The sequence below is a fragment of the Tamandua tetradactyla genome, chromosome 10 (assembly GCF_023851605.1).
Source record: "Tamandua tetradactyla isolate mTamTet1 chromosome 10, mTamTet1.pri, whole genome shotgun sequence".
NCBI classification, from domain to species: domain Eukaryota; kingdom Metazoa; phylum Chordata; class Mammalia; order Pilosa; family Myrmecophagidae; genus Tamandua; species Tamandua tetradactyla.
Window position 1 is genome coordinate 5,306,781 of NC_135336.1, and position 72,089 is coordinate 5,378,869.

General features: G+C 41.6%; 1 long non-coding RNA gene across 1 annotated transcript; it reads right to left on the reverse strand.

Moving 5' to 3' along the window:
• Positions 1–30,551: 30,551 nt before the first annotated feature.
• On the reverse strand, positions 30,552–40,249 carry LOC143647788 (uncharacterized). Its single transcript, XR_013158185.1, has 3 exons — positions 40,170–40,249; positions 31,696–31,732; positions 30,552–30,728 (listed from the first exon to the last, which is right to left on the reverse strand). It is a non-coding gene; the product is annotated as an uncharacterized LOC143647788 (long non-coding RNA).
• Between the last annotated feature and the right edge of the window lie 31,840 nt (positions 40,250–72,089).

Sequence of the window (72,089 nt, forward strand, 5' to 3'; positions counted from 1 at the left end):
CCTGGATGTCATATGCCAGGTAGGGGCAAGGGCAGGTGATTTCACTTACGAAGTTGGGCTTAGAGAGATTGAGGCCACATCTGAGCAACAACAGTGGTTTTCGAAAAGTAAATCTTAGGTATGCTATAGGTAGTCTAAACTTCTCCACTACCTACATAAGCTTCTCAAGAGTAAGTCTCATGATCGAGGGAATGGCCTATTGATTTGGGTGTCCCTAAGTTTTGACACAGTATCAGGGGATTCCCTGATGGTAAGGTTTAATAGTTCCATAGACTTTCTCTGATCCCTCAGGGAGCTTTGCCAATACTTTTTGATTATCTGCTTAATATACCCTAGGATGTTTCCAGGCATTACAATAATCTATACAGATTAAAGGACCTCTTCCTAGTTCTGTACTCCCTGTGTTTCAGTTGTTCAAATGAGTTATACAGACAGGTTGAATTAGATTATGCACTATAGAATATTTCCATTTCAGATCAAATAAACCTTTCTTCCATTGGTCTCAACGAGTATGTGTGGTTCTAAAATACAGACACTGTCTTCCGCACCCCTATGTTCTGAATTACTTTAACCTGTTCAGCTTCGTTCTTATCTCTAAATATCAGGTTATATATAAAACAGCCTCTCAAAATCCAGAAATAATAATCACCACTCCAGACTTAATGTGTCTGCTCTAAAAGCTTACAATCTAGGCCCCTGGTTTCTTATAAGGATTTCTTTAAGGTGACCATACCATTCTTGCTTTCTTGCTTCTGGCTTATTTTGTCTCACCAAATGTCCCACATGTTCGTTCTCATCACTGCATGCCTCACGACATTGTTCCTTTTTGTAGCAGCACAACCTCCATTCATAAGTATACACCATCGTTCGCCAATCTACTTCTTTGTCAGTGCATCCTTCAGCCACCTGCATTCATCAGGCATCATATAGAGGGCCCAAAGTCCACAGTCTATGAACATTCTCAATTTTAGATAATTTTGTTGTTCCCAAAAGACAGAAAACCAATAAAACATCCTAACCAAATAGGAGATCTAAACCTCCTCTTAACTCTTGTCTCTCCCCCCATTATTTACCTCTGCTGTTGCTGTGGTAGTGCTAATGGTTTCCTTTTGAACATAGCTCATAGCATGCAGTAGCAGATTTCCCCCTGTACTCAGGACTTAAACACTCTTTATACATGAATCATATCTTTGAAGTAATTCTGAAAGAATTCATATTTCTAGTGTGAGTCAGTGGGACATGTAAGTTTATACACCTCCTTTCAATCTTGTTCATCTTCAATATGGTAATATTACTTTTAAACCCACTAGAGAATCACATTTGCTCCTATCTATTCCCTTACATTGGTTTCAGCCTCATTAGCTAATGGTTCACCCTATCTTCTCTGATTATATTTTATAATCTGGTTATAAGCCTCTGATTGTACCTTTATGCTGGTCATAAAAGTGGAATCATGCAGTATCTGTCCTTTTGTGTCTGGCTAATTTCACTCAGCATTATGTCCTCAAGGCTCATCCATCTTGTCATGTGCTTCAAGACATCATTTTGTCTTACTGCTGCCAAATATTCCATCATATGTATATACCACATTTTGTTGATCCACTAATCTCTTGATGGGCATTTGGCTTGTTTCCATCTTTTGGCGATTGTGAATAATGCTGCTATGAACATCGGTGAATGTCTATTTGTGTTGTTGCTTTCAGCTCTTCTGGGTATATACCAAGTAGTGCTATTCCTGGGTCATAGGGCAACTCGATATTTAGTTTCCTAAGGAACCATCAAACAGTCTTCTGTAGTGGCTGCACTATTATACATTCCCACCAGCTGTGCATAAGTGTCCCAGTTTCTCCACATCCTCTCCAACATTTATAGTTTCCTGTTTGTTTAATGACAGCCCTTCTTATAGATGTGAGGTGGTATCTCATTGTAGTCTTGATCTGCATTTCCATTATAGTCAGTGAAAATGAGCATTTCTTCATGTGCTTTTGAGCCATCTGAGTTTGCTCTTCAGAAAAATGCCTATTCATATCTTTAGCCCATTTTATAATTGGATTGCTTGTTTTTTTTGTGGTTCAGTTGTATAATTTCTTTGTACATACAGGAAATCAAGCCTTTGTCTGATATGTGATTTCCAAATGTTTTCTCCCATTGAGTTAGCTGCCTCTTCACCTTTTTGACAAAGTCTGTTGAGGTACAGAAGCATTTGATTTTGAGGAGTTCCCATTTATCTATTTTTCTTCTATTGCTTGTGTTTTGGGTGTAAAGTTTAGGAAGCTACCTCCTAACACTAGGTTTTGAAGATGTGTCCCTACATTTTCTTCTAGAAGCTTTATGGTGTTAGTTCTTATATTTAGGTGTTTGATTCACTTTGAGTTAATTTTTGTGTAGCGTGTAAGATAGGGGTCCTCTTTCATTCTCTTGACTATTGATATCCAATTCTTCCATGCCCAATTATTGAAAAGACTATTTTGTCCCAGTTCAGAGGATTTGGGGGGCCTTGTCAAAAATCAGTTGACCATAGATTTGGTGGTCTATTTCTGCTTCTGTTTTTGTGCCAGTGTCATGCTGTTTTGACCACTGGGGCTTTATAATAGGTGTTAAAGTCAGGGAGTATTAGTCGTCCCACTTCGTTTTTCTTTTTCAGGATGCTTTTAGCTATTCAGGGTCTCTTTCCCTTCCAGATGAGTTTGGTAGTTAGCTTTTCCAAATCATCAAAGTAGGTTGTTGGAATTTTAGTTGGTACTGTGTTGAATCTGTAGATCAAATTGGGAGAATTGACATCTTAACTACATTTAGCCTTCCTATCCATGGGCAGGGAATATCTTTCTACTTATTTAGATCTCCTCTGATTTCTTTTAGCAAAAAATGTTATGTAGTTTTCTGTGTACAAATCTTTTTACATCATTAGATAAGTTCATTCCTAAGTTTTTGATTCTTTTAGTTGCTATTTTGAATGGAATTTTTTCCTTTACTGACTCCTCACCTACTTCATTGCTTGTGTATAGAAATGTTACTGATTTTTGCACATTAATTTATATTTATATAAAAATATATCCCACCACCTTGCTGAATTTGTTGATTAGTTCACATAACTTTGCTGTAGATTTCTCAGGACCATCTAAGTACAGTATCATATCATCTACAAACATTGAGAATTTTACTTCTTCCTTTCCAATTTGGATGCCTTTTATTTCTTTGTCCTGCCAATTGCTCTAGCTAGAATTTCTAGAACAATGTGGAATAATAGTGGTAACAGTGGGCATCCTTGTCTTGTACCTGATCTTAAGGGGAAGGTTTTCAGTCTCTCTTCATTGAATACGATGCTAGCTATAGGTTTTTCTTATATTCCCTTTATCATATTGAGGTAATTACCTTTGAGTCCTATCTTTTGGAGTGTTTTTATCTGAAAAGAATGTGGAATTTTGTCAAATGCTTTTTCAGCATCAGTTGACATGATCATATGATTTTTCCCTTTTGATTTGTTAATGTGCTGTATAACATTAATTGATTTTCTTGTGTTTAACCATCCTTGCATCAGTCATGGTATATAATTCTTTTAATGTACTGTTGAATTCGATTTGCTAATATTTTATTGAGAATTTCTGCATTTATGTTCATTAGGGAGATCAGCCTGTAGTTTTCCTTTCTTATATCATCTTTTCCTGGTATTAAAATGATATTAGCTTCATAAAATGAAGAGTTCCTTTTCCTTCAATATTTTGGAAAAGTTTGAGCAGTATTGGTGTTAGTTCTTTCTGGAATGTTTGATAAAATTTCCCTGTGAAGTCTTCTGACCTTGGGCTTTTCTTTGTAGGAAGATTTTTGATGACTGGTTGAATCTCTTTTCTTGTGATTGGTTTGTTGAGATCTTCTATTTCTTCCTGAGTCAGTGTAGCTTGTTTGTGTATCTCCAGGAATTTGTCCATTTCATCTAAGTTGTCTAGTTTGTTGGTGTATAGTTGTTCATAGTATCCTCTTATGATTTCTTTTATTTCTTCAGGGTCTTTGGTAATGCGCCCCTTCTTGTTTCTGATTTTGTTTGTTTGCATCCTCTCTCTTTTTTAATTTGTCAGTCTTGCAAGTGGCCCATCAATTTTATTGATATTCTCAAAGAACCAACTTTTGGTTTTATTCATTCTTTCAATTTGTTCTCCCATTCATTTATCTCTGTTTTAATCTTTGTTGTTTCTCTTTTCCTATTTGCTTTGGGGTAAGTTTGCAGTTCTTTCTCAAGTTCCTCCAGGCTTGCTGTTAAGTCCTCGATTTTTGCTCTTTCTTATTTTTTAATATAGGCATTTAAAGCAATAAAAATCCCTTTCAGCACAGCCTTTGCTGCATCCCATAAGTTCTGATAAGTTGCATTCTCATTTTCATTCATCTCCAGATGGCTACTGATTTCTCTAGCAATTTCTTCTTTGACCCACTGGTTGTTTAAGAGTGTATTATTTAATCTCTATATGTTTGTGAATGTTCTCAATCTTTGGTGGTTATTGAATCCAGCTTCATCCCATTGTGATCAGAGAAAGTGCTTTGAATAATTTCAATATTTTTAAATTTATAAAAACCTGTTTTGTGCTCCAGCATATGATCTATCCTGAAGAATGTTCCATGAGCACTAAAGAAGAATGTATAACCTTGTGCTTTGGGGTGCAATGACCTATATATGTCTGGTAGGCCTAATTCATTTATCAAGTTATTTAACTTCTCCATTTCCTTGTCGATCTTCTCTTTGGTTGTTCTATCTGTAGAGGAGAGTGGTGTATTTAAGTCTCCTACTATTATTGTTGAAACATCTATTGCTCCCTTCAGTTTTGCCAATGTCTGTTTCAAGTACTTTGGAGCTCCTTGTTTGGGAACATAAACATTTATGATTGTTTTATTTTCTTGGTGAATTGACCCTTTAATTAGAATGTAGTGTCCTTCTTTGTCTCTTATGATGTCTTTACATTTAAAGTCTATTTTTTTCCAATATTAATATAGCTACTCCTGCTTTCTTTTGATTTCAACTTGCTTGGAAAAACTTGTTCCGTCCTTTCACTTTCAATCTATATGTATCCTTGTGTCTAAGTTGAATCTCTTGTAAGCAGCATATAGCTGGATTATGTTTCTTAATCCATTCTGCCAAAACAAATCTTTTAATTGGTAAATTTAGTCCATCAACATTCAAAGTTATTACTGAAAAGGCATTTCTTAATTCCACCAACTTATCTTTTTAATTTTATTTTGTCAGATCTATATATTCTTTTCCCACTCTCTCTTTTGTATTCTTTAAATTGCCCTTAGTGGTACTCTTCAATTCTGTGTCTTTCTCCAGACCTCTCTCTCCTGTCTGTTTTTTTTCAACCAGCTGAACTCCTTTTAGTATTTCTTGTAGGGCTGGTCTCTTGTTGACAAATTCTTTCAGGACTTATTTGTCTGTGAAAACTTTAATCTCTCCCTCAGTTTTGAAGGACAATTTGGTGGGTACAGAATTCTTGGCTGGAAGTTTTTCTCTTTCAGGATCTTGAGTATATCATACCACTGCCTTCTCCCTCCAGGGTGCTAGTTGTGTAGTCTGGACTCAGTCTTATTTGATTTCCCTTGTATGTAATAAGTTGTTTTTCTCTTGCCACTTTCAGGATTTTCAAATGTTGCTTCTCTTCAACATTTGACAGACTGATTAGTATATGCCTTGGGGAAGGTCTATTTGAATTTATTCTGTTTGGAGTTCTTTGAGCTTCTTTTACTTGTATATTTATGCCCTTTATGAGGGTTGGGAAGTTTACCCCATTATATCCTCAAATACTCTTCCTAGCTCTTTACTCCTCTCTTCTTCTTATGGGACACCAATGATTCTTATATTTGTGCGCTTTGTTTTGGCTATCATTTCCTTAAGTTCCCATTCAATTTTTTCCATCTTTTTTGCCATTTGCTGTTTTGAGTCTTCAAAGTCAATTGTCCTGTCCTCTATATCACTTACTCTTTCTTCTGTCTCTTCAAATCTGGTGTTGTGTGCCTCTAGTATGTTTTTTATTTGATCCACAGAGTCTTTAATCTCTGTGATTTCTGCTATTTTTCTATTTATTCTTTTGAGTTCCTCTTTGTGCTCTTCTACCATCTTCTCGATCTCCTTTATGGCATTTGTTATCACACTTATTTTATTAAGTAGAGTTGTATGAACATCTTTGATTAGTTGTTCCAATGTCTGTGTCTCCTCTGGTGTTTTAATTTTCTCATTAGGCAGGGCTATATCTGTCTGCATTGTGATAAGCTTAGTGATCTTCTGCTGCCTCCATGTCATGTGACATGTAAATATCTTGATTGATTTACTTTGGGTGTTGATTTCTTTCAGTAGACTAAGGCCTTATAATTGCAGGATGGTTGTACAGAAGGGAGAAGGGCATAGGGTGGAGTATTCAGTACAGTGATATATTTCAGGGCAGGTATGGGCATCAGTTGAAGATGTTACGCTGGTGCTTCTGAATGTGGGTGCCCGGCGGCCAGGGAAGATGTAGCTGTGCAGGTGCACCAGTCTGGGGGATGTAACTCTGGTGTGTGCTAAGCATGGGGTCCTTTGTGCACCTGCATAGAGCTGTGGCAGTAGGTCAGCATTATGCCTTCATGGATTAGAGGCAGATGTGACATTGCTGTGCAGGTTGTCATTTTCTTGAACTGGGAAGTGAAGCTGAGGCCTGTGCACATACTTGCTTCTAGGACTGCTGTAAAATGTGGTTCCCAGAACTGAATGATGTGATTGGGGGCCCATGCACATGCATGGGTCTGGGAGTGCTGTAAATGAGTGTGCTGAGCTCAGGGAGGGCCGCATGAGGCTGTTCAACATTATGGGCAGGAGTGGCCTAGGTTTGGAGGTTAGTACCAGCAACCTTTCTGCACTGGCAATAGCCTGCAGGGAACAGAGAGGGGGAGGCAGTGCTCAGGAGGGGTGCAGGAGAGGTGGGTTGGGCTGCACTTGGGGTGGGGGTGGGAGGCAGTTATGTGCACTTGGGGCTGGTGGGGTGGGGGCGCCTGGAGCGCGAGGAGTGGGAGCAGGTGACGTGTGGTGTGGGGTGAGTCGCCATCATGGGGCTGTCCTGGTGAGGATAGTGTGCCCAAGGAACGTGGCCTGGCTTACCTCCTAGTCCCTTGCTCCCATCTGTGCACTCCCATGGGCTCAGTGGCTCCATGCCTCAGTGCCAGCCTCCAGTCCTCTGCCTCTCAACTCACTGGACTCTGCAACCAGGGCTGCCACATGTGGTGCAGAAGGCTCTCCCAGGTCAACTGCACTCCTGAAGTGCTGCCTTAGTTGCCCTCCTGTCCCTTCTCTAACTTTTCTGTGGAGCAGGGCTAATCTCAAGCTACTGTAGTCAGCCATCTTCCTGGAAGTCCAGCATTTGAGTTTTAAAATCAGTTCACCCCTACTCCGCAGTCCTTCTACTTAATCACATAATCTCAAAGCCCACATCTATGTATTCCCACCTGGAACCTGGTGCTTTATCTCTCCACAGTCCTGCAATGAACTCTGAATATAACTTTTCTCTGCTGTGCTCTGAAGTTTACACAGCACTCTGTATGAATCTATATTTACTTCCTAGTCAGGTTGGAATGGATCATTATAGCCAATGGAAATGAGAGGGAAGCTGAGGAGTTTTCTGAACTAACTGTAGCTATATGTTGGGGATCTTCTAATCCTTGGGCTCATCCAAGACTTCCCAGATGGCACTCTAGTTTTCATGGTTCTTTTTTTGCCAATTAAGGCCATAACAATCGAGCAGAGATACTTGTTGTTGCTGGGAATTCAGCTTCCATTGAAGTTCTGAACCTAATCAGTTCCTGATCTTATTCCGTAGCTATGTACAAGAGCACAAATTACAAGGAGATAGTATTTCTGAAATGGGGTCACTGTTTCCTCACCCTGATAGAGCAGTGCAGCCTAGGACCAGAGTCCATTCTTCTCCCAATTGAAGTCACTCATGAGCCACTAGACGCAGCCCACCCTATGACCCTGTCTTTACCCGTGAACTTCTCTGTACCCTGTAAAATGATCTGTCATTGCCCCAAAGCCTCATCCTTGGTGAATCCAGAAACCAAAATTTGAGAGCTTAATTAACTGCTTCTCAGCTGTAAACTATGAGCCTACTAGCCTCTCATCCCAAAATGTGGATATTCTCATTTTTATTCACCCAGTGCCATGTTAATCTGGGCCAAACTTCTGCTGAGGGCCTCCTGCCACCCCACTCAGTGTCAGTCAGGTTTTTATGTGATTGCAAAGATTATCTTCAGCATGGGTAATTTATACAAACATGCACAGGATTGGTGGAATAACAAGGGAAGCCATCTCCTCATCTGTCAGGTCAATCTGGGTCCAGGTACTGCTAAGACCAAGAAGGGCTGCAAACCTAATGGAGAACTCAAACGAAAGCTCAGAGTGGTTTGGGTTACAATGTAAGCTTGAGAGATCTGTGCTGACATTTATTCTTCCCCCAATAGTGGTTTCCATCGAGTCTAGTGGTCACCATCCAATGTGGAGCATCTCTACTGGGAAGTGATTCATGCCAAGCCTCCCCAAAGTGCTGAACGCTTTCAGTTGACACATGGCCCCATCATTTGGGTGAGGTTATCAGGGTAGTGCCCTCAATTCACTTGGCAAGAGCCACAGCAACTGAGGCAGGATAGAGCCTGTTCAGTTACTTACCTTAAATGATTGTTGTGGCTGGGCATGCACAGACTTCATAAATTCCCCTTCAGCTAGTTCAGTACAATTATTCTCAGGCTGGGTTTCTACAAACTCATATAGCTAAATTCTGAGTGAGACTATCTTTTCAAAATAATGACTCCAACCTTGAGGGAGTTCAAGTTCAGTGAATAGATTTTCAATATTTCTGTCTGCTACTGAGAGCAAATATAAGCACCACAGCTAACTACCTTGAAGAGCTTATAAAGAGCATCCCCTAAAGTCATTTTCATTTTTTACAGATGCCAACAGAATGACTGCTAATTAAGTGCCTATAAATGTGGACCAGTATTTCCCAAACTGAGTCCTGTAGGAAACTGCTTCTAGGAAATGTTAATAGGTATTCAGGAAAAATAAGTAAATAAATGAAATATTTTAAATCTAAAAATCTTTGGGAAGAATTTGTTTCTTATAAAGGTCACCTCTTGGAGAGTCACTATTCAATTAGCATATTTAAAGCTCTGATCAGTTTCAAAGTAAAATGATTTGTTTTGATTTTAGTTAACTTAGAATTTTCCCAGTTTATTTGAACACAGAAAAGTTGTTGTTTTTGTCTCACATATCCCCAAATTCTAATTTTCGGCTATACAGATTGTTTTAGTTTCCTAGGGTGTTCAAGCAAATACCATGAAATGGGATGGATTAGACAATGGGAATTTATTAGCTTATGGTTATGAAGCCAAAAGAAAGTCCAAATCAGTGTCATCAAGGCAACGTTTCCTTCCAAAGACTGGAGTTCTGAGGCTGGCTGCTAGTGATCCTTGGTTCCTCTGTCACATGGCTGGGTACATTGCAGCATTTCCTGGTTTCTCCCTTCTCTTCTGGGTTTCTTGATTGATTTCAGCTTCTTACTTCCTGTGGCTCTCTCGCCCTCTATCTGAATTTCATTCTGTTATAAAGGAATCCAGTAATTGGATTAAGACACATCCTGACTGAATTGGGCCACATCTTCTTAACTGAAGTACCTCATCAAAAGGCCCTGCTTACAGTGGGTTCACACCTGCAGAAATGGATTAAATTTAAGAACATGTTTTTCTGAACCACTTGAAGCCCCGAACTACCACACTGATCCATGTGGGTTTAAGGTCAAATGTTTAATTTAAAAAATGTGCAGAATTGAAATGGAACCTCAGTCAGGTCCAGGACATGGAGTCTGAGATAGAGACTTGTGTGTAGGAAGTTTACTGGGAATTGTCCTCAGGATCAATACCTGTCTAAGATTTAAGACAAAGGACAGAGCAGAGAGAGAAGTTGAACTGGGTCGTAGTTGTAGTCAAGGCCTCACACTATCACAGGTGGTCTCTGAAGCTGGAAATTAGAGTTAAAGCACTTATACTCCTAAACACCAGGCTGCCTCCAGGCATAACCTTGAGATGTGACCTTGAGATGTAAACTTGGGCTAGGCAGCTTTCTTCAGTGAAGATAATTCTTGGAGAGGAACTCAGCTGAGGTCCATCAGTAACCCACACTACCAGCAGTCAGGATATTAAGCATCTCAGTCCGGAAGAGGGCATCTGGGGGAGAACCACAGCACACACTAGATTTTTTAATGCCACTTGGATCTGTTCGTTTTGTACAAGTTCTGGGAACAGCTACTCTAGCATTATGGTTGGGGAAACTTACAAGAGAAAGGAAATGGGTGGACAACAGGCCCCCGCTGCAGCTCATGTACAGGTTGCAACCCATCATCATTTTTTCTTTACCACCCATTCTAGATTTCATTCACCCTGAACTAGCGACTCTGTTTATCTAGATGGCTTATCTGATGAAGTGACAGACTCTTATCCCTGAGGGGTATGAGCCCTGGGTCACAATGCCTTTTTAGGCTGTGACTGCTATGCTTTCAGTTATAGACTAAATTGGGTAAGGGAATAAAAAAAGAGACCTTGTGTATCACCTGAGTACGGCAAATTTTCTTCCCTGGTATTGTGCGACAGCAATTTTGCCTTTTCTTGGTGTTCTAGTTTGCTAGCTGCCGGAATGCAACACACCAAAGACGGAATGACTTTTAATAAAAGGGGATTTATTTTGTCGGTTCTTCAAAGGAAAGGCAGCTAACTTTCCACTGAGGTTCTTTTTTATGTGGAAGGCACAGGATGGTCTCTGCTGGCCTTCTCTCCAGGACCCTGGGTTCCAACAACTTTCCCCGGGGTGACTTCTTTCTGCATCTCCAAAAGCCTGGGCTGAGCTATGAGTGCTGAGATGAGGTATGCTGAGCTGCTTAGGCTGTCCTAGGTTGTGCTCTCTCATTTAAGCACCAGCCAATTAAGTCAAACATCATTCATTGCAGCTGGCCCGCCTCCTAGCCGACTGCAGATGTAATTAGCAACAGATGAGGTTCACGTACCATTGGCTCAAGTCCACAGCAACAGAACTAGGTGCCTTCACCTGGCCAAGTTGACAACTGAATCTAACTACCACACTTGGTAATCAGATTCAATTACCTCTGCCAGATGACACCTTCTTTCCATGCCTACTGTTCTCTTGGCACAAGAAGTCAAAAGTGACCCAGTAACAGCTGTAACTAAAAGTTTGATGGAAAGTTTTCTAGGTTCCTGGTGGAAGTATTTCCTCCCTGAAAACTGGAACCTCTAAACCTATAAATCTCATTGTCTTGGGAATGAGAAATGCAAATTCCGTAAGTGAGTGGGAACTAGTGAAGTGGGTACCTCACTGTTCTATCCCTTGGTTTCTGGACCCATGTTTCTTCCTGTCACGGACCCAGCACCATGTATCATAGTAGCTGATTTAGAACAGCAATTTTTTTATATATATAAAAGTGAGTTTTTATTTAGAAAGAGGAAAAAAATAATTTATCTTTTCTTTTTCCTTGTATGCTGTATGGCCAGGGTCACATTTCATTCTTTTTCCGTGTGTGTATCCCTTTATTGCAGCACCATTTGTTGAATTTTTCTGTTTGTTTGCTTGGCTTGGTTTCTCATTTCTTTGTTTACTTGTTTGTTTGGGAAGTACATGGGTCAGGAATTGAACCCAGGTCTCCTGCATGGCAGGCGATAATTCTACCACTAAATTACCCTTGCACCCCCTAATTTACTTATCTTTAAAACTTGATAAATTCAGTGAACATCATAAAAATCCAGAAAAATAAGAAATTTTAGGAATTTCTTGACATGTTGCTATTATTTTTCTCCTGTAAGCTTTGGCTACATACTGTCATTGCCCCTTTCTATGATGACAATGTTATAATTTCTTACAGTATAAGAAAGAAGGATAATTAAGTCTTTTCCCTAATATGATTGATTGAAATGTACTTATTACTGATACTTTGGAAAATTTTCCTTCTGCCTTGCTACTCTTTTAATAGGATTTTTGAAATTATTTATTTTTTACTGATATATATTATATATTTATATACCATGCAATCATCCAAACTGTGCAATCAGTGGTTCACTGTATCATCATATAGCTGTGCATTTATCTCCACGATTGACTTTTTTTCTTTTTTGCAAAAAATTACATATACACAAAAAAGCAATAAATTTCAAAGCACATTGCAACAATTAGTTGTAGGGCAGATTTCAGAGTTTGATTACAATTCCACAATTTTAGGTTTTCACTTCTGGCTGTAGAGCAGCGATTTTGACATTTTTGGTTTCAGGAGCCTCTGCACTCTTAAAATTATTGAGACTGCTCCCCCCCCCCCCCCCCCAACACACACAGAAGAGCCTTGTTTACGTAGGTGATAACTATCAATCCTTAATGTATTAGAAATTAAAACTTCCTAAGTTTTAAATACATTTTAACATTTTCTCAAATTTAAAATACTTTTCTTTTGAAAATAGCAATGAGGAATATGTTGCAAGCTAATAGAAATAGCATCTCAGTGTAATTATTGTGAAATTACTCGTGATCTCGTGGAACTCTGAGATCTGTACTAATGAGCCAGTTTGTGTCGAATATGAAAGTGCATGATAAAGGCCAAAACTTGGTAAGTTAATTTTGCTTTCCTCGGTTTATAATAGCTGAATCCGAAAAAAAAAAATGATGAAATGTGTTAAAGTTTGTAATCACTTTAATGGTCTTGCTTCCTTGACTTACTGATTAATCCCTTTGCCAACCATTTGAATGGGTTTTTCTTCAGTTCCCATATCATCTGCCGCAATAGGAAAGCACCTCTGTTTTACCAGAATAATTTTCTGTGCTTTATGTTGACTTTATTATATTCTTGATTATTTAGGGGAAAAAATTCATCACTTATAAAAGAACTATGGTTCTTTATACTGTATTACCTTCTGTTTTTATTATATTGCTTCTTTGATTAGATCGATAACTGATTATCGTATGTCAGGCACCAATAATCCTGTTCTAATCTCTTCTGAAAATTATTTATTTTTGCCTTTCCCAAATCAGATTCCAAATACAGCAAAAATAAACTCAATGTTTCAGGGCATCCTTTACACCTAAATCTATTTTGATATTTCCCAGAGGACTGCTGGAAAATCACAAAGGTTTGTTCTCTTATGTTATAAAAAGAGAGGAGCTAGAAATAATTATTTTTGGGGGGGGGATATATTACTGCTGTAAAGTTTCCTAGGAAGAGTCTTCAAATCACATGAGACATTTTAGCCTTCCCTAGGTTAAATTTGGATAGGTAAAATTTTAATATAAGTATTTCAAAAATCGTATTTTTCATGGGAAGTCCCTGGAGATTTGTCAGTGTTCTCACTCTCAGTAATGTTTTGTAAAATTTCAAAGGAAACACTAATAAAAACTCCATAATTGTCAGAGCCCTGGTGCTTCTTTAGCTGTTGATATTAAAGCAAAATATTGTTAGCCGTAATTTCAGTTATTATTTAAAGTGTTAACTTCATCACAGTCTTACTTTTTAAATTTGAAGCTAGTGTCCTCTTTGCCAGCGGTTTTCAATTGGGAAAACACATCAGATTTATCTAAGGAGTTTTATAAAAACTGATGTCTTGGACCTATTCCAGTATTACAGAATTTCTTGGCGTTATTCTCGATATATTCTTAATATATGTTTGGGATAATCTTGTTACATTATGCTTATTTTGTCTCTGGATTATTATGTTTCATCTCGAGGTTTTTCCTTTGTAATAATGATGTCCATCCATTTTTGTATGTCAGCGTAACATTTACTGAAATCTGAAAATAGTTTTGTCATTCTTAGAGACATGTTGTCTAAAAATTCCTTTTGGATTGGCCTTATTATCTTGTTATGCATGCCACAGAAACGATCAAATTTCCTTATCGGTAACATTATTTTTATTATGAACTCTCATCAGACCTTTACATTGAGGCATTATCAGTAATAAACTACCCACAGCTGTTTTCTCTATCGTGTAAGAGAGTTTTTGTGTACTCTCACGTTTGTCCAAAGGTTCTGCTATCAGTTCCAGGCCTGAGTTTGTGATTTAACAAAGAAGAGCCATTTTAGATCCCTTAGAAAAAGTCTGTATCAGGAATTTCATATTATTAACCCTTCAAAGAATAGACTATTGAGTACATACTTTTGATACATCATTTATACAACTTTCAGACCGTACCAGTGGGCTGAGTCAGAATTTCCATAATTTTTTTCAGTCAAAAGTATATGGGGGGCATCACAACGGTGGCTCAGTGGCAGAATTCTTGCCTGCCATGCTGGAGACCTAGGTTCAATCCCCAGTGTCTGCCCAAGTTAAAAAAAAAGAAAGTGCATATGGGTATATGAGACTGCTAATTAAAGATCCAGTGGAAAGGAAATTAATTGTATAAGACTGAATGAACTGATGAAATTTTATTGTAGTTATTTTTAGAATATTGTGGATGTTTAAACATTCTATTTTCCAGATCCATAAGCAAGTACTTTCTTTCTTCCTAAGCATTCTGTACCCCATAACAGTTTGGTAGACTCTGCTTTTATAGGTTGAAATGAAATACTTAAAAATGATATCTGATTCTCACTGATCTTCCCCAAATTCAAAAACTCATTACTAAGTCTCCTTAGTTTTCACGGCAATATAGTTATTGAATAGGGAATCAGTAAAAATCTTCCTTCTTTCTTTTTAATTAACTACAGTATAACTGGAAAAATTTATTAAACCACAAAGGCCCGGCCTGGAACATCATTTGAGAATGATGCTCCTTTAATAGAATTTAGGGGATCAATGCTTATAAATTCTTTTCAGAAAAACTGGTCTGGTGGTTCATAGGGTTCCAGCTTTACAGGAGGTGAGAAAGACATGTCCTGGCAGGCCAGGAACCTAAAGATATTTTGGAGGCCTTGAGAAGAGAGGAATTAACCCAAACTTATGGGTACACAGTGAAATCAAGTGGCGAGAGTTTTGGGGGCTCGGTTTTGGGATAGAGAATAATAGAGACCTTTCAGAGTCCAACCTGAAATTTCTTTGGAAAACTTCCAGACAGACATTAATGTAATAATTGCTTGATACTATATGACTTGAGAATTTGCAAAGCAAATTAAGGGAGACTATATGGTAAATTAACACTTTTGATAACCTATGTCAATAATTAGACCAAACATAATGAGGCCAGCCTTATTTTGTTATCATGAGTAATCTCTCGTTGATATTATTATGATCACAAGGAACAGAGGGAACTGTAAGGAAAATGTGTGAAAGATTTTGAAATAGGCAGAATAGATTACTACATATCCTTTCAATGGAATACTGGTGTATCTGGAATTTGCTGATCAAGGAGTGTGCGCCTTGTTTGTCTTCGAGCAGGCTATTGAATGTCTGTAGAGATAGAAATCAATTTGTAGAAAACTAAGAGTAGTGCAAATTATTTCTGTCCATAGAAATGCAAATTGTCTAGTAGAATGCAACTGATTATTGCCCCCTGTGGATATTGACCAGTTTTTCCAGTTTTGCATCCATTTGTAAATTCGGTTCAGCATTCCTTATCTGGACATAAGTGTGTGGTATTTTGACTTCTCCTTTGAATTGGTTACACTATCTTACTGGTTCCTTTATTTATTTATTTATTTATTTATTTATTTACATGGGCAGGCACCGGAATCGAACCCGGGTCCTCGGGCATGGCAGGCAAGCACTCTTACCTGCTGAGCCACCGTGGCCTGCCCTGGTTCCTTTATTAATTAGTGAGTTAAAGAAATCTTTGATCCATGTTCATTTCAGAGCATACAAGAGTTGTAATTTGACCTTTTTTTAGAAAACAAAAACTGTCCTTTAACAACCCCAAAGGAAAAATAGGCAAAGGACAAACCCCACAAAGGAAAAAATTAAAGTGAATAATAAGCATCATAAAATATGTTCCTATCCTCTCCTCCTTACTGCCCATTATAATGTGAGCTTTTCCTTGTGGGAACAAACCATACAGTGCATTTAAAAGCCCATGTTTACTTGACAAAGTATTTTAAATGATCATTCCCAATTTATAGTCATATCTCTGCTTCCACTGCTCTACTGGTACCACTTCAGTTTATACAGGGGGTCACAAGCTGAAATATTTCCAGTGGGCCAGCAAAGTACTTTGTGTGCATCACGCGGGCTGGGCATCAGTCCAGATGTGCACACTGAGGGATAGGAGGGGCCCTGGAGGTTGTAGCCAAGACTTGCTCAAAAAGCAGCTGATCCTCAGCCCACTGGTACTGTCCTGCAGGAATGCCAAATCTCCCAAATTTTCCAAAGAAGCTGTTTTTTAATCCTAAAATCTCACAACTTTTAAATGTTGGTTCAAATATATAAAGTACAATATGTACTAAATTAAATGTATCTGGGGACCAGATTTGCCCTGTGAGCCTCTAGTGGTAGCCATTGATGTATATGATGGGAGAAGCCCATGGGAGGAAGAGAATGGACACTTTACATAAAAATATTAATCATTAATAAGCATCCCCTTTATGATATAATGTCCAGGAGTGTATTGTAGCAAAAGTAGCAACCGCTTCTTAATCACCATCCCAGGGTGAATTAAAGGCATCCAGTGCATCAAGTGGGGAAAGTCTGCAAACCAGTTCTTTGCACCCTAATGTCTATTTTCTATAAAGAAACACAAAAGCTAACGAAAGGAATGTTATTCAGCAACTATTGAGACTGTTATGTGCCTGGAACATTGGGTAGGAGAAGCACTGTGCACTTAGTGATTTATATACATTATTTTTCATCCAACATTCTATCACTATTTATTGTACCTACTGTGAGCCAGGCCAACTCGTCTAATCCTCACAACAGTTAGGAAATTAGTAGTTCCCCTTTGCTACAGATGAGGAAATCAAACTTTTTCCAGAAAGGTCAAGCAAATGTCTAAGTTGGATATCGAAGAAGAAAGCTTTAAGGGACTGTATGAGTTAATTATTGCTGTGTAACAAATTACCCCAGATGCTAGCAGCTTAAAAGAACAACTGTTTATTATCTTACAGTTTTGAAGGTCAAGTTAGCTGGTTCTGGTTCAGGGTCTCCCATGAGGTTGCAGCCACACCGTTGGTCTGGCTGCAGTCATCAGGAGGGTTGAAGGACCTGCTCCAAGATGGCTCACTCATTTATGTGCTTCTTAGAAGCTCCTCTCTGGCTGTTGGCCAGAAACCACACACACCACATGGGCCTTTCCGTACGTGGCCTGAGTTGCCTGATGATATGACAGTTGTATCCATTTTACAGCCAGTCATTCAGGCACAAAATAGCAAAGAGAAAGTCCCAAAGATTTTTTTTTCCCAATGATTTTTATGACTTAGTTTGGGAAGTTACACTGGCACTTGGGGTTTATTCTGTACATTAGAAGTGACTCACTAAGTCCAGCTCACAATCAAGGGGAGAGAAAGTAAGCTCCACGTACTAAAGGGAAGTGTATCAAAGAATTTGTGAACATATTTTTTAAACCTGTTACAGGAGCAAACCCAAGTTTAGCCGCCTTCCAAAGCGCTGGCTCTTCCGTCATTGTAGGGTCTGTCCTTGCCCTTAGGTAATTGTACAGTTTAATGAATAAAACAGTCTTGTAACAGGCAGCTATAAAACAAAGCAGAATGGAATTGAATGCTATAATAGAAGTACAAAAAGTGCCAGGGAAGGACATTCAGTTCAACTGCAATAATCAGGGAGAACTTCATGAAGGAAGTGGCATTTGGGGTGAGGATTTCAATAATCTGAGATTAGAAGCAAGAGTGAACAGGGAACAGGGTGAATGTTGGCATGGAGCCGGGAAAGAGCACACATTGTGTCTGGGAAACTGAGAACAATTCAGATTCATTAAAAACAATTAAAATACATCATGAGTGTTTAAAGAAAATGAAAAGAATAGTGTGGGACTATGTCTTAGGGAGATCACAGGGGGAAAAGAAGGTGGCTGGCACTAGGCTGTGAGAAGCCTTGTATGCCAGGCTCAGGACATTAAAAATCCTGGAAAGGTTTCTGAATGTATGAATGGTGTGATTAGATCTATATCTTAGAATGATCAATCTGGTGGTAGTGTGAAGATGGGTTAGGCAGGGTGAGGCTCCCAGATGGGGAGATATTAATATGAACAAGTGCCCCGTATACCCCACAGTGCAGCTCAGAGGTGCTCTATCCTGGCTGACAATGGGGTCACCTGGGTGCTTCTTTAAATGTACCAATGCCCAGGACTCATCCCCCAGAAGTTCTGATCGAATTGTTCTGAAGTGGGATTGCAACCCGACTTGAGAGTAGCACCGTGATGCAGACCCAGGAAAGGAAGTAAGGGTGATATCTTCTCAGCAACAGGCAAAATTTTGTCTCATTTTGTGAATTCCTTTTCTACCTCCTTGGGTTCCTGCCCCTCAGTTCTTTGTGTTTTTATTATTTCTAAGGGCTATTTTGTCTACCTATTCTGTATTCCAAAGAATTTCAAACTCTCAAACTGTTTCTCCTCTCCCATGACCCAATAAATTTCCATTTGCTCAGAGCAGCTGCTGTTAGCTAGATGTTAAAAGGAAAGCAATCTGATTGGATTAATTCACTCTAAAATATGAATGACTGATGATCCCATAACCTACCTAAGAATATTTCATTAAATTTTTTTCTAACCTTTTTTCAAAAACAATTTAACACTTACAGAAAAGTTACGAGAATGAAAAAGATTTCCTATATGCTCTTTTTTTGCTAAGGTTGTTTTATTCTTTTGTCACATACACACACATACATCTTCTTTTTCCTGAACCGTTAAGGATTAAGTTGCATATCCCCCAAAACTTCGATGTGCATCTCCTAAGAACAAGGACACTCTTACAGAGCCAAAGTACACTCACAAAGTCAATAAAATAACATTGACAAAACTTCTGCAGACTCCACTCTAATTTCATTGATTATCTTTTAGTAACACATGACAACAACCTCATCTTTCCTTTACCCGCTTTCCTTTCGGCCATCTATGATCAGGCACCACTCTGAACTGTTTTGCCTTTTCAGTTCACTTCAACTTGGTTTCCTTGTTTTTCACAATTCTGATATTTTTGGAGAATATCAGAAGCCTCAGTTTTGTAACTGAGTAACAGGCCAGTTACTTTGTAGAAAGCTCCTCAATGTGGGTCTAATGTTTCTTCACAGTTAGATTCAGGTTACACATCTTTGGCAGGACCACCTCGGAAGTGATGCTGTCTTCTCAGTGCATCCTCTCGGGTGGTTTACGATGTCCATTTGTCTCATTAATAGTGATGTTAACTACTGTTGCTTGGTTAAGATGATTTGGGGCCGTTTTCTTTGTAAAGTTGATATGTATTTTATTAGTCATTAATAAAAAAAAATGGGAGAATATATTGTGAAACCATCTAAACATGCTGTTCCTCAGCAAACTTTCATCTGTGTGCTCTGCATCCATTGATGATGCCTGCCTGAATCCAGGATTACTATGATGGTTTCCAGATGGTGATTTTCTAATGTTATCATTTCTTCTGTAACCTATTAGTTGGCCCCCTACTGTAAGGAAGAGCTATTTTGTTCTGCTCTGTTTATTTATTTATATGAACATAGACTTGTGGATTCCTGTTATATTCAAAGAGTTGTAATAAATTAGTATCATTTATTTTGATGCCCCAGTTGACTCAGATTTGAATAATGAGAACCTCTTCAAGCTGGCTGACATCTGATTTTAAAAAGAGGCTGATTTTGAATTCAGATATATCTCAGAGTACAAGTAAGGTCTTAAGAGAAAATGAAGTGGAACGTTCAGGCAGCATGCCAGGAGGTGAAGGGGAGCAGAGTAGCCTTTACTGGATCAGCACTCCCCAAACTGTTCCAACTTTTCACAGCTTCTTCCTTCTTTGCTAACCTAAAATGGAATTAAATGCTGGTGCTCGAAGGGGCCTTAGAGATCATCAGGTCCATGGTTCCCAAACACTGGTTTGTGCCAAGGGCTGTGTGACTGCAGCCCGGGAGAGTTGATTAGACAGAGCAGGATCCCCGTCACCCCTAATGATTCTGGTTGAAAAGGCAGAGACAGGTGGGGTGGGCATTTTTTTTGTTTACAAAACTCCCCAGGTGACTCCTGTAGTCTGCCAGCCCTCGCCCACATACATACCCCTCCTCCTTTTATCGGTGACAAAGCAGTGATCCAGAAAGGGAAGTTGACATGCTCCAAGGTCACACTATTAATGCCAGAACTGGAAACAAAACTGAGCCTTCTTGGGTGGTCAACACCTGCTCTTTGCTGCTGCCTTATTGTTCTTTGAAAGCTCTGACGTTTTGGTTCTCCCATAACTGTTCCCTCAACAGCAAGAATGAGGAATTTACTGGCAGAATGGGCAATGCTTAAGTCAGGTTTTTGTAAACTAGGAGCTACCTCTGTTCATTTACTTGGCAACTAGTTGCAATGTAATTTGTTGATTTTAAGTTGATTCCCAGAGTTTCACCACTGTGAACTGAAAATAAGTATCCCCACTTCATACACTTGTTATGAGCATTAATTTTAGAAATACTGCAAAAATGTTACACCTTGCCCAAGAACACACAGCAGCAGAGCCACCTGGCTTCAGATTTACCCTCAGGCTGTTGTACAGTACTGTTTCCCTACAGGGTATAACTCATCTCAGAGCTGCACTGACAGCCTGTATGGAAACAAAAAATAATAGCTACCATTTATTGAGCATCTTCTATGTGTCAGGACCTGAGCTGAGCCCTCTGTATGCACTAGAAAATTTAATGCTCACAGTCAATGAAACTTTTTGCTCAACACTTAATTTATCAAGCATAGACACTTTGCTGGTCCCTGTGGGGACATAGCAATGAGTCAAGCCTGACTCAAAGATTTTTCAGTCCTGAAGGAATGAGTCGGGAGCATAAATAACTATGCTTTGTGGCAGACAGTAAGAGTCGCCCCCCTGGAGAGTTAAAAATAGAGTGATGATAGGGCAGACAACAGTGGCTCAGTGGCAGAGTTCTCGCATGCCATGCTGGAAACCCAGGTTCGGTTCCTGGGGCCTGCCCATGTAAAAAAAAAGGAATGATGATATACAAGGGGGAAGATGTGGGCTTGGGTTAGACTCAAGTAGACTTCTTAAACAGGTAGCATTTGAGCTGATCTTGAAGGATGACATGATTGGAGAAGGTAGAGATGGAAGAAGAGCATTCTAGCAAGAATCAGCACAAGAGTTAAGATGAGAATCATGAGCTTTGCTCTAATTGAAGATAGATGATGGGACGGGAAGATGGAAATGTACTGGGTATTTTTAGTCTAATCCCATGTCTACCACATGACTGTGTAAGGACCTAGGGCCTCGAGGCTGACATTGGTTGTGATTGCAGCGAACCCGTCCTAGGCAGTAAAGGCAGAAGGCCTGTGAGGTTGTCATCTGTAGCAAATGAAACTGTCAGATCCTCAGAGACCCCAGGACATTCATTTATCATGGTGAGAACTATTGATATTAATAAACCCTTCAGCCTTGTACAATTTCCTGTCATCACCCCCTGCCACCGGTATTCATTTGGAGAATAAAATTGGCAGCAAACAGCAGTTCACACTTCCTGCAGACCTGGTGGGTAAACATACGTAAACACTCGCAGCAACCATTTTACAGCTAATGAATAGGGGGTGAAGGCGCTGGACTGCCCTGCTGGAAATTTGAGGGCTGCTTTCCTTTTGATTCCCTCTCCCTCTGGGCCTGACAGTGAGGAGTGAGGGAGATGTGCCGCCTCCTCATTTTCTGCATGTGAGTTCCTGTATGTACAAGGCAAAGTCCTGACCCTGGTCCTCAGGTGGGGAAGCCCCTCTTGGGGTGGGGGGGGAGTGGGAGATGGGGCAGGAGGGGCGTGCTGTTAGGAGCCACTCTTTTTGAGATCTCAGTTAGGGGAGAGGTAGATGCAAATGTCGTGCGTTCTAAAGCTTATATGATTAGGGAGGCCTCTTTAAGAAAAAGAATAGCAAATTATGAATACAAAATGAGTTTTGAAAGTGATCAGTTATTTGGAGGGGCAAAAGAAATCACACACACAAAAAAACAAATTTCAGAAAGCTGACAAACACTACAAAAGTCACAAAATCTAGAACAATGATACAATGCATATATATATATATATATATATATTTTTTTTTTTTTTTTTCACATGGGCAGGCTCCAAGAATCGAACCCAGGCTTCTGGCATGGCAGGCAAGGATTCTGCCACTGAGCTGCCATTGCACCAGTCTGATACAGTATTTCACAATGACTGGCACACTGCTAGAATACTATTTTCTTGCTCCTTTTTGGGCTTTACACTCTTCATATCACTTCTTCATAGCGCAGCAATTTTGTAACAGGTTCTGCAGAGAGAAGCAGAGTCTTTTTTTCTAGTAAATTTGGTCTTTTTTTTCCTTATTTATTGATTTTTTTGAAAAGTATCTTTCACCTTTACAGCTCATTATTGGAAATGCCATATGAATGTTTAGGATTTTTGTCAATCTGGGAAAACCACTAAAAAATTTTGTTCCCTATATGATTGCAAGACATCAGAGAACAACAAATTTTCTTCTGCAGGAACTGATCTTAAGCACTCTTTGGATTGAGAATCACTCACCTATTCATTGTAGACGCATATTGTGAGTTGTAAATTATACTCATAGGTGTCAGTCTTCATAGTAAAATAATAAGAAATGCATTTTTTCTAATGCATTCATATGATTCACTCCTCCTTGTTACCTCAGTTATCAAATAATCCAAGAGTGTGTTCATTACTCTTCTATTATGAAATTCTCTCTTCTTCTTACTGAGTTACTGCTTTTGATATGATTAAATATTTTTCTATCCTTAATGTCAGAATAATTCCTGTCACTGTTGTTGCTTCTCTTTTTGGCTTCATTAATTTTTTTCTGAATTTTCTCTCTGTCCCTGAATAAATATATTTAAAGACGACAAAAGAGTATACCATTCCTTCCTTACAGATTTCCAGTTAATAAGTGTAAAGGGAAAGATGGAATTAAAAAGTCACCATTTAGTAAATACCATAGTAAATAATTGTTGCAGGTAAGAATCATCAATGGATGCTAAAATCAGTGGATGAAAGTATGAAAAATAGGCTATTTATGTAGTCTCAAAATATCTCTCCATAGGATACCTGTTAATTACAAAATAGTTACTTTACAATTGAGAAATCTGGACAGACACAACCTTAACAAAAGGGTCAATGTTAAAATTATGAGACTATCAATACCGTGTGCCTCATAATATAACAAATTGAGAAAAACACATCACTGTCACTTCAGTGACATATTTAGGGGTCCAGTGGTCCTGGAAATGCAGGGACATCCCCTAGAAATAAAGGATCACATCTCACACCCCCCACCAAGAAAAAAGTCCAATGCCTGGCAGGCCTCTTCAGGTTCTGGAGTCAGAATATTCCATACCTTCTGATATAGTTCTGACTCATTTGAAGGGGGTGACATTGAAGGATGCCAGTTTTGAGTCATAGCAGGTATAGGAGTCAATGCAGGGAGCAGTACTGCTTGGGGCAAATGATTAAGCAGACCCTATTGATGTAAGAGTTATTTGTGGTGGATAACGATACCATGTGAAGCTTAAGGCAAGTCCCAATAGCAGAATCACAATGTTGACCTACAGGCTTCAGGAGCAAGCTATGCCATCTGCAGAGGAGAACTATATACCATTTGAAAAGCAGTATCTGGCATACTACTGGCTCCAACAGAGGTAAATCACCTGACAAGTGACCATATGGCCAGTGCAACACGTTATGAGTTGTATCTAACTCACCAAGCCAAAAGGTCAACTGGCCCAATAGCAATTCATGTATAATGGAGGTGTACATCTAGGGGATTAGGCCTGAACAGGACTGGAGGGCAAATATAAGCTGCACTAGTAGAAGGTCCAGACCCCCATACCATCTACCACTGTTGTACCAATGTCTGTAGATAAAATGTATAGCCCCTTGGGGGATCTCTTATATGACCAAGCTTGTGGAGGAAGAAAAAAGCTGGGTTTGGTTAAAGGATGCATTGGGTGGGCTTGGGGGTGCTAGCCAAAAATGGACTGCTGCAGCACTACCTTCCCATTCAGTGGAAATCCTGAAAAACAAGGGTAAGGGATAGCCTCTCTTAAGGCAGTCATTTACTTTGTATGGGAAGAGCAGTGGCCTGAAGTAGGAATGCACATGGACTCAGGGCTATGGCAAATGGTGTGGCCGGTTGGCCAGGGGCCTGAAAGGAGAAAGGCATGCATACCATCACTCCTCATGTCCCACTTCGGGAATTAGTGCTTCTCATTCTGCAACTTTAGGCTCTGTGTGTTCAGAGGTCCTGACTCCCAAGGGAGAAACACTTAGAGCAGGGGATGTAGTAAGTGCCCCAGGAAGCTTTCAGCTTCAGAAGTTGCCAAGTCACCTGAAGCTCCTTTTGTCAAAGGTCCAGAAGAAAAGGAGAGGAGTCATTATACTAGCAGATATAATTGACTTAGATTGGCAGGAGGAAGTGGGACTGCCATTACACAATAAGGCAGGGCAGAATAAGGTTGATCCCCGGATGATCTATTGGGGCATCTCAAGGTACTTTTGCTTACTTTTGATGGTAAATTGGCAGGTCCAGTAGCCTTGGCCTGAGAAAAGCCTAGTTACTAGAAGTTCAGGGATGATGGTTTGGGTCATCCCACCAGGTTAGACACCTTGATTAAAAAGGCACTGATAAACAGTGAGAGGAGTACAAAAGGGATAATAGAGCAAGGACCTAAAGAATATGAATGTGTGGCCTTGAGGCCAATTGTTGCAGCTTGGGCTATGGATAACGTCTAATTTTCCTCTGAGAAGTGGTGGGGAAACGAACCACATTGCTGGAGGAGCTATTCCCTATCGATTGAATGTACTGTCTAGTTAGTGGATTTGATAAGTGCAAGCAGAGGGCTGTAGTGCATGCTGTGGTACTCAGATCTTTCCTTTTAGGACCAAGAACCTCATTCTCATAGCTGCCACCATTGTTGGCTGCTGACTGCTCACAACCTGAGCTCCTCTAGGACTTGCCCTTTACTAAAGGGAGCTGTCTGGCTCCAGGTTTTACCCATTCCTGGAGATAGTCATCTCTGGGGTGCCAAGGCTGGGACCCCCTTGCCTCACTTTGGAACAATTCGGGAGAGCCATCCCAGCTCCAGAGCTTCCCATAGGCTTGGCTTAGGCCTCTATTGCAGCTGCATTACATTTCAACTCCTCCTTCTGCTCAGTCCTGTGCCCATGCTCCTTTACAGGTGTTGTTCCCAAGAGCAATTACCAATAAACATACTGCACACAAATCTCTGTTTCTGAGTCTGTTTCTCAGGGAGCCTGACCTGAGACTCCAGAATTTCTTATATGTTTTTGACATTAATAGAAGTGTTTGCTCCTATACCAAATGTTTCCAACTACTGTAGATAAATGAAAATTATGTGAAGCAGAGCTCCTACTAACCCTACATGGCACATAGAGTGAGCAAGCAATAAACTTTTGTGGCTTTAAGTGACTCAGATCTGGTGACTCTTACCACAGCATACGCCAATCCATCCTGATTGATAAAGAGACAATTCATTCATACAACCTTTACAGTTTATGGATTCTGGTCCTAGTTCAGAGGTGGCCAAGACCAAATCTCAATTTCTGAAGGAAATGTAGGTCTGTTCTTATGACTGATGACTTATAATCAAGCTAGGAAGAGAGAAATGGAGCCAAAGAATCTAAATGCTGTTTCAATGGAGATTTTCTTGACGCTGACCAAAAGTTGCAGGATGGAAGTCATAGTGGCTTGAGGAGGTTACTGGGCAAGTCTGGAATATGGCAATGAATTAACAGTCTGCAGGTCACAGTTAGAATTAGTTGACCAGCTGTTCATTTGACTTCAGCTCACTGCCAGGAGTTTCTAGAGGGTAATCCAGATGGGTGTGGACTCAAGTGTAAAGCTAGTCATTGACCCCTGTATCTGTGAGAAACACAAAGATTAATAATTTGTTTTTTTAACAAATTATGTTCATTTTCTTTTTTCAATAGATGGTATGGGTCCAAGCAAAGGCCTTGACATGGGACAGTGTATTCATAGACAACAGAGCCAGATAAGCCCCTTTCAGGAAGGTTTAAGCAACGATTTTTTTGTGAAACTTGAGCAGGCATGAGGCTTTGCATTATGACCCTGTCTTTACAGGTTGGTGGTAGTGTTCTCGAGCCTTTGGATGGGATTTTAACACCCTTATTTATGCTCCACATCATAACACAATTCTATCTGGCTCAGGAATGTTCTGCTTGTCATAGCTGCTGAGAAAAAAAACAGTTTCACTAGTTCACCTATTGATATTTCATGAAAGTCTTCAAGAATTTGTTTCTTATAGACCTCATATACCTAAGGCCCATGAACAGTGCATGTAACCTCTTCAATTTAGTTTCTGCACAAACCTTAGCCAGTTTATTATTTTTAATCCGAGTTTGGTATGCTACTCTCTCTGCTGACTGCAGGTAATGTGAACATGGGCAGCATTAACGAATCTGTAGGCGCTACTCCTTTCTTTAAGGCCTTACTTACGGAATGCGCATCCTTGTGATTGTAAGGTATTCCAAACCTGGGAATAAGTTTTTTAAGAAGTCTTCTGCTGATCACCATTGTGTCAGACTTGACACACAGATACACATCTGTCCTTCCTGAAGACAAACATAAATTATGAAAATATATTCATATGGATAACATTTGCCTTATCTAGCTAAACTTAACTGGAATATTTATTATAAATAGCTGCCAAGAAAGATAATAAGTTACTCTCTTTTTCTTGATATCCCCCCCCATTAAATGTTGGCTTGATAAATAAAACCCCTCTTATTGTATCACTGAGCCAGACTAGAAAATTTGGGAGTACATGCATTCAAGCCTCATCATTCCCAACATCCCCTCTTTGTTCACATGGGCCATGTCATGGGCAACATGGGCAAGGGGAGAAGAAAATTCCTTTCATGCAAAATAAGATCTGGGTACAAAAGACCCCATACCCATCTCCAAAGGGCCTAAACTGCATCTAAACATTGTCACAAGATGCCCTGAGTCACGATGAGAGTCAGACTTGGAAGAACTAAACATACCTCAGCCAAGGTGCAGGTACTTTGCTTGTCCTTCACCCCAAGCCCAGGAGGCAAAGAACTGCTGCTACCTCCTGTTGAGATGAGAGTTATCCCAGAGACTATTCCTGTTTTCTCTTCTTCTTAAACCTATGGCTGCCTTACAATGTGCTAGACACTGTGCTAAGCTCTTTATGACACAATGACCCTGCAAGGTAATATTATCTCCATTTTATAAATAAGAAAGTTCAGAGTCCAAGAGGTTGAGTGAGTTTTGTGGCAGAGCCGGATTAGAGCCCAGGTCATGTCTATTTCTTCCAAAGCCCTTGCATTTCACCTTCCTGCTACAGCCCTTCCTTTGTGCAAAACTTCCCCTTTTCTTCTCACAAGCTCAAACAGGAGACTCTTACCAATGAATACCTGTGTGTCTATAGATTACAGCAACAGAAAGATATATGTTGTTCATCTGTTCATTCATTCGTTCATTCCTTTATCTGTTCATTCGTTCATTCTTTTATCTGTTACTATATCTTGGACACTGATCTAGGTGCTGAAAATAGAGAGGTAAACAAAAAGAAGGTCCATTGGGGAAATCAGACACTATACAAGTAATTGTACAAATACATAAATGCAAACTGTGGTACTTTTGTTCAAAGTCCATTACCATCTGCAGCAGCAACATTGGAGAAGGATTTTGGTTGTGTGGTGAATCAGAACTACAAGAGGCTCTAGTGCAGCGCTGTCCAACAGAAAGATAATGCCAACCACATGTGTAAGTTTAAATTCTCTACTAGCCACATTAACAAAGTAATTAAAGGTGAAGTTAATTTTAATGGTATATATATATATTTAACTCAATATATCCAAAATACTGTTATTCCAACATGTATCTCATTATTAATGAAACTTTACATTCCTTTTGTCAGACTAAGTCTTCAAAACCCAGTGCGTATTTTAGGCTTACAGCATGTCTCAGTTCAAACTATTACATTTCTTTTTTTTTTGTATGCTGTATGGTGGGGGTCACATTTCATTCTTTTTCCATGTGAGTGCCCCCTTATTGCAGCACCATTTGTTAAATTTTTTGTTTGTTTGTTTGTTTGCTTTTTGTTTATTTTAGGGGAAGTGCATGGACTGGAAGTCGAACCCGGGTCTCCCGCATGGCAAGCGAGAATTCTACCACTGAACTACCTTTGCATCCCCCAAACTATTACATTTCAAATGGTCAATAGCCACATGTGGCTAGTGGATGCCTTATTGTACATCTCACCTTCAGGGGTACCGATAGCTCACCTCTTGCTTACGAGACCACGGTTTTCAATGTGAGCTGACCTGGGCATCACCTGGAGGTTCCACCATCACAGATTCTCATTTAATTCATTTGGGGGAGGTTTGAAAACACTGCTCTAAGCAGTAACTATTGTGCACCCAAAGTCTTCAAAATATACAAGGTAACAGGCCTAAAGCCCCTCCATCCCAGCCCAGCTTGATAATCAGTCCACCTTCCTGTCCTCTCCAACACCCCTCCTCCCCTGCAAGGTCAGCCCTGATCTTAGGCTCTGGGCCCAGGACCTTTGGCAGGGAAGGCTGGGTTGAAGAGGTTGAGGGTGACTGTGATGGCCCAGCAGTGGCCACTGGACCCCCTCTGACCTTGCAGCCCTGACTCTGGAAGGCATCTTCTGATTTGGCCTTCATTTGGGGGGTATCCCCCGTGTCTAAGTCTCTGTTGTCTCCATTCTAAGAATCTGCCTGGTGTCTGGATCTGCCTTGTTTTTGTTAGTTCTCTTTCCCAGTCCCTTTTCCCTGTCCTGTTAACAGACAAACAAAAATCTTTTATCCCCTTGCTTCTTCTGAGAACCCCTACTGTGGGATTCTACCCTTTCTCCCACCTGTTGGGAAACCTACCAACTCCCCTTGGGTCCTCCTGATTCTGTAAACTCACTGCCCAGGTATTCTCTGGATATCTGGTGTCTTAGTTTCCTTTGCTGCTATGGCAAATACCGCACACTGGGTTGGCTTCAACAACAGGAATGTATTGCCTTCGGTTCCTTGACTTGCAGCCTTGCTTCCCATCACATGGCAATGCCCTCTCCTTTCTCTTCCTGTTTCCGCTGACTTTGGGTTTCTCCCTGTGGCCAATAAGACCTCCAGTACAATCTGAATTAAGACCCACCCTCTCTCAGTTGAGACACACTTTAACCAGAAATAGCATCTTCAAGAGGTTCTATTTACAATGAATTCATACCCATAGGAACTCAGATTAAGGTTAAAAGCGTGTGTTTGTTGGGGTACATAATTCAACCTGCTACACCCAGTCCCACCAGCCTGGCTGCTCACTTTTCTGTTCCCTGCTACCCTTGGCAGTTAACCCTTCCCTGCCCAGTTCACATCAGAGAATCTCAAGCCCAAACTCCTTTGACATTCTATCACAATGGGTCCATTCATCTTTATATCTAGGTGTTTCAACCTGCCCAGGATAAAAGGGATCTCTGCTTATTTCTGGTTAATCCCTCTCTTCTTATCTTGTTCCCTTTTTCAGTCTCATCTACATTTGCTTTGCCTCTGCAGAGGAGAGAACAGAAAGCCTAATAAATAGCAGAGCAAGCCTGTCCCCCAAGACCACCCCAGGAGCGTCTTGCTCCTGCGCTGACTCTTGTCTGGCTGTTTCGGGGAGCATAAGTAGAGCTGCAAAACCAATGGAGAAAACCCCTCTAGGAAATTTGATTCAAGCTCACAGTTCTCCCTCGCTGCCTCTTGTACTTGCACACGTTTTTCCCCCCAAATCCTGAGATCGGTTATTGTTACAATCAGTGCTGCAGGCTCTTAGGAGGGGAGCAGGACCCTCGGTGGAGAAATTAATAATTTCCACGCTATTTTGCATAAGCTTACAGCTGGCCTCCCCAGAGTCTAACTTGTCAGATAAATAAAATTAAGGCTGTGAGGCTATTATCTAGAGCCTACTGCAATTCTATTCCCATCAGAGATTTAGTGAAAGGTAAAGATGAAAAATAGAATAATTTTTATATCAGCTCAATGCACATACAGCAGTCAGGACAAAGGAGGATCTTTGAGTCTGTGGGAGATGGGGAGGGATGACTTTTCCGTGCAGTTGAGCAAATTCCCACTGCTCCCAGGCCACGGGTGGAATTTCTGGGGGAGTCAGCCACTGTAGCCCTCTCCTGGGCCCTCTCCTAGAACTACTGTGCCCATAAGCTGGCCTGACTACTGGGCAAATGCTGAGTTTGTATCCGGATCAAGCAATCCTGTCTGTTAACCTGAAACCTTAGAATTTAGCAGCATTCGTTAGTGGGGTGAGTATTGCAGAGCAGCAGCCAGAGGCTTGTGGAGTCTTAGATGGGTGGTAGTTATTATCATCATTCTCACCAGTGACATTAGTAACTTGCCTGAGGTTATGCAGCTGGTAAGTCGTGGAACCCAAGTCTGTTCTGTCCATTGGGAAGTTCTGCGATTTCCCCAGAACCCAGTACCTCACTCACTCTTCCCACCTCCAGTTAGAACAGCATCACTGAGGTTTCCCAACTCCATGGAAGACTGGTCCTCTCCCTCAAGTCCTCACGCTGCCTGAGCTAGAAGGAGAAAAGAGACGTGTGTGCACGTGTGTGCACATGCGTGTGCATGTGTTTGTGTGTTGGGGAAAGGGTCTGGAAGAGGTCTGTCTGCCTTTCCATTTGGAAGATTACGTTATACGGACATACTCAGGTGTGGCTTCTTGAAAAATCTTGCAGGAATGGAAGCTTTCAGTTTTCCTTTTGGAAAACAACCCCCTGGCTCCTAAGGCCCCTCAGATAGGGAAAGGCAGAACCGGGTGGGCGCAGCAGAGGCGCTAATGGCTCGGGTCTCCCTCTGGCTCCTCCCCTGGATTTTTAAACAAGTGAGCCTGCAGCAATTCTACGCAAATGGAAAGGCCCTCCTTTGCTTCCTTTAACCCTCGCTGGCTCTGAAGGGACCCCTTTGCCCTGAATATCAAGTTTGATCTGGAATGAGGCACTTCAGGGTTGGAATCTGACTCTGCCAGGCACCAGCTGTGTCTCTTGGACAAATTAATTCTCCCCTCAGAGACCTGGAGTTCAGGGAGAAGGAAAGGAAAGGACAGGCTTCAGGGAGGAGGTGATATCTGAGCAGGGCTTCATTAAGTTGCACAGAAAGTCGCTGGAGGAAATCAGGCTTTTCCACTAGGGCATAGTCAACGTAATGCCTCTGACCTCAGGGCAGCCTCCAGAGCCCTTCTAAGTCTGAGGCCCCAGGAGAGGGCAGGGCCTGAGAGCACCCAGCAGCAGCTCCTGTGGGGGTGGAGACAGCTCCATGAGAGCCAAGTCCCCTTCTCCCCATGTGCAACCTACCTGCTGCAGAGGGACAACAAAAGTGGGCCTGTGGAGAAGGGTGACATGTCAGGGAGATTTCATGCCTGCTCAAGACTCAGATTTCTTCCTCAAAAATATGTAGTAGTATTATTGAGAAATATGTAGTATCATCTCCAAAACAGCTGCTGTTGCAGGCAGAGCAGCCACTGCATTTTCTCCATGAATAGCTCACCTATAACTCTCATAACTTCTGCTTCTCTGGTGCCAAACTACAAAGAATGAGAGAGAGTGAGAGAGAACAAAAAACTAAAAAAGATCTGAGATCACAGTCAATCTGAACATTTTTAAAGCTACTTCAGAAAGGCCTTCAACCTTTAAACCTTTAATGTATACTAATATTTACATTCAACATAGCATCCACATCACTGATTCTTTCATGTATGACATAAAGATTAAACGAGATAGATGAGCCAAGCAGCTTGGATGAGATCCAATTGTTGTGAACATATTGTAGAGTCCTTCAGAGCAGCTGCAGGGAACTGTCAGGTGGTGGAAAACTTCACATGCCCCTTGAAGGGGCGTATATGAAAATCTAGCTTTGAAAAGCAGTTAAATGAGTGAAGGTAAGTTTTTTATTTTGTAAGATTTTTTTCTGGGATTCCTTTTGATAAAAAGTTGTTCTGGATCACTTAAAATATAGTCGGATTTACAAAAAGCCCTTCTGTTCCCAACATACAATGTTTGTTTTTGTTTTGTTTTGTTTGCCCTCTCAACTCCTATTCTTTAGGTTTAATAATGTTTCCTTAATATATATTCTGGCCTCAGCATTTTTTTTTTTTTGTATACTCTATGGTGAGGGCCACATTTCATTCTTTTTCTATGTGAGTACCCCCTTATTGCAGCACCATTTGTTGAACTTTTGTTTGCTTGTTTTTGATTTGTTTGTTCTTTGGGAAGTGCACGGGCCAGGAATTCGACCCGGCTCTCCCATGTGGCAGGTGAGAATTCTACCACTGAGCTACTCTTGCATCCCCAGCATTTTTTGACTCCAGAGTTTTCATAGGAAATTACGGTTGAGTGGAATTAGAGAAGATGTTGTATTAGTTAGGGTTCTCTAGAGAAACAGAATCAATAGGGAACACTCGCAAATACAAAATTTATAAAAGTGTCTCATGTGACCGCAGGAACACAGAGTCCAAAATCCACAGGGCAGGCTGTGAAGCCGATGATTCCAATGGAAGTTCTGGATGAACTCCACAGGAAAGGCTTGCTGGCTGAAGCAGCAAGAGAGCCTGTCTCTTCTGAATCCTCCTTAAAAGGCTTTCAGTGATTAGATTAAGCATCACTCATTGCAGAAGACACTCCCCTTGGCTGATTACAAATGGAATCAGCTGTGGATGCAGCTGCTGTGATCATGATTTAATTCTATGAACTGTCTATTGCAACAGACAGGCCAGCACTTGCCCAACCAGACAAACAGGTACCACCACTTGGCCAAGTTGACACATGAACCTGACCATGACAGATGTGTTTGTGTTTTGAAGCCATATGAAAGTTTATTATAACCCTTTATATTACTTTTCATGAGTGAAAACCTCTCTGGAGACCAGCAGAATAAAAGCTTCACAATGTACTTGAAGATAGATCTCGTTTCAAGTTGTATAAGATCTAACTAGCCCTAGCCCTTATTTTCATCTTATTATAACTGATAACTTTAAAAAGTACTAAAAGGTAAACCTAAATTCTCAATAAAATACACAGAAAAATATCTGTACACACAAGAAAATACTGTACTCTGCCGCAACAACATACAATGTTTTTAAAAGCAAAGTGGTTGATTTGGTTACAGAAAGGCGGATCCACTGCTCATCTGAGAATGGCAAGGGCAATGTTTAGTTGACTTGGGGAGTGCTTTTCCTGGGATTCTCAGAAGGAAAGTTTATTTTCTAAGGGTTAATCTTCCTGTTAATTGTGACTATGACCAATAACAGCTGAGGAGAGTGTGCGGCTTGTGAGTAAAGAGATGAGGAAGGAGCAACTGAGAGGAGACCTTTTCTCTATCCTGATGGAGGATGTCACAGGTGGAGCATAAGTCAGGACGAGGACGATGGTGATATGTCCTGTGCTAGGAGGGAGTCGGGGCTCGAGCTGGGCAGAAGCCATGGGCCCAGTGCCCATAGGAGCGGAAAACAGGGCTGGGCCGGGTCAGGAACCAGACAGGCAGATAAGAACCAGGGCATCCATGGAAGCCAAAGCTTCGGGGCAAAGCTGTGGTTCTGAGATTACTGAAGAACAAGGGGTACACAGCCACTGAGGTTTCCGCAGGCACAGGTTCAGAAAACAGAATTACAGGTGATGTGGACACCAGAGGGCATCATCAGCCCCAGCCAAGGAAGCCCAGAGCTGTAGGGGTGGGATAGGTGGACCATATCTGGGAGGCATGAGAGTGCTCCATCTGGAAGGACCTTCTGAGTAAGAAGTAAGGTTGGAAATGAGGACGTACATATTATGACTTGTATTTGGAAGAGGTGGTGGTGTAATGTCCAAAGGAACAGGAAATTAAATCTTACCCTCTGCTGCCTCCCTGTCTTTATAATCCCCAAATCTAATCTTCCTGTAACTCTTGTTACCTGAGTGAGGAACACAGCCAACTTGTCAGAGGTCCAATAAGAAAGATAAGATGCTCTTTCCCAAGCAATGACTTCTGCACGTTATTGGGCTGAAGAAAGTTCTCTCAGGAGGGAGATTAAATCCCAAGGACCTGGTGGGCCATGGTGGCTCAGCAGGCAGAGTTCTTGCCTGCTCTGCCAGAGGCCCAGGTTCGATTCCCAGTGTCTGCCCATGCAAAAAAAAAAAAAAATCCCAAGGACCTCAGCATCTGGTTTGCCTTTTTCCTTCTGGCCGCAGATTTGGTAAACAGTGCCCTACCTTGGGAGAGGCCCAGGCAGCCTCTAGAAATGAAGAACAGCAGATAGCAGCGGACTCTTGTGCCTGTGGCTTTGGGATGTTGCAAACAAGGGAAGCAGGAAGAGAGAGGATGAACCAAAGCTAGCTCTGCCTACTTCACCATTTACCCAGAGCAACACTTGTCCTGAGCAGCATGCCTAACAGAGGGAAGATGATTAAAGAAAAGGCTTCTGAGAGGTATCGGTGTGTATTTGGGTTAAAAGATGAAGAAGAGGGAGGGAGGGTAAGGAGCAGAGGCAAAGTGTGCCACAGACATTGTGCTCTTCTCTATTAGGCAGGAACTCCAGTAATTCTGCATTTATCAGTGACCAAGATGAAGACCCAGGAGGCCGACTGACCAGAGCTTGAGATACCATGGAGCTGTAAGGAAAAGCTAACACATTAAAGAGCAGAATTCAGATCTGAAATTAACTCAACAAGGTGGAAATCTTCTGGCCTTTTTAGCTGACCACAAAGTGGGCACGGACCAGCAGCAGCAGGAGGCTGCCAGCATGCTAGTGTGGACTTCAGCTACGTTAAGGGAAGTCTACTGCTAGATCACAGGAGTTAACAATCCACATCTCCTCTGTACTGGCCAGGGCATCTGCAGGCAATTCTAGGCTCTGTTAGGAAGGACCTGCATAAAATAAAAGGGAGATAGCAGGATAGTAACAGGATTCAAAACCATGTCACAGGAAGGACAACTGAAGGATATGGCATGTAGCCTGTAGGGAAGAAGGCTTCTGGGCAGGGCAGATTACATAATTTGTAAAGTCAGTTCAGGATGAAAATGGGGAAGGGGGCTTATTCAAAAGCAGGAGAGGAAAAGCACTACTAAAGGTATTAATATAAAAAGCTTTTTCCTTTAAAAATATTTTTTAACTTAGAAAACATAATAGGGATAGTAGTAATACATGAGTAACAACATAAACTTACAAATTGAAAAATAATATTTGGGGTGTCATAATTTTATATAATATAATGAATAATAATATTGCAGCTCAAAGCTAAGTCCTCGCCCGATGCACACAGTATCAATCAGTAGATACTGGGATTCTGAGAAGAGAAAGCGTTTATTTAGCAAAGACTAACCTCGTGAAGACAGGAGTACAGTCCTCAAATCTGTTTTTCCAAACTGGAGAAACTTTCAATTTTTTATAACATTCAAACAAAGGTAGGTAGGCTTAGGATGCAAGGCAGTTTGAGATGATGAGGTCAGAGATAATCTAATTACTGCAGATATGTAGAGTGATTACATACTTAGTTTACTGTGCATGTCAGGCGTGCTAACCTTGATTACAACTGGCTTGGTTCCACAAGATGGTTTAGAAATTTGGGGTGTTTAGTTTTGGGGTGATGCATATAAATCAATAAGAGGCTATGTGCAAAGGGCTTGCAAAACAAGATAAGGGGATACAAGAGGGGCCAGTCACGAGTTGCCTTATTATTGTCCAGTTACAGGGTGCAGTTTCAAAACATAGTATCAACAAAACAAGGCATCTAGGTTACAGTTCAGTGAGTGTGGTTTTTAACATTATAATTAGGGAAAGCTTTTTTTCCTAGGTTAACCTTCTTTTTAGCTGCATGTGTCTTTGCGGTTAAAGCCAATAAAGCCTGGTCTGGCTGGAGCTGTTGAAAACAAGAACTTATCTATGGGCTGTGTAGGTGGGGATTTTGGAGATCAGAGAAAAGATAAATGGAAACTTCTGCAACCTAGTCAGGGAGGGACCTGCTTTGGAAAGTGGGTCGGGGGGGGGGGGTTGGGGAGTCATAAAAAAATGGGTCAGGGTCTGCTACAATAACACTTTATTAATGGGATAGTATCATCGATAGTAAAATTTTTCTGACACTCTTTCTGCATATCATTTATGCTTTTAGCAATTATACTGTCAGTCAATATCGTTGAAAGCAACATGAGTTGCTCTTGGCAAGTACAAGATTGCAAATTGATAATTTTTTCATTTTGAGAAGGCTTTCTGCTAATGCAATTATCACTGGAGCTGTTAAGAGTATATTATAGGCTATGGAAACATTGGGATAAATTTCTGATAAATTATTTTAAAATATAAATTATAGTATATTTAGAGCTGATGAAACAGCGCCCCTGAAAGACTCCTGGGCCTCAGTCCTTGTGAAATGATTTTTCTAAAAAGATTTAACTCTTCATGGCATACTAATTTAATTTTTAAATAGATTTCTACAGTGGCATATTAAAGTTTCCTCTGATGTTTCCTGTAACTTGTGAAGATGAGACAAAAAACTGAAAATGGCTTCATGATTTTATGTAATACAAAAAGACTATTCATCTTATCACTGTATTTCCAATTATAAGGAAAATTATCCTGCTTATGAATAATTGGTTCATCTAAAGCTTCAATGAAAATAGTGTTCTTTTTCATCAAATGGGTTGATCTTTAAATTTAATTTCTATTCTAAGGCTGTGAATATGGACTTTGCTCTATTGCAGCAGTTTTCAAAAACAGAGATTCTAAATTCTAATAAGACCCTGTCATGCTTTATTTCAAAGTCCATGTGCATGCTTTTATTTGGTGATCATTTACCAACAAAATTTACTGTACAAGCTCCAGAAGCACCTTTTTTTGGTGTTCAGACCAGAGTTAATATTTGTGCAGATGCTTCAGGGGCAGACTCTGGGGACGAACGGGCAAGCTGGCCTCCCACTGGAGTCCCAGTGCTGCTCCCAGGGCCATGGCTGCTGCAGCCACCACTGCTGCCTCTGCAACTGCTGGCGTCATCACTGCTGCCAATCTGGGGCTAGGTCCACTTCACACTGCCAGGCCAACTGCTTGGCATGCATGTTACCCTCTGCCCACTGTGCTAGCGGGTTTGAATCTGTGCCTGTGTGCTGCTCTGCTTACCCACACATGCTCCATTGTCCCATCAGTCTTCATTTTCAAAACACAAGACCAAAGATAAAAATATTCAAAACTTGAGAAAGTGACCAAGTTCAAGGCCCCTTGTGATAGTGGGGCACCATGTAACTGCACAAGCTGCACACCCACAAAGCTGGCTTTGCTTATGGGAGAGGGTCAGGTATGTGAGGGGGATCCTATGCTGGGACTTAAATATGGCCAGGCACACATGACTGAATGGAGGAATGGGCCCTCCCCATCCATTTGCTCTGCTTTTCCCATACTAAAAGGACAAATAAACTTGTGCCTCAGAAGGGAAGAGATTGGATTGGCTCCTAGACTGTGACCCAGCCCCCAGCACAACCATCTGACTGCTCTTTGCAGAGTAAGGTTGCAGGCAGTAGCTGAAGGATCTGCTTTTTTTTCCATGGATATTGTGGGAGCTGCATCCACACAGCTGCTCAGGGGCTCAGGTAACTGCATGCTACCCAGCTGTCCAAAACTCTGAAGGAAAATCAGCCAGACCTTGGAACCACTGAGTCTCCAGGAAGACACAGCTGCTCTTGCCCCTCAGGGCTACAGCTCTCATGGTACCAGCCCCAGCTTTTTATTGCAGACACCAGTAGCAGAAGTTATGGTGATTCCTTGGGTTGCACTGAAGGGACCAGGCAGGAGAGGAATAAGACCTGCAGGAGGCCAAGGTGGTGGAAAATTGTTTGTAAGCTGGTGTGGGACATACCCTGTTAAAGGACATAAACCAGTAAAATTGGCTCATTATCATTAATGGTACTCTGTAACTGCATACAGGTTGGTGAGGCCTAGGAACAACAAGTTGCAGTGGGATCTTGGTTGAGTATTGAAGGTCCATCAGGTGGGATAAGATGGACCAGGTCTGTGAAGGTCTGCAGTGTGTATAATTAGGAGGGAGACAGCTTTCAAGCCTATACACGCAAGAAGCATTCCAGGCACTGCTTTGAAAGGCAGTGAGCTCGCTGCCCACGAATCAGTTCAAACAGAGATTATATAACTTTGGGTCAAGAATCATGTATAGAAGATGTAGGGAGGAGATGGGATTATGTCCTCTCAAAAGTGTTGCTTTTAAGTCCCCTTGGGGGAGTATGAAGAGAGGAAGAAATATTCACCTTCCCCATTTGGAGAATTTCTGATATTCTCACAAGCATTAGAGACAACCATATCAATAGGCTGAGCCCTGGATCTTGGGGTTTGCCCCTGTGAAACTTATTCCTGCAAAGATTAGGTTAAGCCTGTTTAGAATGAGGCCTAATAGTCAACCCCAGAGAACCTCTTTGGTTGCTCAGATGTGGTCTCTCTCTCTAAGCCAGCTCAGCAGGTGAACTCACTGCCCTCCCACATACATGAGACATGACTCCCAGGGGTGTAAATCTCCCTGGCAACATGGGACAGAAAGCCTGAGATAACATGGGAACTGGCATCAAGAGATTGAGAAAGCCTTCTTGATCAAAAGGAGAAGAGAGAAATGAGACAAAATAACATTTCATTGGCTGAGAGATTTCAAACAGAGCCAAGAGGTTACGCTGGAGGTTATTCTCATGCATTATACAGCTATCTCTTTTCAGTTTACGGTGTATTGGAGTGGCTAGCAGGAAGTATCTGAAACTGTTGAGCTGTGTTCCAGTAGCCTAGATTCTTGAAGACACCTGCATAAAGATATAATGTTTACAATGTGACCATGTAATCGTGAAAACTCTGTGTTTGATGCTCCTTCTATGCAGGGTATGGATGAAAATACATAAAAGTAATAGGGGGGACAAAGGTTAAAATAAATTGAATAGATAGAAACACTAGTGGTCAATGAGAGGGAGGAGCAAGTGGTATGGGATGTAAGATTATTTCTTTTTCTGGAGTGATGCAAATGTTCTAAAAAAGAATCGTGGTGATGAATACACAACAATGTAATGATATTGTATACTGTGAGCCATTGACTTACACCATGTATAGAATATATGTGTGTGAAAATTTCTCAAAAAAAAAGAGTGCTGCTTTAGGACCACCTATATCATAACCACTTTGGGGAGAGTTAAAATGCAGATTCCTGGTCTTCCCATCATGAAATTCTAATTCAGTAGTTCTGGGTACTGAGTCTGCATCTTTAACACACACACACACACACACACACACACACATACACACGACAATTCTAATGCACACTAAATTTTGAGAACTGCTGTAGTAAGTTCTTTGTAGCCCTAAGATTTGATGACTGCCCATCCCAGCATTGTTCTCCCTGCCTTTGCAATAGCACCAATAATTTTTGCAGAGAGAATCCCTTAGTCTGTAATCCACACAGGTCTCCAGTGCTTGCACATTAAATAGAAAAATGAGCAGGAGACAGTAAGTCTCTTACTAATTTATTTAACATGAATTAAATTTTATTACCAAATGAGTACTTTAAAGTCTTTTCAGGAATCTTGCTTTGCAATTCAAATCATCCCAAGCACTAAAAGGTAGTTGCCCAGAGCTTTCAAAATCCTTTGCAAAGAGGACATCCATGCATGGGTATTGGCCTGGGAGAGCCTGTGGGGATCTGAGCTCCCACCACCAGTTCAGCAGTAAAATGTGCAGCATTTACAGTCACCGTCAAATCCCTACCCCACTTCACTTTTATATGTGTTGTGTCTAATCTACGTGTCGACTCAGCAAAATATGTGGTATCAATTTGCAGATGTGCAAACTGAGCCTCAAAGAGTCAGAGAACTGCTTAAAATCCCACAGTAGGCCATGGAGCCAGGAGTCAGGCCAAAGACTGATTCAAATTCTGGGCTGTTCCCAGTGTACCAGCAGGGAATACCCCCATCTACTCTGTGGCTTCAGCAGAATTTCGTGAAATGGTAACTATTGATAATACCTGTTCCCTCCATGACTCACAGATAGGAAGCGGGAAATTTTCAGATCTTCTTTTATCTTGTAAGAAAGACACTGTGAGCTAGGAGTAAAAATGTAAAGATCTGTAAGGGTCAGGCAGATTATGTAAATGAATGAGTCAGGCAAAATTTAAAATATGAACTTACACCCACTTAGCATATTAAACATATAAAAATAACTTGGTTGTAATTTCCTTGAAGTATGTGGCCCTCTCAGTCTAGCTTTCATTTGTAACCCCTTTAGGGAGACATGGAAATAGGGGTAAAGAAAAATATTTCACTACTATAAAAATAATGTTTACAATCAACTAGTTCCATCCCCCAATCCCTTATTATAACAGCTCCTTCCAACATGAAAAAGTTAGAATGGGTCTAGGCCCAAATACCCCAAAAGAGTGGGAGAAAGCTCAAATGTGATGGTGGAATTATACAGAGAAGGTAGGGTTTAACAAATGAATATAAATGTTGAATCATTATACTGATATTTCTTTCAGCCTCCAGTACCTTAGAGCAGCTAGAAATAAAAACCTAAAATTGTGGAATTGTAACCCATACCAAACTCTGAAATTTGTTCTACAGCTAATTGTTTCAATGTACTTTGAAATTTATTGCTTTTTTTGTATAGAAGTTTTTTATCACAAAAAAAAGAAAACAAAAAAAGAGGAGTATAACAGAGAAGATAGGATTTAACAAATGAGTATGACTGCTGAATCATCTATTACATTAATACTTCTTTTGATCTCCAGCGTTTTGGAGCAGCTAGAAGAAAAGGCAAAAAGTTGTGGAACTGTAACCCATACCAAACTTTAAAATCTGTTCTGTAGAGTGGTGTTAAAGTGGCTCAGTGGCAGAATTCTCACCTGCCATGCCTGAGACCCGGGTTCAATTTCTGGTGCCTGACCATGCAAAAAAAAAAAAAAATGGAAAGAAAAAGAAAAATTTGTTCTATAACTACTTGCTAAAATGTATTTGGAAATTTATTGCTTTTTGTATATATGCCATATTTCACAATAAAAAGTTAAAAGAAAATAGTGTTTACAACTGTTTAACAATACGAGGATGATAATAAACGCAGCCAATATACATACCCTGTATTGCCGAGGCAATAAACAGGTGTACGGGTGGGGTTCCAAGCTGAAAGTTGCATAGACTCAAAATTCAAAATAAGCCTTTACTGTGTATTGGTGACTGAATTGCAGAAGAATGGAGGGATGTGTTTACCAGCCAGAAGCTGAACAGCACTATACCCCATTTCCCTAATATATCAAATTACAGTTTTATTTCATATATAAATACAAACCATGATCCCTCCAGCAATTGTCTGGTGACCACCAGGGGAGGAAGGGCCACCTGACATTGAGGTAAGGAAAGCAAACAAGGACCTTTGGATCAAAAATTAGCAAACTTGAAAAGGCTGTTGATAAAATACATATGAAGGAGATCACGAATTCCATCCAGTCAAACCGAAAGGACCTCTCAGCTTGTGGAGAGTAGCTTCCTTTCTTGAACCCCTGGCATATGGCCCTGTTCTAGTGGAGGTGCTGATTTCCTCATCAAGGGGAAGTTTGCTTTCAGACTCCATATCTGCTGCCGTGAAGGAATGCAGACCCAACGTTGCCAGAGTTTCTCACTTTTGAGAAAAGTTAGAAATCAGTATTTTTATGTGAAATTTCAAAATTTTTAAACATTGGCTCAAATTTAAAACAAAATAACAAAACCCTGTGCGGACCAACTGAAGCCTGGTTGGTGGTCACTCCATTTTGTATCTGTCACGTGGACTCCAGGACGTCATTACAGGGCGTCTTAGTTTGCCAGGTCCACTATGACAAATACAACAAAGCAGTTGGCTCAAACAACAGGAATTTACTGTCTCACAGTTTGGAGGCTTTAAGCACAGCATCAAGGTATCACCAGGCCATGCTTGCTCTTGTACTCTGTTTGAGTGATGGTTTGCCAACAGTCCTTGGCATTTCTTGGCTTGTAGATGCATCTTTGCCACCATTACATGGCAATATCTCTCTCCTTTTCTGGCTTCCCCCAACTTACTGCATCCAAATTTCCTCTGCATATAAGGACTTGAGCTATTTTGGATTAAGGCTTACCCTGATTCAATTTGGCTTTATCCAAGTAGGATGTTCAAAGTTCCTATTTACAAATGAGCTCGTGCCCACAGGACCAGGGTTCAGGACTTGAACAATCTTTGTAGGGGACATGATTCAGTCTACCACGTAGGGGCTCTACAGAATTCAAGGGTTGGGGAGGGTTGTTGTTTGAGAGATGGAGGACTAGATGATGAACTGGTAGCACAGAAGAGAAAACTGCTCTCTGTGAAGGTTATACAATGACGCTTATCTTGCCATGTGTGTGTTGCCCTGATCAAATTATGATTCTTGAGATTAGGGACCACTTCTAGTTTTTCTCTCCCACCAGCCGTACCTGTCACAGTTAACGTTCATGGAATGGAATAAGCAAGGTGGGGAAAAGTGATGCACTTTGCCTACAGGCTCCCTGGGGGACAGGCAGGCATGGCATAAGCCCTGTTGCCAAGTCACATTCTGAGTCTCAGCCTCTTGGAGGTATGAGAAGGACCCAGATACAGTTGTCCTCACCAATGAGGTGGGGTGGGGGAAGACTTACCCCTGAAGTTTTGCTAAGAAGAGGCTATGAGTGCGAAGCTGCCTCCTAAAAGCAGCTTGAGGGTCACCTCCAAAAATCTAGAGACATTTTCCATTTTTCCTGGACCAAAGAGGTTGGACCTAGAAAGGCAGTCCAACCACAGACCCCATGGAGATCCCAGGGCAGCAGGTGACTGAAATGTGACATATCCATAAGCCAGGTCACTCTCCCAGCCTGACCGCCCTTGAAGCTCCTCCACCCACAGATGGAGCCAGGAGCATCAATAAAATCAGGTTAGCACTGGTCACGGTCGTGGGGCTATGCCTGGTCTGTGGTATTAAATATCATTTCTCTCCTGTAGTACAAAGAACTGTGGGGCAAGTCTTGTTTCTAGACTTTATATGAACTGGCTGTAAGGCCTGAGTAAGTCTCTCTCCTCCAGGCAGATGTGTCCTCATTACAGAGATTAGGATTCAAGCTCTCAAAGATTCCTCAAAAATCCCAGGGATTTTTGATCTTTATAAGAAAAGATGGCATTTAAAGCATCCCTCTGTAGTTCTCGCAGGGCATTGTCACCTTCCATCCTTCCAGTATCATCAAGGATTGGCACCATTTGGTGTGCCTCAGATCTCGTCCCTGTAGTTCTTGCACCTGCCGCTCCAGCCTGGCCATCATGGGGTGTGAAACCACCTACTTTAAGGTGCAAAGTTTCCAAAACCATCCAACTGGCAAGAGAGAGGCAGTTATTAATGTTTGTTTTCTCCTTCTCCCCTTGCACTTTGCTCAAAAAGGCTCTTTTAATTTTCTCTTCTTTTTCTTCCGGAATAGTTTTTCAGAGGTTTTATTTAACATTTAATTGATTAGCTTTCCACTGGAACAGTTCCCCAGGGCCTGATTGCTTCCTTCTTTCCCACAATATGAACAGCACTTACTCAGCACTTACCACGTGCCTGGTCTGCCCGGCTATTCATATTCATCAGCTCAATTCATTCTTGCAGCTACCCTGTGAAGCAGGTATGACGAGTCCCAGTCTGCATATGGGAGCCCTGAATGAGACTCAGAGTCGCTGACCTTGCTCAAGGTCACCCAGGCTATGGTGGGATCTGGGTCTGACCAGTCTTTCTTGTTTCTAAAGCGTGTATTCTAAAGCCCGCGATAAACCTGGAAGGCCTGGGGATGCAGGACTGAAGGTCAGCTCTGGGATCTCTGTCTGCTTGGTTCAGAGCTCAGTCCCCAGCACCTAGAGAAATGCATCCTACATAGTAGATAATAGAAAAGTATTTGAATGAATGAAGAGAAAGTGAAACTCTGGGCCCAGGGACTCTCAACCCAAGCTCCACGTTCAAATTTTCGGGGGAACTTTAAAAAAATGCTGATGCTGGGCCTTATTCCCTGGAGATTCAGACATCATCGATATGGATGAGACCCAGGAATCAGTATTTTTAAAAAATCCCCCAGGTGATTCCAATGTTCACCTCAAAGCAACATTTTTAAAACAGAGACATGAAGTATTGGGACAAATTGCTACCATCTAGAAATCCCCTCACCAGCTTCTTTCCCTCTGACTTACAACCTTTGAGCAGCTCTCTCCCTTTTCTCCTTTCCTTCATACCGGGCACCCAACGTCAGTATTTTAAATAGAAAATTCTGGAGACAGTAGTTAGTATTGACTAGGAAACATTTAGGGATTGGATTATAAGTATAAAATTGACCACTGATCAAGAACTTGCTATGTTGCCCTAAAAAATGCCCAGAATTTGTCCTGAGAGTCCTCCATGAGGTGACCTCATTTTTAGAAATTTGTCTTAGGATGCTTCAGGAAAATAACCTGACCTTGATGTCAGAAGCCACATAGCACCTAAAATTGCAATGAGCCTTTGTAATTCTATATAGAGAAAGCCAAAGGATGACATTCATTCAAAGATTTTCCCAAGCCACACAACACAGCACTTTACCACCCGCTGTGTTGGACTGAGTTCTAATTTATTTTCATGTCTACATCTTGCACAATGCCTGCTTCCCGCCTCTATCCCCATCTTAAAGCCTTTGAGGTAGGATGTGTACACCGATATTTATTTTATTCCAGCCCTCATCCTCAAAACCTCCCACAAATGCCTCGACACATTGAAGGTCATGGTGAATGGTGACTAGATATCCTTTTTTTTTTTTTAACTTTAAGCTCCTCTCAATGAGCTATGAAAGCACCTGTTTCTCCATACCCTTCCCTAAAAGATATTATCAAACTTTAAAAATTTTATATAACCTAATGAGTTATATAAAAAAAGTAATCTTGTTTTAATTTCAATTTCCCTGATCACTATTAAAGGTTAAGCATTATTTCACATATCTTTCTTATCCATTTTTTCTTCTATAAATTATTTCCTTTAAATCTTTTGCCCAATTTTCTATTAAATCATCACCTCATTAATATGGAAGCTCAAGAATAATTAATACTTTGTCTGAAACTTTTTGCAAATATTTTCTCTCAGTGGTGTCATAATTATTATGATTTTCATCATCATTGTTATTATTAATTATATTTGTTAAAAAAATTTTTCAAAACCTTTAAAATTTACACTCTGTACCTCTCTATTAACAATATGAAGTTGCTGCTTAGTAGATGCTCCTAACAAAGAAAACAATGCCAGGCAGAAGGATTAAGACAATGATGGAGAAAGAACCTCCTTTCACCATTGAGTTTCCCTCAGGTTTACCTTTGTCTGCCTGCCTACATTCCTTACATAAGTGTTTTTGACAAGATAATGCAAAATAGCACTGACTTTTTTTGGCAAGGTAATACAAAAGGTAGGAAAAGGTAGACAGTAAAAATATCCAGTTTTTGTGTGATTGTGAAAAACTTGTGTCTGATGCTCTTTTATCCAGGATATGGACAGATGAGTGAAAAAAATATGGATAAAAATAAATAATAGAGAGGAAAAAGGGTAAAATAAATTAGATAGATGGAAATACTAGTGGTCAGTGAGAGGAAGGGGTAAAGAGTATGGGATGTATGAATTTTTTCTTTTTATTTCTTTTTCTGGAGTGATGAAAATGTTCTAAAAAATTATCATGGTGATAATACACAACTCTGTGATGATATTGTGAGCCATTGTTGTATACCATGCATGGTATGTATATGTATGAAGATTTATCAATAAAAATATTTTATAAAAAAAGAATATCCAGTTTTGTTGAATCACCACAATTGAAAATATTGTGAAAATGTTGGCTTGGTGTTTGAAAACCCTAAAGAGAAGCCAATCCATTGACTGGCTTTATCCAAACACTCCAGAGCTTCTGAAGAGCTTTTTAATGCTTTACTCTTAAGACAGCCAACGATATGGCATATAGGAAAGCTGCTAACATATGAGCAACAAAAATCTCCATTAAAAAAAACGGAGATTGGAAGAAACAGACAAAATTGCATCATAAAATAAGATCATGGTGCTAAAAGGAAGGACCGATCATGGAACAAGAATGAATCTCCAGTGAAACTGGTATGGTTAAGCATATTGAAAATTTGATTGATAGGAATAAGGGATGCTGCAGCATTTGGAAAAAATAATAGATTGTAGGAAAACAGGCAAATGCAAAGTAATTATAAACTCCAGGAAAAAATAAAGGGTCATACAAGAATGGAAGCATAACCTAACTTACTACTTTGCTCAACTGTGAAAAATATTAGCATAGTCAGAATAATGAAATATATACTGCCAATTTAACCAAACATTGTGATGTAACTATATTTGGGAGATGGGGTGGGGAGAGGACAAATGAGAAACAGGATTGGCAAAAGGGAGCTAAGTCTTCTATTGAAATCATGAACAGCAGTAACAGAAAAAAGACACCATAGGCTCATTTAGAACACAGTAAGCACTCAAAGGGTGTCAGCAATTATTGTCATTACAACAGCGAGCGGAGAAGCCAGCAGATTTTGCAAGATCGTTGCCCATCCATGACTATCCTTTGTCCAAAACTGGCAGGGATTTCTCATGTGTCAGCTATAATACTTAGGTTTGGTTTGAGAGCTGGGCACTATGGTTCAGCCGAGGTAGAGAGAGACTCTTGACTTGGGGAAAAATAGTAACTTTGCAATGGAAAAACCTGGCAAACACAACTTTAATGATATTATCAAGATTAACATCCCCAGTGATATCTTGTGGATATCTTTGGTAAATTTAAAATTTCAAAATTAAGTTTTTTAAATAAAACCTCCCTCTCTGTTTTGTTGGTTTGTCCAGAGTGATGCCAAAAAAAATCCCAGAGTGATTTGAACGGTGAATAAAACATTATTTGCAAAGTTCCCTTTGGGGAATGGTGAGAAAGGGGGAAAATGCAACTTCCTCAAATTGAATTCTTGATATTCTCACAAGCAGTGGGGATAGCCAAAGCAACAGGCTGAGCCCTCAATCTTGGGGTTTGTTCATATGAAACTTAACCCCACAAAGGATAAGTTAAACCTACTTAAAATTAGGCCTAAGAGCCACCCCCAAGAGAACCTCATTTGTTGCTCAGATGTGGCCTCTTTCTCCAGTCAACACACCAAGCAAACTCACTGCCCTCTCCCTGTCTACATGAGACATGACTCCAAGGGGTGTGGACCTTCCTGGCAATGTGGGACAGAAATCCTAGAATGAGCTGAGATTCAGCATTGGGGATTGAGAAAACCTTCTTGACCAAAATGGGGAAGAGTGAAATGAGACAAAATAAAGTGTCAATGGCTGAGGTATTCAAAACAGAGTCAAGAGGTTATCCTGGAGGTTATTCTTACACATTAAATAGATATCACCTTGTTAGTCAAGATGTAATGGAGAGGCTGGAGGGAACTGCCTGAAAATGTAGAGCTGTGTTCCAGTAGCCATGTTTCTTGAAGATGATTGTATAATGATACAGCTTTTACAATGTGACTGTGTGATTGTGGAAACCTTGTGTCTGAGGCTCCTTTTATCTACCTTATCAACAGATGAGTAAAACATATGAAATAAAAATAAATAATAGGGGTAACAAATGTTAAAATAAATTTAGTAGAATGAAATGCTAGTGATCAATGAAAGGGAGGGGTAAGAGATATGGTATGTATGAATTTTTTTCTGTTGTCTTTTGATTTCTTTTTCTGAATTGATGCAAGTGTTCTAAGAAATGATCATGATGATGAATATGTAATATATGATAATATTGTGAATTACTGATTATATACGTAGAACAGAGCGATCAAAAGTTAAGAATGTTTGTGTTTAAAAAAAATTTAAATTTAAAAATTAATTAAAAAAAGAAAAAAGAAACCTCCCTCTCTAAACCCCACTCTGCAAGTGAAACCATTGCCCTCCCCACTACGTTGGACATGACATCCAGGGATGAAAGTCTCCCTGGCAACATGGGAGATGACTCCCAGGGATGAGCCTTGGCCCTGGCACTGTGGTATCTACAATGCCTCCCTAACCGAAAGGGGGAAAAGAATTGTAATAAATGAGGTTTCGGTGGCTGAGAGTTCAAATAGAGTCAAGAGGTTACTCTGAAAGCTATTCTTACGTCATGCTTCAACTAGATATTGCTATTTATCATGGTTTGCCAAACCCCAACCAAAACCATTCCTGCCAGCCCTAAAGAACATGTAAGGCTTTATATAAAATTCTACAAAGTTTCCATGCACTATGACTATTTTCCAGAAAATTACAACCACCAGATGGGTTCCTAGGCCAGATAAGTCCTGAAGCCCAGAGGGGCCAGCCTTTCCAGAATATCAACTAGTTCCATCCCCCATCCCATATTATTGACAGCCCCTTTCAACATGAAAAAGTTAGAATGGACATAGCCTAAATACCCCTAAAGACTGGGAGAAGGATCAAAGGAGAAGGTGGAGTTATAACAGAGAAGACAGAATTTAACAAATGAATATGACTGTTGAATCATTATATTGATATTTCTTTTAGTCTCCAGTGTCTTGGAGTAGCTAGAAGGAAAAAACTAAACTTGTGGAACTGTCCCCCATACCAAACTCTGAAATTTGTTCTAGAACTAATTGTTGTGGTGTGCTTTGAAATGTATTGCTTTTATATATATATGTTATTTTTCACAGTAAAACAACAACAACAACAATAAAAAAAAACTTGAGAGAATAAAAGCAAAGGCTGTTTATAAATGATTCAAAGAATTGGTCAATAAACATATGCAGACTTGCAGAGAATCCCTAATGATCAGAGAATTTCAAATTAAAAAAATTATAGCCCTGCCAGACTGGCAAAAAGTCAGAAAGAGAATAAAAACAGCTACTGCTTGTGGGAATGTTGGAGTGAGGCTCCCCCCAAAATGCTCTTTCATTATCACTAGAATTGTGAATGGGAATCCTGGACCCTACACATGCCAAAAGAGAAAAAAGAAAAGAAAAATAAAACACATTGTAAGCAGCCTGTCTTAGTTAGCTAGGGCTGCTATGACAAATATCACACAATGAGTTAGCTGAAAGAATGAGAATTTATCGTCTCATGGTTTAAGACTTCTAGCCCAGCCTTCAACAGGCCAGACTTTCTCCTCGTAGTGTTCTGGCGTTTGCCTGCCACCATCCTTGGCTTGTATCTCTGCCTCCGTCACTTGGCCATCTGTCTTGCAGGTCTTTTCCTGTGTCTTTTTCTGACTGACTGCTTCTGAATTTCCTCTACCTTATAATGACTCCAGCTGTGTTAAGTTCCACTTGGATTCTATTTGGCCTGAACTAAATAGGAGCATTGAAGATGCTGCTCACAGAAGAATCCACATCTTAACTACTTATAACAAAGGCAAAGGCCCTGTTTACAAACAGGCTCACACCTACAGGGCTCATACCCACACAACTCACCCCTACATGGCTCACAGTCACAGGACTCACACCCATAGGACTCATACCTACAGGACTCACACCCACACAGCTCATACCCACAGGGCTCACACACACAGGACAGGGATTAAGACCCGAACCTGTCTTTTGATGGGGGCGTGACTCAGTCCCGGACATAGCAGACATGTCCCTTTATTTTACTAGGTGATGAAGGAAGTAGGATTTCTTATGTGTATTCTAACATTTCCTCGTTTTTTGCTATGAGGAGGGTTTCTTGACATTCTGTCAATCGCTAAATAAGTGCACATTCTCCATTTCTAAACCCAAAGTCATTTCACAGATTTGGTTATTGGCTGCTCCATCAATTGTACTATTCTTCCATTTCAGAACGGAAAAGTAGGGCTGGGGGAAATTAAAGCATCTATCCAGCATCACATGATTGAGAATTTTCCCAGACACAGACCCTAAAGCTGATCAATAAACTGGAATGAAAATTCTGAAACTTCTTAGTCTCCCAGGCCAATTTCTTCATGTCACTACAGTTAAGCATCCATGCAATGCTGCCCACACCCCCCACCGCTGCCCTTTTCTGGAGAGGGGTCTCAAGGTTGGGCTGCAGGGCCAGATCCATCCCCGAATGGCCTTTGACTGGAGAACCATTATCCTTCTCCCACCAGCCTGTGGAAAATCAATGCAGGCCAGTCGGCAGGCAAGCTTATGAGAGCGATGACTCTGGCTGTTTTCAGGCCCCCGTTGTCACAGCAGCCTGCCTGTGCCTTCTGTGAGCCTGTTTCATCATAAACCTTCCCAACCAGTTATTTAAGCCAGAAAAGTTCCAAAAATAGAAAACCATCTGGAGGAGAGCCAGGCGGGGGCCTTGACATCAGCGTTCCAGGCCCTGGGAGGGATGGAACAGAGACGCATAAAGCCGCAAAGCACTGACGGATTCCTCCAGCCTGTCTACAGCTGCTGGCTGCCCTCGGGGTTCCTTTCAACACCCAGTAATGGGATCTCGGAATAATAAAATCAGAACTTTGAATATAGAGCCATTGACTCTCAGAATCAATAACCTTTGAGGTCAGGAACCATGGAATCCTAGAATCTCAGCACTAGAAGCTGCTTTGAAGATCATCTGGCAATAGGTATTTCTTCTGCAGAAGCTGAGTGTAGCCTTGGTGTGGCCACCGGAAACTTGTGAATGCAGAGACATGTACAAGGTCACACAAAAAAGAAGTCTTGGGTGGTGTGACGGTGGCTCTGTGGCAGAATTCTCACCTGCCATGCCGGAGACCTCAGTTCAATTCTTGGTGCCTGCCCATGCAATTGAAAAACAAGAAGAAGAAGTCTTAACATGGTCATGAACTTCTGAAGTAGTACATGAGGCACAATATGTCCCGAGCCTGGTCGCTAGCCAAACTACTACCCCCTGCAAGTCTCTTTATTGTCTTAGAGCTTCTTACTTGATTGGAGAGGGTCTGAGGATGAAGAGGAGATTTGGAAACTCCCTACTACTTTTGAGGCTCTAGCCTTACAAACCATCCCTGGGAAAAATAAGAGAAAGTGAGGAACTCTTACTTCCCTCCTCCTCAGAACTCTAGACTACTTTAGTTGGCATTTTTGCTCCCCGCTCCTCTACTTTTTTGGCTCATATTTAAAACAAGCAAACAAAAACAGCCTGTTCCATGAACTATATAGAATCTGAGCTAATTTGGGCCTCGCCATCCTCTAGTCCATTGCAGACTCTGGCCACAGCCCGTTGAACGTTAGAAAATAACTTGTCACCCACTCAACTCCCCATCTCATTCTTAAAGGGAAATATTTATATTATGCCACAGAAAGGGTTTCCATGGCAGTGATGACTGTAAAACAGTTGCCTTGACAACCACTTGAGTCCGTCTAAAATGATCTAAAATCCCCTTCACAGACAAATAAGGAAAACCTGTCAAAAGTGTTATTCTGTTGGTGGAGAGTCCTGAAAGATGGTTTTCTTGCCTCCTAGTTCCCCCACGAACTCCTCTTCAGTCCCTTCTAACTCATTTCCTTCTATATGCTCGCTCAGGAACTTTCCATATTTCCTGACCTTCTAGGGGCTCGCCCTTGCCCTTTCCAGGTGATTAGACTCTAATCCACTGGGGAGACACTGCCCAGGGCAGTGTTAAGGATTGACATGCAAGGCCATGCCAAAGATATCAGGAGGCAGAATAAATACACAGATTATCCTTTTTATAGAGCCTTGCTGCTGCCTCTAGAGACTGGGTGCACGTTCCTGTCAACCCAAAAGCAGCTGTGAGGGGAGAGTTTCATAGGAAAGAAAGAATGTTTTCCCTGAGGTAGAGCACCCGGTCATCATCTATTGGCAGCTAGTTTCTTCATCTGTAAAATAAAGGGGTTAAGGGGAGGGTCCTCTTGGCTGCTATCCTCTAGGAATCCTTATGAATCAAGAATGCACCATCCCCTATTTCCCAAAAGTTCTAGAGAGTTCTCTAGCACATCTTCAGGGAATCCAGGACATTTGGGCAAGTGAAATCCTGGAGTGAAAAGGATCATGACAGATATTGCATGGGTAAGTGGCTTTTAAGCCATAAAATGCAACATGTTCCCATGTGAAATGTGTCATCATCATCATCATTAGTACAGACAAACACTAAACTATAGATCAACTTCAGGGCCATTGTAACTTAAAATCTTTTACTGGAGAAGGTGCTCCAGCTGGCCGATTAAATAAATAATTGAGCCTTCTCTGGGAAGCAGCAACTTGTTTTTCTAGAGAAAATATCTTCAGAGCAATTCATGCCCATCTCTGGAATTCTCTTAGCCTCTTTCCTTATTGCAAAGCAACCCAAGAAGCCAGAATGCTAATTTGTTTTCTTCCATTCTTCCACCAGCTTCCAATTGTGGGGAGAAAGCTTTTTCAAGAGAAGTGGAGAATTTAAGTCGTTTTTATCGTTTTACTTGTAGTCAAGAAAACCACTCCATTAGCTTGGTATGGAGACAAGGAGAAATAAAAGGAATCATGAAAGTGAAGAAGAAAAAGAAGGAGGAAGAGCAGGAGCAGGAGGAGGAGGTGAGGGAAGAGAAGCCGAAAAGGAGGTACTAATGCTACCTTGGAAAGTAAAGAGTTTACAAAAGGCACCTCAGACTTATTCAGACTTTGAAGAAATTTGAATGATTTTTTGCCCTAACTGAGAGGCAGGATGATGCAGCAGTTAAGGGGTGGGCTTTGAGGTCACACAGAACTAAGTTCAGAGCCTGGCTCTGACACACACCATCCCTTGTGATGACTGGGCCAAGTTACTAAACCTCTCTAAACCTCGGTTTCCTCACCTGTAAAATGGGCAAAGTAATATCTACCTCATAGGGCTGTTTGGGGATTGAGATAATTTATGTGTACTAGCCATGTTGGCTGGCCTGCCCAACTGCAGCTTGTACAAGGGAAAATAGGCCTGCCCAAAGGCCCTGCTGATGGGACAACTATGCTTTGATCCTTGCCTGTTAGCCTCAACTGATTGGGCTAGGCGGGAGTAAGTAAGCCCTTGAACAAAAGGCAACCAATCATGGCCTGGCCTGATCTGACCAATAGGGTGGATCAGGCCAATTGATTTTCTTTTCTTAGGAAGATGAATAGAAACTGAATAAGAAATTCAGCCTTTGGTAGAAGACAAATCAGGCCAGTAGTAGAATAATTGAGAAGGCACATAACTGGCAGTCCCGGGATAAAACTTCTCATTTGGCTCACATAGTGTTCTACATTTTTGTGAATTCATTACAGATCTTTAAAAATTGGGAGCTTTCACATAAGAATCCAGATTACTGGCTTCTCCTTAAAAGCCAGAAGCTCTGAAACAGGGAATCTGATGGCTGCAGTCAGCTGGAGTTGTAGTTAGATGGGACCATGTGATCTTCTACTTACCAGCTCCACCCTGGTCTATTATGCTACTGTATCTGGCCAGCCTCAGTCTTACATTGACTGTATGGTACATATAGGTATTAGTATTAGTACAACAGCTGAATTTGAGTGATGATCCATAGTTAACTGCTTCTCAGTTAACTAGGGTTATGTTACCTTGAATCCAGAGCCACCTACATCTCCAGAACTATGGAGAGAAACCTTAACATGATACCTGTTCCTAGGTTTCCTTGAAGTTCCCTTTCATTTTCCACATTGAGTCTGTGATGGTCAACTTTATGGGTCAACTTGTTTGGGCTATGGTGTCCAGTTGTTTGGTCAAATACTAGTCTAGTTGTTACTGTGGAGGTATTTCATAGATGGGCTTAGAATCTGCAGTCAGTTGACCTTAATTAGTTAAAGGAGATTATTCTCCATACGGGTAGGCCTCATCCAAGCAAGTGGAGGTCTTAACAAGAACTTGAACTGAGCAAGAACTGAGGGTTCCAGGGATGAGAAGGAATTCTGCCTCAAGACTGCACTCTTCACTTCTCCTTGAGTTTCCACTGTAAGGAATTCAGGCTCAAGAATTCAACATCATTCTTATCAAAATTTCCAGCCTCTAGCAATTCTATGAATTTGAACTTGCCAGTCCCCACAATCATGTAAGCCAATTCCTTATAATAAATCTCTCTCCCTCTCTCTACACACACATATATAAACACTCACACCCACATATGTGTCTTGTATGTTAACCCTGTCTGACACAGAATCTAAAAATAAATCCTCTGTGCTAAGGCTAGCTCTTGAGTAAAGTATCTTTCTTCTTTGGAATAGAAAAAGCCCCCAGTATACATGTGTAATAATTAAAATTCTCCCTTTCTCTTCCCAGCTCCCTCTGAGCCAAAGTCTCTCAGAGGCTGCAGTTTGTACAATGAACTGCTATCTAATGGGGGCTCCAGGGAACACTGTCTGGCAATGTCCAGCCCCAGCCTTGGGGATCAACTGGGCACCAAGCCAGGGTCAAGATCACTTGTTCCAGGGGAGATAAAGGAATGAGAATTGCAAAAGGTTGGCTCATGGACCAACAGTTTGGTGAACACCAAAGTACCTCCCATGAGGTGCCTACCAAGGGTTCCCTGGAGGCAGACATGGGCAAGGCATGGATTGGACCTCTGGATCAGGCAGGACTTTGGGGAAGCTACCCACAGGACCAGTCAAACTGACCTTAGCACTAGTGCATAGTGGGATCTTGGGGGGTCCCTTGCTATTTCTGGTATTAATGCATTCATTGCTGTATTGTGAGAGAGCTTCCAAGGGACAACCCATGGTAGCTGGGGTACCAACAGTAGATTGTAGGACCCTTGAGGGGCCCTAAAGCAGTTACTATTTATCAGCTAGCATAGAAGTATACAGTGTTTTAGCCACTGGTATGGCTGAACTCATGATGGTAAGGGTTTTAATTTACCAAATAATCATCCATTAAATAGTCATTATGGATATTGGGGTTTCCTTGGTTGTCAGTTTGCTATGAGTATAGCATTTGTACCTGTTATCAATTTCCTATGGCTGCAGTAAAAAAGTACCATAAACTCGGTGACTTAAATCACAGAAATTTATTCTTTCACAGTTCTGGAGGCCAACTTGAAATCTGAAATCAAGTTGTCAGTTGGGCCATGCTCTCTCCAATGACTCTAGGGAAGAATCCTTCTTTGTCTTTTTCTAGCTTCTGGTGGTTCCCAGCAAACTTTGGTATTCCGTGACTTATAGCTACCAACTCCAGTCTCTGCCTCCATCTTCACACGGCCTTCTCCCATATGTGTCTCTGTGACTTTTCTCATCTCATAAGGACACCAGTTTCATTGTGTTAAAGGTCCACCCTACTCCATTATGAGCTCATCTTAACTAATTACATCTGCAATGAACTTATTTTCGAATAAGGTCACTATCTTAGATACTAGAGATTAGGATTTCAACATATCTTTTGGGGAACACAACTTAACCCCTAAACATTCATTAATGGGTTGATGTGACATAACTCTGAGAATCTTCCACTATTGTGCATAGGGATCTTTGGCAAGAATGTGTGAGAGCTCCTGGGGATTGTAGTTTATTATCACTGACTCTTAGGTGCTCTGGAAATGAGCCACAATTTCAGTGGGCAGTGAGGTCTTTATCCTTACAGGCAGGTGTGGCTGAGATGCATGTAGGACTAACCTGTAGCCTGGACTTGAGGCTAAATCCCTTTTGATGACTTCTGGGCATACTTTGGCAGTAGGGAGTGCCTTATTGACAAATTTTAAATCAATAGCTGAGTTGTCTGAGGCTGGAGGAAAACAGTTTCTTAACATTTTCCAGGAGCAGATGGATAGTGAACACCTTGCAAAACAAAATATCTAAAATTGTGACCACAAATTTTTATAATTCCAATTATTAAAAATCTAAAATACCTTGACTTTCAAGAAAAGAATTTGGAGAAAACATGAAATAAAGAAGAAAAAAAATTAATGTTCCTGCACTGTTTTAAAGGTGCAAAGTTGCAGTTTTGGGGCTGATTCCTCTCAGTCCTGGAGCTAGGGATTTAGAGCCTGAGAAATGATTCGATCTTAGGTTAAAGTTACTGTGAATTCTTTTCCCAGTGGAGCCAGCTATAGGCTCCATGGACTTAGTTTATCTTGGGAACACCAGTAGCTCCCCTCTTGTGGCCAGAGCCTGTTCTAAGCTCTGGAATAATAGCTTCTGTTTCCAAAGGCAATAATTACCTTCTCTTAGAAAACTGCAGAAATGACTCATCAGCCAGATAAATCCCTAACTTCCCTTTAACATTGCCTTAAATCAAATATATCCTTACAGGAAGCCATATTTCTCTTGCCCACAAGTGGCTTCATTCAATTCCTTTCATGTTGTGTCACACAATATCCTGTCAACAGCTCCTTTTAAATCAGAATGGCCCCAGTGTGTCTTGAAAGCCAGCCCACCACACCCAATTTTGTGTCTAGAAAGTCAGCTTGCCCTCCCTCCAGCCCATACCTCTGCCTTGTGTATCTTCCTACACTCACTTGGGGAGTCCTCAGAACCTCCCCTTGCCACCTCCCTCTACCAGCTCCACCAGCACATTGGAGGTCAACAATTTCAACACATGTTCATACAGGGCCAAATGTCACTTGATGAAACAAGGTTAGACACTGTTCTAAATAGCAGATCTCCCAAAATATCTTTCCTTTCCTACATGTCTGTGGCCCCCGAGTCAGTTTCTAACCAAAACAAACTCCCACAAGTTGCTCTGAAACCTCCAAATTAATTTATTCTGACAACAAACCTTTATCAAGCAACTGCCACATACTAAGTCCTGTGCGAATGTAGTGGAGGACACCAACTAATTAAGGCAGCATTTACCATCAAGGCGTCGGAGAGCTCCAGTGTGTTAGAGTGGGAGGGTGGGCGACCATGGGGCCAATCCTTCATTGTACAGGAAAGAAAGAAAAGCCCAGTGTGGGGACCTGTCTTATTTCTCCAGGGTTCCATAGTTAGCATCAGTGTTGGACCTAGAGTCCAGTTCTCCAAACTCTTTGACCAGATTTGCCATCTCACCATGAGGAATCTTTAGAGTAAGGCAGAGCAAACTTTAGATTTCCAGACATGTAGCCTAAAGGAATAAAGTAGCATGAGGGAGAACAGTGGTAAATGGGAGAATTCAGGCCGCTCTAAGAGTGACCCCTTCTCCTTCTCCTTGTCTGATCACTGCCAGGGGATTCCAGAGCTTCCCATTTTTTTCCAAGAGAAACCAAAAATCTTTCTATTTTTAAAATTAGGCACCTGTCTTAGTTTGTCAGGGCTGCTATAATAATACCACAACTGTTTGACTTAGACAATAGAAAATTATTGCTTTATAGTTTTGGAGGATAGAAATCCAAATTCAAGGTATTGGCAGAGTCGTGTTTTCACTGAAGTCTGTAGCATCTTGGTGGGAGTTTTCCAGTAAACCACAACTCAGTCTTTCCTTCCATCACATGGCACCTGTCTCCTTCTGTCTTTTCTTCACTCCTACTCCTGTGTCCAAATTTCCTATGCATATAAGAACTCCAGTTATATTGGACTACAGCCAACCCTAATTCAATTTAGCCTCATCTCAATAGGATCTTCAAAGATCCTATTTACAAATGAATTCACACCCATAGGTCCAAGGGTTAGAACTTGAACATATCTTTGTGGGGGACACGATCCAATCCACAATAGCACCAAATTCAAAATTATAAAAACAAAAAAGTCCACGAAGGCCAAACAAAATATGTCTTTGGGCAAGATTTGATCAGTGAGTTCTTTTTTGTAAGATCTCTCTGAGAGGCTGTAGGGAGAGTTGAGACAAGCATGCAAACAATCATATGACCAGGCTGGAAGGGTTAAATGCCAGCAGAATGATGCTGATAAAATGCTGCGGGGGTTCCCCAAAAGAAAAGTGGTCCAGAACCTAACACAGGGGTCCTGTCCCAGAAGGAGAGCCTTACCTCTTGGGTCATCACCATGTCCCCCACTGAGTGTGGGTATTTCTGTGAGGTGAAGGGTCAGGGAGGGTCCTTCCTGGCTAGAGCAGGCACTGGTCCTCACAGAGGCAGTGTTTGTTTCCTTAGGACTGAGACCCCAGGTCACAGCAGCACCTTCCAAACGTTGGTTGGGATCTGTGCCTTTTTGAACAGATTTATGAACCCTAGAAAAGCCATGTTTTAATCCTAATCAATCTTGTGGGAGCAATGGTTTCTTCTAATCCCTATTCAGCACTGTAGGTTGGAAACTTGATTAAGTCATCTCCATGGAGATGTGAATCAATCAATTATGGGTATTAAACTTGATTAGATGGAGACGTGACTCCACTCATTCGGGTGGGTCTTGATTAATTTACTAGAATCCTGTAAAAGAGGAAACATTTTGGAGAAAGCTGGAGATTCTGAGAGAGCAGAAAAGGATGACAGAATACCACAGAACCATGAAGCAGAGAGTCCACTAGCCAGTGACTTTTGGAGATGAAGGAGAAAAAATACCTCCCAGGGAGCTTCACGAAACAAGAGACTTGGAGAGAAAGCCAGCAGATGCTGCCATGTTTTCCATGTGCCCTTCCAGCTGAGAGAGAATGCTGAATGTCATCGGCCTTCTTGAACCAAGGTATCTTTCCCTGGATGCCTTAGATTGGACATTTCTATAGACTTGTTTTAATTGGGACATTTTTTCAGCCTTAGAACTGTAACTAGCAAACTATAACAGGGTCGGAGAGGCAGTAATTCTCTAGGACCATGGTCAGTGTGGCATTTTCCCTTTCAAAAGTGTCCCCTCACCACCACCACCATTCTCTCTTCTGATCTTCACCAACGACCTTATTCAGTAGGTGCACAGACCTGTTATCTGTTACCCCTATTTTATATATGAAGAACTGGGACTCTGAGAGGTTAAGGAATGTGCCTAAGGTCATCCAGGGAGGGAGGGACAGAGCAGGGCCCAAGTCCCATGGATGCCTGGCCAGTGTCTCTTCTCCTGCTCCACTTTGAAGAACTGTGGGAACTGGACAGATACAGGCTTATGATGTTGGACCACATAACCTCTCTGAGCCTTATTTTCCTCATCTAAAATTGGCGAATAATAATAAGAATAATAACAGCTTCATGGGTTGTGTGCTTATTAGATTTAATTCATAGTAGGGGCTCAATCAATCTTAGGTGGGCTTCCTCCACTCCTGAAAACTTCAGATACAGTGTTGAGTTACACTGTTTAACCTACTTCAAAAATGTATCAGGCAAATGCACCACACTATTGTATGGTGCTTTTAATAGGAGGGTATATGGAAACTCTATTTTTCTGGAAACCTATAACTTCTCCAATTAAAAAACAAAAACAAAAACTTAGGTATTTACCCAGGGAATGAGAGGGCAACCTGAGCACTGAGTGGACCCAAGGATGCCCAGTGGTTTGTGTAGATGCAAGAGTGTGTGTGCATATGCGTGTGCATGTGTTCAGGTATCTAGGAGAGGGAAGATATATATGTAGATCTTCTTCACCCAAGGAAGCTCATTCACAAACCTGTGGGTGGGATCAGCCCATAGACACAAAACCCACAATCCTCCAAGGGGTAAGGAAAGAAGAGGTCATGAGGGAATCAAATCCTTCCAGAGAGGCCAAACAGTCCTGCCCTTTCCCTTGGGAGCCTTGAGGCTCCATGGGGAGGAGAAAGGCATTGGGGTAAGATCTGAGTTCCAGGCTTGCTCTATCATTTACCAGCTGGGAGTAATCCAGGTTACTTACTTTCTCTGAGCCTCAGTTTTTTTTTCCTCAACAGAATGGGGATAATCAAGCTTACCTGCAGGATTGGGGTAGGAATTAAATCTGATCACATACATGAAAGCACCTGGCACAGAGCAGGGGCTCAAGAATTGTTGCACCTCTCTTCTCCACCTCCAGCTCCTTCTTGCTGCTGCCCCCTGCTGGGGGCAGGTGTCACTCCTTGTCTCTCCAGCCTTGGGAGGCATCAAGATAGGGCGCAAGTGGGAGGAAGACTCCTTCTCTCTTTAGAGTTATTGAAAAATATTCAAAAGAAACATTTACACCAAAAGCAACTCTAGGGAAACAAAAGGGAAATGAACAAAGCAAATATAAAGCCATAAAATGAAATGCAGATTACAGCTCCTAGGAGAGTCTCTGATAAACTCCCTGCAGTTTCCAGGGACAATGGGGCCGATTGGAGCTGGGGGCTGTCAACAGCTGAGAAAAATCAAGCCCTGTCCCTCTGTTTTCTCAGCCCCAAGGACAGTGGGTGGTGTGTCGGTAAGTTGGAGTCACAGAGAGCACTCGACTTGCACTGTAAGCCTGACAGTTCCTCTGTGGCTCCTGGCCGAATGCACATTCATTCCCCCTTCCCACATTCTCCATCACGCTGGCGGCACAGCCCCACCTGCGCAGAGCTGCAAGAGGCTACACAAAGCCTGTCACGACTCCCAGCTCAGGGGAGATGCCTTCCCACTCAGTCAGGTGGGTGTTGGACAAACAACAGGAATAAGAGGCCAACACTGCTGCCTTTTCTGCATCTGGGCCAGGTCCTGCAGCACAGACTGCTGGAGATATCAAAGAAGAACAAGAGAGCAGGTATTTCCCAGGTAGCAAGCCAATCCTGGAATCCTACAGCTCACAGCCCACTACCCATATACATTTTTGGGAAGGGTGTGGCACTTGTAAGTCAGACCATGAGCAGCCATGACTTCAAAGGCAGAGGCTGGTCAAACCACAGCCCCCCATGTGGGCAACTGAAAGTGAATGTTGGTCCACAGCTCGCTAAGACTGAAGGAAAACAGATCTTCCACTTACAAATGCTTCCCAACCAGACAAGCAGGAGTAACACCACAATGCAGGCTGTCTTTGCTGGCACAGTAAGGGGTAAGTAAGCCCTCCTGGGCTTGGCCTGAGGTGGGTGGTCAAGATCTGCTCAGGTAGTTGGAAAACTTGCTTATGAAGAATGCTTCAAGGAGCTGAGTGAGGATGCATAACAGGAAAAAGAGGCTTTGGAGGAACCTGGGTTTACATATGTGAAAGTCCAGCTTTGGAAGATGAATTTGCCATCATCAGGGACAACTCAGGGCAAAACTAGAGCCCGAAGATAGGTGAGGTACAGAATGAACTTTCCACAGGTCAGAGAGGCTGGCAGTAGATCAGCCACTGTACTGAGGCTCTTAAGGGATAATCTATTTTGAAGGTCAAAAAGAAAGGCCCCCTGCCATGCTGGAGACCCAAGTTTGATTCCCAGTGCCTGCCTGTGCAAAAAAAAAAAAAAAAGAGGAAGCCCCCAAATAATGAGATGTTGATGGACTTTATACCAGTTATGGAGACACCATAGTTCCTAATAAGACTTCTTCAATATTTGGAGCAGACAAATGTCATGCAAGGATGGTCTGATCACATATGTGTGGGCTTCTAATCAGAATATAAAACTGAGCATTTCAGCGGAGTAAGCATCCTGCCCCCGCCCCCCTGCCCCCACATCAACCCAGGAACATCACAGCTCTGAACTTTCAGAGCATGTCCTCTATGGCTATAGATCTCCACTTGGAGGCATCTGTTTCTGGTCAATGCCTGATAAATTGAGATTCTGTCTGCACCCTCTCTGAGCCTATGGAGCATAACACTAGGGAGAGAAAATGCTGGATCACAAAGACTGCAAACATGTCGCTAGAAAGAAGAGATGGCAGATCATTACACCATGGTTGGCTTCCTGACAAGCCATCCCTTTTTTTGTGTCCAACCCTGGTCCAGTGGGTCTTGCTGCTCATTCAATCCGACCTTATCCTGTCTAAATATACACTGGGGGCCTGGTAACATAGGAACAAGTCTTCATGGAGTCCCTCAAAGGGGTCACTCCAAGTGGTTGTGCTGTACATTCACTTTTTATCACCAGTGCTTTTCTTGACTTTTAGCTGGAGAATTCTCTTATAATCTAGAACACTGACCCTGAACTCAACTCTGCAGAAGTGCCATATCATTGCATAATCCTAAACAAGGACATCTCTTATCAGGATATATTTTACACCAGATTTAGAGATAGAGAAGATCTTTCTACATTGGAAACACAAGAACTAATGGGGTGAAATAAACATTCATTGTGCTCTGAGGTCTACAACATCCTCTCATTTATCCCTCACGATGCCTTTAAATGGGGCACATTCTCATGGCCTCTGGAGCAAGTAAATATAGCAGGATATGAATCTTCAATTTTCCTTAATGGGACATCTAAATTTGTTTGGACTTTTTCCTTGTGCATTACTCCTTAGAGGAGGGGATATGGTATTTATGTTTTCACTGAAGGGAAATCCTGCTTCTTCTATTTCTTTTTTGAATTACTAATTAGCTACGCTCATTTTTACGAGTGGACAATTATTGTTTTATTTATGTGTTTGCTTTGACTGTCCAACATTCTTTTTCTGCCCTAGAAACACCCCAGTTTATTTTGGGGGACCTACCTCTCCCCCATTGTGTATAGTCTGTACATGGCAGATATGGAAGCTTCCAAATATGGAAGCTGAGGGGGTTCCTGGAGACTCCTTCCCTCAGATTCTTTCTCTCTCATCCCAATATGGCCAAGAAGGTAGATTTGACTTAAGCTCAGACTCTCCCTCTGGCAGTAAGACTGTTGAACAGAGTAGCACAAAGATGCCAGGATAGGAGAAGGAATTTCCTGACTAGTCATGTACCCCCTCTTCTGGTTCCTGCTCTGTTTCCATGAGCTCCATGATAACTTCCAAATAATTTTTTTTTCCTTAGATCGTGCTTTAGTATTTGGCCAAAACTAAGGATAATTTTGATTCTTTAAAATAAATAAAAGTATGGAATAATTAAGTTACCAAGAAACCAAAAAGTCAAAGAACTTCTCTGATGTCTCCTTGATTCTCTCTCTAAGACTTTTGCTGGTCCTAATTTGCTGAGTGGGTGGACTGGGAGAAGAACTGCTTCAATGGACTACATTTAAATGCTTAGGAGCCAATCAGACAGCTTGCAATCCATCTTCATCATTCCCATGAGTGGCATCTTCATATTGCCTGCAATGGACCTAAGCCCATCTCCATTGAAGCCTTGAGGTGAGTAGGTACTTCACTCCAGATGCCAATCAGCCACAACCCTGTGTGGTCCATGCAGCAAATCACTGTTCTGCTCTCATTCAGCCTTCTCTAAAAAGATGCACCTCCTAAGGTGCCTAGGACAACTGGGAAAACAAAGAGGGTCTGGACTCCAATGGGTGGTATAGAAGCTCTTGTGCCTGGGCTCTGGAAGAGCAAGTGCTAGGCCAGTGGGACTGTGGAGCTCCTGACTCATAGCTGAGTATACAAGCACAGCATGGAGACCATGTGACTCACCACATGCAAAAGAAAATGACCTGGAGGTTTTGAATTATTCAAGGGCTAGTGGGGTGATAGGATTCCCACTAAGCTCATTCCATCTGGGGATTCATTCCAATCATACCTGGAAGATTGGAGCAAGTTCTGTGCACTCCATTGAAGCACATCAGACCAGAGTATGGATGCAGATCAAAGCCAGAAAAAGAGAAGTTTTGGGAGGGGAGAGGGAAGAGTGAAATGGACAGCTAACTGAAGCAGGATCACAGCCTAGGCAGATGGGATTTTTCTGTATCACACTGGAGGAAATTGAAACCAGTGGCTGGAAGTTCTAGGGCAGCAGATTTCAATCAGAATAAGGAAGAACTTTAAACACAGCTGCTTCACAGTGAAATGGACAAGGTGGTTACCTGCCTAACCACCTAAGGCGAATCCCAACTTTGTCACCAAACAATTGTGTGACCATAGCAAGTCACTCAACCTTTCAGTCCTCATCTGTAAAGTACCCATCCCCTAGGGTCATTGTGAAGGTTAAATAAGTTAGTATTTGCAAAGGGCATTATCAGTACCTGATATACACACTTATTATATAAGTACTAGGTATTAGTTTATTGTTATAAGGTGGTGATCACCTTGCTGCTGGAAGTGGTCAAATCTGGGTGGGAAGATGAGTGTCAGGGATGCTAGAGGGCATCGTGCCTGGGTGGGGAATTGGACCAGACCATGGTACAGAGAGCAGAGCCTGGGCTTTGGCAGCTGATGGCTTTAGCTTCACATCATGCAGCTATCTCTGCGACCTGGTGCAAATCATAAAATCTCCAGGTCTCAGTTTTCACAGCTATAAATGAGGCTAATAGCTCTCATTCTAGAATCCTGTCACAAGGATTAAATAATCATAGGTACAGATGTCTGTTATGATATTCTTTGTGGCTTTTCTGTATTTTTAAAATTTAAAAGAAAAGATATTTGAGAATGAGTGTAGGGGATAGAGAGTTAAGGCTTAAAATGTACAGAGTTTCTATTCGGAATGATAGAAAAGTTTTGGTAATGGATAGTCGCACAACATTGTGAGTGTAATTAATAGCACTGAATTATACACTTGGCTGTGGCTAAAAGGGAAAATTTAGGTGTATATATGTTACCAGAATCAATTAAAAAAAAAATCCATGGAACTGAACAACACAAACAGTGAACCTAAGTTAAACCATGGACTACAATTAATAGAGAAAATATAAAAATGTGTTTTCCTCCGTTGTAACAAATGACCCACAGCAATGCAGGATAGTAATAGGATGATATATGGGTGTTAACCAGACAAAGGCAGTGGAATATTTTGCCTGGTGCGCTCAATGACCTATTCCTAAGACACCAGAGTTTCAAAGAGAGAAAAAGTTTATTACTACGTGCATAGTAGGGGAGCCAAACATCATTATGGATCTTGATAATGGGCAGGGCTGGGGAAACTAGACACACAAGTCTATGCTTTCAAGCTTTTTAAAACATGGATCAGATTGCCAGCCTCTTGCTTGGACCTCTTTGGTGACTTTTAACACTATTAGAATAAAACCCCAACTGTACCATGGCCCTCAAGATTCTACATAGGTTCTAGCAGCAATGGCTCCTTACTCTTCCTCATGACTCCATGCACAAGTTCCCTGAAGAGTCTTGGTTCTTATTGTTCTTTGCTTGGAATCTTCTCCCCCAGAAGATTCTATGTTTCTCCCTCACTTCATCACATCTAACTTTGGAATAGACTCTAAAGCTGAGAAACTGGATAAATGGGTATAAATGAAGATCAGTTACAAGGTTTTCACAATCACAGGGGCAGAAGATAAGGGCTATACAATCATCATCAGAGATCAAGGCAGCTGGACTACAATTTAGAGACTTCAGGTATTTCCCTCTGTCTACTCCAATACTCCAGAAAGCAAAAAGGAATACTTATAGAACGATCCAGTAATCAAAATCATCCCTTAGATCCTAATTTCTCAGTTACATTTTACGCATGATTGTTCTATAAACCCACAACTTCTCTAATAAAGAGAAAAAGTGCTGCCCTGTGTGTGGTCCCTAGCACTAAGTGCGGGTGGGTGTGAGACCCCACCCTCCTCCCTGCATGTCCTGGGATGGCCTGGACACCAGGGCTGGTCTTCTGCAGCCTCTGGCTGATCTTGCTGTCCTTTTACAACAGGCGCCCTCTTCTTTCAAGCTGCTTTTCATGACTCACCCTTCTTTGCAATTAACTGTGGTGTTCAGCTGGAGGCTCCCATTAGAATGACAGAGCAGCCATTTGGCCTAACTGGCCTGGCAGGCTGGATTGTTCCCCCTGCAGATTTACTGTCAAGGAGATGGAAGAAGGGTCTGGGCAGGTCCTAGCTGGCCTGCCTCCTTCCCTCTGCTCAGTTCTGCCCCCTGGCTGGTGGTCTCATGGCACAGTCAGTCCCGACGGCCAGGCCTGCACACTCACATGAGATCAAGGAGCCAGAAATCTAGGCTGGGAGGGAAGGTGGGAAGGAGAGAAATTCTCTGGTTTCTTCTCTTGGAGTTTGTCCTCCACTGACTTCAAAATGTTTTAATTGGACACTACTATGTGCCAGACACTAAGAGATTGGATGTGAATTTGAAGCAGTCCCTGTGCCCTCACCCCACAAAATATACAATTCAACAAGAGACAAAGGCAGATCCATGAATAGTTCTGAGCTTCTATTATGGCAAAAGCAATTGCTATAGAAGTATAGAGAAGGAAGCTTTCCAGTGGAGGGGGCCCTAGAAAGGCTTAAAACAATTGTCATTTGTTGATACCTTTTATATGCAGGATACTTCTCTTATTTCACTGAATCTGCCCAACCCTGTAAGGAATGAAATTATCATTCCCATTTTATAGTTGAAGAAACGGAGGTTTTGAAATGTTAAATAACTTGCCTAGTAAGCGGTGGAATCAAGAGAAGATTCTGAGTCCAAAATGTATGCTTTTTCCAGGAAGTTGGGCTGCCTACTTCTTAGAGAAGACTGGATTTGAGCTAGGCTGAAAGAGGTTGATGTTTTGTCAGGTAGCTACTGGTGGGGAGACGGGTAGGACTACTTCAGCTTCCCTACTTCTTAGCTAGGCTCAAGTTGCCTGCTATGAGACAGTTGATGTCCTCCCCCTTGTCTCCCTAAATGGGGTTGATGAAGCCTGATGGGGGAGGATGACTCTAGTTCCTCTCTCCAGCCTCCACCTGTGATTCAACCTTAAATAAATAACCACAGTGCTAATCCAAATAGTACTGCCTGTCTACTGGAACCAATAACCCAGATTAATTTAGCACCTGCTGGGAGCTATTACTCAGTTATGCACCATTAAAAACCCATTCAACTCTCTAACTACCTGGGCAAAAACACATCCTTTATCTTACCTCAAGGCAAGTTTGTTCTTTCCTTAGTCATTGAATTTTAGACACTCAGTGCTAGAAGAAATCTTAATGATAATCGAATTCAAGTACTTGTTCTTACTGATCCCGTACTGAGGTTCAGAGAGTGGAAGGAGCTGGCCTGGAGACTTCAAGGAAGAACACCAGAAGTGGTGCTGTCTTCTCCACATGCCACAGCAACTAAGAGGGACAGAACTAAGCCTTCCTGAGCACATCTGCAGGTCTTTGTCTTGGTTATTGGGTTAGCTCATTTCATTCTTATCCTGGCCCTGACTAGAGGGACCTGCACCCCACTTTTAGATGAGGAATCTGATAAGGTGATGAGTCAAGGGAATTGATCAAAGTCACATGAGAAGAAGGAAAGCCAAGGCGGGAATGCATGCCAGCTCATCTCCAAAGTCCCCGTGCAACATGGAAGGAGGCAGGTGTTTTGTTTTGTGTTTTTTCTTTTCCCACTCCATTTGGGCTTGTAGAATGGGTTTCTCTAGATCTAAGATGTGTAGGACCCAGTTTCTCCATCCCAAAGGAGCCCAGTTCTGGACCTTTCCAGAAGTAATGACCAGCCCTGGGCAGGTAGGATATGAGCCAAGGCAGCTTTAGAAAGTATACTTACATCTCTTGCTTTGTTCCCAAATTGACTCGTGCAGCCTACAAAATAAAATGAATGTCTTGTCCAACACCAGGAGATTGTATTTCTTTCTTTAAAAATCGCAATCAGTCTGCTAACGTCCCTGATTTATTCCAGGCACATGGAGCCATCCTGTGGCCACTTCACTGGGGGGGCTGGAAGCTGAAATCAGGACCCAGGGATGTGTGGTCCTTGAGGCTATCCCTAAGTCCCATGTTCTGCTTCTGTTCAAACCCTCTATTCCTGGGAGTAAATTTTGCTACACCTGCATCTTCCTCTGGACTGAGGTTTCATATATGATCAAGTGTTCCAAAGAGCTCCCATCCCCACTCACCTCCAGCCCCTCCCCATCACAGGCTCACCTTTCACTCTTCAGATCCAGGCTGCCCTGCTTGGTGAGCCTTCCTTGACAATCTCCACCTTCCCAGGTAGTGGTGCCCACCTCACTTTGGGTCCTCACTGTCTCCATATATGCATGTACTTGCCTTTCACTATAAATAATGTCTCTGGTACTTACTATGCACCAAGCAGAGAAGAATTTATTATGTCCTAGTACTTACTATGCGCTGAGTAATGTCTCTAGTACTTACTATGCACCAAGCACATAAGAAATGTGTGTATGTATGTATTCACATACATGTGTGTGTATACACATGCATGCACACATGCACTCATTTAATATTTGCTGTCCAATGACAGATGTTATTCTTGCCTCCATGTTACAGATGGGGAAACCAAGACATAGAGATGGTTAACTCATTTGTTCAAGATCACTCAGCTAGTGAGTAGCAGAGCTGAATATGAGTCTCATCAGTCTGGTTCCCAATCCCGAATCCCAGCTTATGTAGCACATGGCCTCTCTAGCACCAATCACTCCTTATGCTTGTTTGTTATCTCTCAGTGTTCCCCTCTATTCTGTGGGTGACTTGAGGAGAGGACTTATTCCTCTGGATATCCCCATGCCTGGTTCAGTTTCTAGAGCACTGCATGAGCTCCATGCCTGCTTTCTGAACACATCCACATCTGATGTCCACATTCCATAGTCACTTCCTGTGGTTCACAGGCATCTTTGCACTTCTTATTTTCTCAGTTTGCCATGGAATGTCCCTGGCCCCGCTCTCAGTGCTGAGGATGGGACACTGCCAGTGTTTCTTCCAACCTTGACCCTGCCTCTCTTTGGGCTTAGTGCTTCATCTTGCTAAGGGGTGATGTCCCCCGGGCTAGCATGTACCCCATTCCTAGGTCAATTTTTCTTTGCCTTTCAGAGGCACTGTGCATGTATTCACATGTTCAGCAAATAATTTTGAACAGGTACATCAGGTCAAGCACTGTCCTAAGTGCTGAGTATGTAGCGCTTAATAAGACTGAGTCCCCACCAGCCATCATGACACTTAAGTTCTAGTGGGGAGACAGGAGCAGCAAATAACAACTAAGCATGTAATATAGTATCAAGTGGTAGTAAGTGCTATGAAGAAAAACAAAGCAGGGAAAAGATAGGAAGTGATAGGAGGTACTCAGGAAGGTCTTCTCTGGGAGTGTGATATTGGAATAGAGTTCTGATGAAGTGAGGGAGAGACATAGAATCTTCTGGGGGAGAAGATTCCAAGCAGAGAACAATAAGGACCAAGACTCTTCAGGGAGCTTGTGCATGGAGTCATGAGGAAGAGTAAGGAGTCATTGCTGCTAGAACCTGTGTAGAATCTTGAGGGCCATGGTACAGTTGGGGTTTTATTCCAATAGTGTTAAAAGTCACCAAAGAGGTCCAAACAAGAGGCTGGCAATCTGGTCCATGTTTTAAAAAGCTTGAAAGCATAGACTTGTGTGTCTAGTTTCCCCAGCCCTGCCCATTATCAAGATCCATAATGATGTTTGGAGGGCAGGGCAGTTATTAGGAGTCCTTTCTGTTCCACTGCTATCTGTCAACCATCATTGTCACTCTCACAGACTTCAACTGGCATCAACTAGAACCTACAATCTAATAAGGAACACAAGTAAATAAGCATTTGCAATGCTGGTGATATGAGCTGTGATACGGCAGTTGTAGGTAGCTATGGGAGAACATATGACACGGAAAGTCAGGGGTGGCTTCTGGAAGAATTGGCATCTGACTGTGGACATGAAGGACAGATAGGAATCAGCCAGGAAATGAGAGTGCTCTAGGCAGGCAAAACCTCTACAAAGACAGAAAACATGATCCTCTGGTAGCAATAGTCTTTCCTGCATCCTTGATTCCTCACCCATTTGTCTTTCTATACTCACCTTACCAACTCCGACACTGACCAGTCCAGGCGAATCCTCTTCTTCTTTCAGGCTGCTAAGTATTACTGGAAAAGTTTTCTTCCACTTACTCCCAACACAGGTTCACATTCTAATCTCAGCTGCGCCCTTGGCCACTCAACAATCCTTCTTTCCTTGATGATTAACTCTCTGCCACATTTCCAACAGCACATATGCAGACGTCTATTCTCTTCCTGCCTCGCTCAGCCCCTGAGTGTAGCCTGGCCTGGTGTTATAGTAAGAAAACAAAGACCCACTTAAAGAACTCCTACCTCCTCCCCTGATCTCCACCTCAAAGGATGTTTACATCGTTAACCCTCATCAGATGGTCTCAGAAAAAGATGTGATTGTTCTTGATTAACCCCTTGGAACAAAGTATGTATTTATCTTGTCTTGCCTAGGATTGGATTTCAGGGTAACCAAATATCCCAGTTAGATAAGAGAAGCTCTTTATGTAGAATTCCAGTTAATAAATCTGGAAGAAATGCAGATTAGAAAATCATATTTTGTAATCCATTTGGTTCAGGTGAAGATCAACAATGGATAAAACAATCAGATATATTGTTGGGGAACTTTACATGGAGAGATAAGGCTGTTCCACCTGAACTTGCCAAACAGGCTTAGCATGATCCCTAAGAGTAGAATAACCAATGTTACGGGACTTCTGATGGACTAAAATATATACTTGCCTTCTCATTGGAAGAACCTTGGTTCTTACAACTACTGATAGGCCTAGAACCTATCCCCAGTGACTCTGATTTAAAAGGTCAGGTTGCAGCCTGGACAAAGAGGTTTTTAAAAGTATCCCAACTGATTCTAATGAGCCAACAAGGTAGAGACCAATGTCCCATGAATCTTAAAGCACCAACTGTGAACTGTATTAACCCCCACCCCACCCTGACCACCCCAAAGTTGATCTTAATCAAGCTTTGCCAGTTAATCATGACTGTGGTTTGGATCTCCAATCCAAAAAAATCTCGTTTCATACAACTGGGAAAGCTTGATTATGAACTAAATATTAGGTGACCGTGCCAGTTTGAAACTATTATGTACCCCCAGAAAAGCCTGATCCAATCTTGGGGGGCCAGACTATTGTTTAGGGTGGAAACCTTTTGATTGGATTGTTTCTGTGCAGATGTGACATGCCTAACTGTGGGTGTGACCTTCTGATTAGATGGAGGTGTGACTCTGCCATTTAATGTGGGTCTTGATGGGTTTACTGTAGTCTTTAAAAGGGGAAATGTTTTGGAGACACCTCAGAAATGAGAGAGCTGACAGAGCTGACAGGAAACCCAGACATTTGGAGATGCAGAAAGAAAATACCCCCAGAGAAGCCGTTTGAAACTAGAAGCCAAAGGACAAGCAGATGACATCTACATGCCTTCCCAGCTGTCAGAGGTGTTGTGGACTCATTGACCTTTCTTGAGTCAAGGTATCTTTCTCTGGATGCCTTAGTTAAGACATTTTTATGGCCTTGGGACTGTAAACTTGTGTCTTAATAAATTCCTTTTTTAAAAGCCATTCCATTTCTGATGTGTTGCATTCTGGCAGCATTTAACAAACTGATACAGCAATACCAAAGAATTGTTGATTCTTTATTAATGATGGTCATGTAAGAAAACATCCATGCCCTCAGAATGCATCATCACCCTCCATGCTGCTGTAAGGGGGCTCCAAACAACCCCTTGATCTAATTGCATGGATTTTCTAACCCCACAATGTTCAGTAGTTCCCAATTGCCTATAGAATCAAATCCATGTTCCTCTATGCTTTGACTTCTACTTATCTTTCCTGCTGTATGCATCTTCCATTTAATCCCAAATGAACTAAAAAGTCAAGTCTAACTGTTTTTTGTTCTATACACATACCTGTATTTTCCTCAGATAGTCTCTTCAGTCAAGGATGTTTTTCTGCTCCCATCTTGAATGTCGAAATCCTATCCATCTGTGGTAGCTAGTTTCCCAAAAGGCGCCCCAGTGAACCAAGCTTCCTGGTCATTGTGCCTTTGTGTGATCTCCTCCTACTCTGAATCTGGCTGGCCAATAGAATGTGGCAAAAGTGAAGCTGCATGGTCCCTGAGGTCAGATCGCAAAAAGCCTTGCAGCTTCTGCTTTGTTCTCTTGGAATGCATGCTCTCCTGGAATTCAGCCACCATGCTAGAAGTTCAACTACCCTGAGTTTGCCATCCTGTGAGCCAAATGGAGAACCTAGAGAGAGAGATACCAGGACAGCCCCTAGCCTTTGTCTTGCTATAACCTGACTGCAAACCCATGGATGACCCCACGAGAACTGCCTAGGGAGCCTAATCAACCCACACAACTGTGAGAGAGTTTTAATAAGGTGTTTTAAGCGACTAAGTTTTGCAGTGGTTTGTTACATAGCAGTAGATTTCTGGAGTAACTTCCTTCTAAATGCA